Genomic DNA, 72089 nt, shown 5'->3' with positions numbered 1-72089 from the left:
GAGTGAGGGCAAGCAATTTTGATTTTAAGAGCATGACGTCAATCAGGGTTCAACATCAGTTTGGTCTTACAGGTGGTTTCACACAGGTTTGAGCCTACATGGTTCATGCAGTGTCAGAATGTAAATTCCCTGACATCAGCCCTATAGATGCACAAGGAGAGTCTGTCAGACTAGGAAGGATGCATATATTAAAAGTAATCTGATCTTGAATATGTGATTGTGGCAAATGTTGCTTTGTGACATCAGTCTTTTTGCAGGCAGCAACATTCACCACCACCACCACCACCACCACCCCTTAACAAAACCATACGGACTATAAGGTGCAATTTTTTTTCATTTTACTGCTGCACCTGTGGCATATGGAAGGTCCTGGGCCAGGGGCTGAGTCAGAGCCATAGTTGTAGCCTACGTCACAACCATGGCAACACAGGACCCAAGCTGCATTTGCAACCTACGCCACAGCTTGTGGCAATGCTGGATCCTTAACCCACTCAGTGAGACCAAGGACTGAACATGCATCCTCACAGAGAATACATCAGGTTCTTTACCCACTGAGCCACAAGGGGAACTCCTAAGGTGCAGTTTTTAACCAAGTAAATTCAAGTCCATAAATATTTTATTGCCTAAAAAAAATGCAACTTCTGGCTTTCCAGTAATGATTACTAACATTTTCCAGAATCTTTTGGTTAGGAGGTTACTTTTTTCTGGAAGACCCAGGTCAGTCTTCCTGATTCCCACACCCCTGGGTATGGGGACCACTTTGTTCCCCACAGTGCCCTGTCCATGCCTTTCCTAGAGTGCACACTGTTGATGCCTTCAGTTTTGTCCATCTCTCTCTCTGCCATGATACAGAGAAATCTCTTTCTCTCTTTCTTCATGGAATCTCATTTCTATCAAATATGTCTGTTGAGTTAGTAAACAAAGTTTCTTGGAATGATACAGAATATATAGTTTATGCATTCAGCTTCATTTTCTTCCATTATCCAAACCATGACCAATAGTGAAGATTGGGAAGGGCTAAAGGATAGACAGCAATAACTGCCCCTTTCCCATTTTCTCCAGCTTCCAAATTTTCCTCCTTTTCCTTCAAAGAGCATTTTTTTTTAGATCCTTAAAATTTTTTTTATTATATAAGGCTGTAAATTATGCAGTAATGGGTATAGTCAACGATCCAGCAGGGACTCTGTTTTTGTCCAGACTCTGACACTAATCCACTGGGTCACACTAGGAAAGTCAATTCCTCATCCGTTGAGTACAACTAGAGGCGGCAAATGGGTTTCATTTCAAGGATCCACACCAAAAAACTGGTAGTGATCTCATAACATACCATACTGGAGGATTCTGAACTCCTAATTGAGTTCTGTGGGAAAGAATGCCATGGCTGATTAATCTGCCATGTGTTGCTGGTGGAAAATAGACTTGATATTTACTATTCTTGTATAAATTATCTCAAGCACCTATTTCAAGTTCTAAACTTCTGATTTATTTTTTTTTAGAGTTTATAGACTACCCAGCATCTTTTAAAAATATTTGACAGCTCAGCAGAAACAAATCTGACTAGTATCCATGAGGATGCAGGTTCCATCCCTGGCCTCAGTCAGTGGGCTAAGGATCTGGCGTTGCCATGAGCTGTAGTGTAGGTCACAGACATGTCTGGGATTCTGCATTGCTGTGACTGTGGTATAGGCCGACGGCTACAGCTCTGTTTCTACCCCTAGCCTGGGAACCTCCATATGCCATGGGTGTGGCCCTAAAAAGACAAAAAAACAAAAACACAAACAAAAAAACCCCAATACTGCACATGCTATATACAGCCAGGATAGAGTGTTTAGTAGATCCTGGTACTGGGCAAGGTAGTTTCTCTAGATTCTGTCAACCTTATTATGACAAGGTTAGAGGCCCCACTCGATTATTATTCACATTATGCAGGATGAGGAAAAGGAGATCCAAAGAAGTAGAGTGGTTTGCAAGATCACAGGGCTGTAAAAGTGAAACCAGGATTCACATTTGGAGAGTCTCTCTCCAGAAACTCTTCTCAATCACTATGTCAAGGTGGCCATTCCACTTTAGCTTCTTTCTCAACACAAGACTAAGACAAGAGTTCCCGTTGTGGTTCAGTGGGTTGAGAACCCCATTAGAATCCATGAAGATGGGTATTTTCTCAGTGGGTTAAAGGGTCCGGTGTTGCCATGAGCTCCAGTGTAGGCCACAGAAGTGGCTCGGATATTGAGCTATATCTCTGATTTGACCCCTAGCCTGGGAACTTCCATATGCCTCAGGTGTATCCCTAAAAAAAGAAAAAAAAAAAAAGAATAAATCTGCAATAGGAAAAAAAAAAAAGCGTGTTCAGAGATTTGGACACGGCTTATATTCTACTGACAAGCAATGATTTGGAACCTTAAGTAACACAAGGCTCTGCAAATATTGACTGTTCCTGAATCACTGATATTATAGTCAAGCTGTTTGAAACGCATGAGTACTTGTGAAAATTCAGACACACGATCATTTTGCAGACGTACTTGTGTGTTCAAGAAGTTGTGGTATTATAGGTAAAATGAAACAGGAAATCATTCCTTATCTCCCTTTTATATATGGAGAGAAGGGTTAAGAATATCATTTGGGGCCTTGATGTTAATAGGCAGGTATTTCCCAACTTCTTCGACACACCATCCTCAGCCCCATCTGTTTCACACTCCCTGATGCTCAGCAGATGACTCCTCTAACTGGTTCACTTTGTCCCTACTCCTTTAGGCCAAGTAAACTCACCCATGTACTATGGCCTTCCTAGTCGGTCCTTCAAGGCAAGCCTCACCTGCTAGCAGCTTCCTTGGCCAGAAGAGGCTTCACAAAGTTTAGCATGATGAGTTATCAGAGAGTCCATGGCTATTATGGACCAGTTCTCCAGATGTGACTGACCAATAGGTGAGACATGTGGCCTGATCACGTTTCCTTTCACTGAAATCTGAGAAGCACACCCCCAATGTGAAGGTTAGAAAAAGGAATTCCCACTGGAGCCCAGCCAGTGAAAGGATGTACGTATTACTTCCCAGAGAAAAAGGCTACCTTTTGTGGTATTTTATACATCAATTTTGTCTCTACTCATCCTTACCCCATTCATTCCTCTCTAGGCAAGGCTAAACCTTACGTCATTTGTGCTCCAGACCTTATCCTTTAAAAGAATTTTCTTCCCTCCTGTACTGGGTTTTAAATTAATTTCCAGTTATGCATTAACTGAACTAGTGGATTCTCCACTTAAGAAGTTAAGATATTACAGGAGTTCCCTGGTGGCACAGCAAGTTAAGGATCTGGTGTTGTCACTGCAGCACCTTGGGCTGCTGCTTTGGTGCAGGTTCAATCCCTGGCCCAAGAACTTCCACATGTCACAGGCATGGCAAAAAAAAAAAAAAAAAAAAGAAGAAGAAGAAGAAGTTAAGATATTACAGATAAGGCTAAAGTCAGGGAGGTCGTTGAAAACATGGTTCTTGAAGGAGGGACTGGATGTAACAACTTACATGGTCATTGAAGTTGTGGCCATTGATGAGACTCCAGAGAGAATTTTCTCTTCTATCTCAAACAATTTTATTTTTTTAATGTGTTTATTTATTTATTTTTCAGGGCTGCACCCACGGCATATGGAAGTTCCACAGCTCACGGCAACGCCAGATCCTCCACCCGCTGAGCAGGCAGGGCTAGGGATCCAATCTGAATCCTCATGGGTGAGAGTTGGGTTCGTTACCACTGAGCCACAATGGGAACTTCTATTTTTTTTTTTAATGTATTAGAGTGTAGTCGATTTATAATGTGCCAATTTCTGCTGTACAGCAAAGTGACCCAGGCATACACATATATACATTGCTTTTCTCCTATTATCTTCCATCATTTTCTATGCCAAGAGACTGGATATAATTCCCTGTGCTATGTAGTAGGACCACATTTCTTATCCATTCCAAATGTAATAGTTTGCATCTACTAACTCCAAACTCCCAGTCCATCTCTCCCCAACCCCCAACACCTGCTCTTGGCAAAGGTGAGACAGTTCTCTATGTCTGTGAGTCTGCCAAACACTTTTGAAAACAATGTCACCCCACCAGCATATATAAACTCTAATCACTCTCAGCTTCAGAAACAAAGCCAACAAACCAAACCAAAAAAAGCTCCCCTTTTCCTAAATCTTCCTCCAGTTATCACCTGCCTCTTACCTTCCTCTCCTCTCATCTACTCCCTTTAAGGTTTTTTTTCTGTATCCTCTAACTTCCATAGTTCAACTACAATGTATCTTGCTTTTGTTTATGTTGGGTTGGACCTAATACAGATAGTATACATTTACACCAATAGGGTTTTTGTTGTTGTTGTTGTTGTTGTTTTGTCTTTTTAGGGCTGCACCCATGGCATATGGAAGTTCCTAGGCTAGGGGTTGAATCACAGCTACAGCTGCCAGCCTACGCCACAGCCACAGCAACACCAGATCCGAGCTGCATCTGCAACCTACACCACAGCTCACGGCAATGCCGGATCCTTAACCCACTGAGTGAGACCAGGGGTTGAACCTGCGTCCTCATGGATGTTAGACTTATTTCTCCTGAGCCACGATGGGAACTTCTATACAACAGCTTTAATAAAAACCCAAGCATATTTTATCACTGCCTTCCACTCCCCTTGACCCAGAGACCTGGGAGTAGGAGTAGGGAAGCCAGAAGGTACCTGCACAGTTACATCCATCCATCCAGCTGTGGGACAGCAGCGGGACCCCTAAAGGTAAAGAGAAGCTCCTTCCTGCCAGACAACACGGAGCATTTGTGTCTGGAGTTCCTGGCACTGGAGATCCTGGCACTGGCTGTGCTCCACTGAACACTTAGCACAGCTAGAGAGCTGGTCATTGCTAAGGTAAGCACATTCATTGTCAAGAGCTTATCAGGTTGTAACTGTGATTACAACCCGAAGTGCCCAGCAAGCTCACTTCTCTACTCTACCCAATCAATCACTCTTACATCATCATATATCATCATATATACTGTTTATATTTTTAAGCCTAAGATCCGCCTAATTTAATCTAATGACCCTCTAAAATGAGTCTCAGTATATGTATAATGTATTAAGTCAGTGAGCCCCTGGACAAATAGGGAAGACCACAAATTTCCTCTGACTGCATCATTATATATGTACATACACCAAAAAAAAAAAAATCAGGAAAAAGTTCTCTTTATAAAAGGGATAGCAAGTTATCTTGACGAAATTTAATAAATATTACCCATCCTTCTCCCAGAGATTCAAAATACTACTTTCAATTAAAAACCTCATTTTTGGAGTTCCCGTCATGGCTCAGTGGTTAACAAATCCGACTAGGAACCATGAGGTTGCAGGTTCAATCCCTGGTCTTGCTCAGTGGGTTAAGGATCTGGCGTTGCCATGAGCTCTGGTGTAGGTTGCAGACACGGCTCGGATCCCGAGTTGCTGTGGTTCTGGCATAGGCTGGCAGCTACAGCTCTGATTCGATCCCTAGCCTGGGAACCTCCATATGCTGTGGGAGCGTCCCAATAAATGGCAAAAAGACCAAAAAAAAAAAAAAAAAAAAACCAAAAACCAAAAAACGAAAAACCTCACATTCTGCTAGTCAGAACTACAATAAGGTACCATCTCACACCAGTCGGAATGGCCACTGATAATAATTCTACAAATAACAAATGGGCTAGCAAGGGTGTGGAGAAAAGGGAACCCTCCTACACTGTTGGTGGGAATGTAAATTGATACAACCACAGTGGAGAACACATTGGTTCCTTAAAAAACTAAATGTAGAACTAACATATGACCCAGTAATTCCCCTCCTAGGCATGTATCTGGACAACACTACAATTTAAAAAGATGCATATGCCCTTATGTTCATAGCAGCACTATTTCCAACAGTTCCAAGACATGGAAGTAACCTACATGTCCATCAACAGACGAGTGGATAAAGATGTGGTACATATACAATGAAATATTACTCAGCTATAAAAAGAGTGAAATAATGCCATTTGTAGCAACATGAAAACAATTAGAGATTCTTCACTAAGCGAAGTCAGAAAGAGAAAGACAAATACCATATGATATCACTTATACGTGGAATCTAAAATATGGTGCAGGGGAGTTCCTGTCATGGCTCAGCGGAAAAGAATCTGGCTAGTACCCATGAGGATGCAGGTTGGATTCCAGGCCTCACTCAGTGGGTTAAGGATCTGGCATTGCCATGAGTCGTGGTATAGGTTGCAGACATGGCTTGCATGCCACGTTGCTATGGCTGTAGTGTAGGCCAGAGGCTATAGCTCTGATTTGACCCCTAGCCTGGGAACCTCCATGTGCCACGGGTGAGGCCCTCAAAATAAAAAAAGACAAATAAATACATAAATAAATAAGGCACAAATGATCCTGTCTACAAAACAAAAACAGACTCACAGACAGAGAACAGACCTGTGGTTGCCAAGGGGGAAAGGGGAGGGAGTGGGATGGACAAGGAGTTTGGAGTTAGTAGATGCAAACTATTACTTTTAGAATGAATAAGCAATAAAGTTCAACTATACAGCACAGAGAACTATATCCAGTCTCTTGGGATAGCATATGATGGAAAATAATATGAGAAAAAGAATGTAACACATGTACAAATGGGTTACATTACTGTACAGTAGAAATTGGCACGATACTGTAAATCATTGTAAATCAACTATACTTTAATTAAAAATGTGCAAAGAAAAAAAACAACTATGCAGGAGTCTGTTTTTTTTATTGAAGTATGATTGATTTATATTAACTTCTACTACATAGCAAAGTGATTCAGTTATATGTACTACACATTTGTGGGTTTTTTTGTCTTTTTAAGGCCACACCCACAGCATATGGAGGTTCCCAGGCTAGGGGTCTAATCCAAGCTGTAGCTGCCAGCCTACGCCACAGCCACAGCAACACGGGATCAGAGCCATGTCTCCAACCTACACCACAGCTCACGGCAACGCCAGATCCTTAACCCATTGAGCAAGGACAGGGATCGAACCTGCAACCTCATGGTTCCTAGTCAGATTTGTTTCCACTGCGCCAAGACGGGAGCCCCTACATTCTTTTCTTAAAATGACTTTTATTTTTTCCATTATAGTTGGTTTACAGTGTTGTGTCAATTTTTTACCATACAGCAAAAGGACTCAGTCATACAAACATGTACATTCTTTTTCTCACATTATCCTCCATCATAAGTGACTAGATAGAGTTCCTGGTGCTATACAGCAGTTTCTCATTACTTATCCATTCCAAAGGCAATAGTCTGCATCTTTTAACTCCAAGCTCCCAGTCCATCCCATTCCCTCCCCCTCCCCACTTGGCAACCTGAAGTCTGTTCTCCAAGTCCATGAGTTTCTTTTCTGTGAAAAGGTTTATTTGTGCCGTATATTAGATTCCAAATATAAGTGATATCATATGGTATTTGTCTTTCTCTTTCTGACTTACTTCACTTAGTATGAGAGTCTCTAGTTCCATCCCTGTTGCTGCAAATGGCATTATTTTGTTCTTTTTTATGGCTGAGTAGTATTCCATTGTGTATATGTACCACATCTTTTTTTGTTTTTGTTTTTCTTAGGGCCACACCTGTGGTATATGGAGGTTCCCAGGCTAGGGGTCTGATCCGAGCTACAGCAGCTGGTCTACACCACAGCCAAAGCAATGCCAGATCTGAGCTGTGTCTGCAACCTACACCACAGCTCACAGCAATGCTGGGTCCTTAACCCTCTGAGCAAGGCCAGGGATCAAACCATCAACCTCATAGTTCCTAGTCAGATTTGTTTCCATTGGGCCATGACAGGAAATCCTATGCCACATCTTATTAATCCATTCATCTGTCAATGGACATTTAGGTTGTTTCCATGTCTTGGCTATTGTGAACAGTGCTGCAATGAACATATGGATGCCTATGTCTTTTTCAAGGAAAGTTTTGTCCGGATGTATGCCCAAGAGTGGGATCGCGGGGTCATATGGTAGTTCTATATTTAGTTTTCTGAGGTACCTCCATACTGCCTTCCATAATGAATGAACCCATTTACATTCCCACCAACAGTGTAGGAGGGTTCCCTTTTCTCCACTCCCTCTCCAGCATTTGTTATTTGTGGACTTACTAATGAGGGCCATTCTGAAGGGTATGAGGTGGTACCTCATAGTAGTTTTGATTTGCATTTCTCTAAAGATCAGTGATGTTGAGCATTTTTCCATGTGCTTCTTGGCCATCTGTATATCTTCTTTGGAGAAATGTCTATTCAGGTCTTTTGCCCATTTTTCAGGTGGGTTGTTGGCTTTTTTGCTGTTGAGTTGGTATAAGTTGTTTGTATATTTTAGAGATTAAGCCCTTGGCTGTTGCATCATTTGAAACTATTTTCTCCCATTCCAGAGGTTGCCTTTTTGTTTTCCTTTTGGTTTCCTTGGCTGTGCAAAACTTGTCAGTTTGATTAGGTGCCATTGGTTTATTTTTGCTTTTATTTCTGTTGTCTTGGGAGACTGACCTAAGAAAACATTTGTAAGGTTGATGTCAGAGAATGTTTTGCCTATGTTCTCTTCTAGGAGTTTGATGGTGTCTTGTCTTACGTTTAAGTCTTTAAGCCATTTTGAGTTTCTTTTTGTACATTCTTTTTCATATTCTTTTCCACTAGTTAATCACAGGACATTGAATATAGTTCCCTGTGCTATATAGTAGGTCCTTGTTGGTTATCCATCCTACATATAATAGTTTGCATCTGCTAATCCCAAACTCCCAATCCTTCCTCTTCCTTGCCTCCCTGCCCTAGCAACCACAAGTCTATTTGCCACATCTGTGAGTTGCAGGGATCCGTTTTGTTTTATTTTTAAGTTCTTTAATCTCTCGTTCTAGTCTAATGTCAATATCATACTATTTTATTTGCTATAATTTTTCATTTAATTTTGATATTTAATAAGTCCCCTTTGTTATTCTTTTTTGGCAAAAATGTTTTGGAGGGGTAAGCTAGCCTACACACCTTTTCTTCCATGTCAGAGTTAGAATTGGCTTGTTACCTAAATATCTTTTTGTAATTAGCATAGGGCATACCAAATCAGTGAGGGTGAGCTGGACTTAATATTCCAGAATTGGGGATAACTAGATAGCCACACAGAAAAATGATAAAATTATATCCATGACTTCATTCACCAGGATACTTCAGAGATTTCATGTATCACAGATTTAATTTATTGTTGATACAATGAAAAGATAAGGGGATATAGGCTGTGCCTTCAACCTCAGGTGGGGAGACAGATGCCTGTGTGGGCTGCAGCAAAGACCCATACAGCAGGTTTGCTCAAAGGCCCATAGGGACCCAGGAGGGAGTATCAGCACTGACTGAGGGCATGGAGAAGGCCTCATAGCACTTCTGGATCACAAATGAGAAAGTCAACATGCTCAAGAGAGGAGTAGGTTGGAGTTCCTATCATGGCTCAGCAGTTAACGAAACCGACTAGCATCCACGAGGATGTGAGTTCAATCCCTGGCCTCACTCGGTGGGTTAAGGATTCAGCATTGCCATGAGCTGTGGTGTAGGTCACAGATGTGGCTTGGATCCCGCATTGCTGTGGCTGTGGCATAGGCCAGTGGCTACAGGTCCAATTTGACCCCTAGCCTGGGAACTTCTATACGCTATGGGTGCAGCCCTAAAAAGACAAAAAAGCAAAAAAAAAAAAAGGAGAAGAAGAAGTGTAGGTCAATCAGGGGCAAACTTATAAGGATACAGAAGGGCACCTGCAAGATCAGGGAATTTCAAAGAGTGAGGGATATGTGGCTGGGAGGGCTAGCCTGCACCAGCTCATGAAGGGCTTTGACCCTGGTGAGCTCATCAGCAAAAGAGGTCCAGGCCCATGTCTAGGACTCACCCTTGAGAGTTTGGGGCCACAGGAAACCCTGACCTGATCCCCTGATTGGCTACTGCAGGTATTCACTGCCAATCAGAGAGAAGAAAGGCCTCTACCCTGACACTCCCAACTGTCCCCAACTCCCGGTTTTAATTGTAGCAAAAACCCAACATGTCTAACAGGGCCTCTTGCTGCACCTCCGCAGCCTCCGCAGTGGGAATAACCTGGCTCGAGGATTTGTTCCCCTCTGCAGACTTCAGCACTATAGCAATAATCAGGAGACTTTGGGGATTTTCCTCTGGGTTCAAAACACTTCAGTTTCGCTTAGTGCCAGCACTGGCCAGGTCTCAAAGTCTGGAGCCTGGAGCCGTCACTAACAAATTCCATTCAGATAACTGCCATGAGCCTCCTGTTCCCCTTAAACTAACAAAAATACCCTTATCTCCCAGCCAAAAAAGAAAAATAAATCCCCATCATTGTCCAAATGTGCCAACTTCCTATTTCCCTGACCAGCCAATCCTTCTTCTTCATCTCGGTTTCCCAGCAGCACCCAATATCCCCTGCAACCTGAGCAACCAAGCAGACAGGTTCCCCCAGGTGTGTGCAGGACACGGCGTGTGGGAGGAGACACTGTGGCTGGCATAGCACGGCTCTTCCTAGTTCTCTGAGAACCCGAGGCATTTATAAGCCTGGCCTGGGGAGCCAGCCCACGGCCTGGTCTGAATAAACATTTCCAACCTCGGCTGGAGGTCATCACAAGTCGCATATATTCAACACTTTGGAGTTTACAAAGCTATTGTCACGTTACCTCTATTCATCCTCACAACCACCTCGAGAGGAAAGATCTGATTTTTGTTTCAAAGATGAGGAAACCGAAACTCAGTGTATTTAAGTGGCTTTTCCCAGGTCACCTGGCAGAGACTGGACCTGAATTTATGAATTCGAACTAAATCCTGTGAGTGTGGCCCTACTCTAGGCAACACAGAAAGGATGGAGGGCTTTGAGAAGCCCTAGAAGACATGTGTGAGTGCATACACACACAGACACTATCATAGTAGCTGTTTCACTTTAAGAAGTTCATATTGAAAGAGCCAAAGAACTTAGCACAGTGCTTTCATCTGGGAAGGAGATGGCCTTAACGTCACCATCAATTTTTACAAAGGAACTTAACAGCATTGTAACACGCTGAATAGCAATTATCTATTTACAAGTCTGTTCCCTTCACCAGGCTATGAGTCACTCGGGTCCACCTGGTGCCCAGCACCACACTGATACTTCAAACACAATTTTTTTCTAAAGAAAAAAAAAAAAGGTAATGAGAATGAGTGGCATGAGGACAGGCAAACTGCCCATTCAGTTACCTTGCTTAGGCTATTATGCTAACATAATCCTGCTGGGTTAACTACAGTTGTGGCTCCTGGGGTCAGGCCCAGTGGGATGGAGGGGCAAGGAGCAGGTGGGCAAAGGCATTGAGGTGCACCAGGGGCATTGATGGACTGGGTGCCAAGCAGGGGAGCAAAGCTAGCACTGAGACAGGAAGTTCAACAGGAGCTGTCTTGGAGTGAGCAGGGGAGAGGCTCAAACTGAAAAATGGCAGTGCTGATGGGCAATGCCTAGAGGGCAGTGGTGTGACAGCCTCTGGCCTGGAGGAGCACAGGCTAGGCAGTCTGCCCAGATTCACTATGGTCCAAGGGGTGACCCTCCATCAGGGGAGGGTTCTCTCTGGTCCCCAGTGACTGCACTTCACCCAAAGGTGCCCTGCTCTCTGCTACCCAGAGCTCTAAAAGTAAATGTGTGTATGCCATGCAGCAGTGAGGTCACCTAAGGGAAATGGAGACATTGGTGACAACACCTTCCACTGTCCAGCACCAGGGGAGATGGCAGTCTGAAAGCAGTCAGGCTGAGGAGAGACTCTCAGGCACTTTCACTCCAGGATGGCCAGGAGACCAAAATATGTGAGAAAATGGACTGGCTTTAGGTTACCCAGCTTTGAATCCCAGTCTTGCATCAGACTCACAGGCCAAGATGTGACAATGGAATGATGTCATTCTCAGATCTGGCAAAGATAAAACAATTTGTCTAAGACAATAGGTGCCCACCACTCCCACACAGGCTTCCAAGAATTGGAAAAAAGAAGATTCAGAGACAAAAGCATCTAGGAGAGAAAGCAAGTTTACTCTAAAGAGACTTTAAGGGAGTCAGGTTGCAGAGGATAGGTTGGCAAAGATAAAAATAAAATAAAATCCATATAGGTATTTAAAAAGAAAAAACCCCTCAGTATTAGCAAAATTACCTAGTTTACATTAGCTATCAAGGTAGGAAAGCATGACTTTATCACATGATTGTAATATCCTCAAAAATTATAGCTTATGGTCAGATGTCAGCTTTGCAAAAGTCAGGGTAAATTTTTGTTAGTGTCAAATAAGAAATGAATGATAGCTCTACCCCTGTTGGGAGAGGGAAGGATTAGAGAGCCTGGAAACCTATCTTTACTGGAGGTAAAGGCTTTACTTAAGAGAGGAGAACGAGTGATAGTGATCTATTTATTTTTGTTTTAGCTCCCTGATTCGTTTTTTTGTTTTGCCTGCCTCAGTGTGGGGAAAAAAAAAAAAAAAGATGTACACATTACTTAAAATGGCAGTAGCACAAAGTGTCAATTTTGCTTTCAAAATAGGTAGCTGAAACTGTTACCACTTGCAAACTCAAAAAGTTAACAGTGGAGGAGGTCCCTGCTGGTCCAGGAGTTTAAAGATCCAGTGATGTTCAATGCTGTGGCTCTGATCACTGCTATGGTGCGGGTTTGATCTCTGGCTTAGGGGAATTCCACATGCCCCAGTGAGGACAAAAAACAAACAGAACAAAACAAAATGAACAAACAACAAAATGAAAACAGAAAAAGTTAAGTTGGAGAGCTGAAGAGAACTTGGAGATTGGTGCATCTCTTTGGAGAACTTCCAGCATGCTGTAAGTCCCAGCCCTCATGCCAAAGAGGAAGGGGTGTGTGTGTGTGTGTGTGTGTGTGTGTGTGTGTGCACGCGTGTGTGCATGTGTATGTGATGGAGGGAGCAGGGAATGGTGGCTATGTTTGTCAGAGAGACAGGCAGCTAAAGAGGAGAGGTGGCAGAAGCAGCCTGGGGCAGCAGAAGGGTTGGCTCTTAGGGTGCCAGTGAATGCCTGGATATCCAGTGGGGTGTTGGTGTTTGCCCAGGACCAGAGGGGGGCCCTGGCAGAAAGACATTGTCTGGAGACCTTGGGGTTCCACCTCAGGGGTTTGCCCTGCAAGAACGAGGGCTGAAGTTGCACTAAGGTGCATTAAGGCTAAGTTTTACTAAGAGACCAGCCAAGAGAGACATATCCATGGCCAACAAGGGAATGTCAGGGAAAAGACTTTCAGCCTCCAAGCGCATCTCCAAGAGATCCACCAAACAGAAAACATCCTTAAACACTTGCCAGGTTGGAGAAAATTAAGGTCTGACACATGCTGTCCAAACAAGACCCTTCTTGTCCTTTGCCTTTCCTTCCTTTCATCACTGCAACACTGCAATCATCTGAATTTAGAGCAAGTCTGATACATGAAGAAGCGGTGATGTCAGGAGAGCCAGTGTCCACAGTAGGCTTTGCTCCCCAGGTCCAGGCTGGGGAGAGGGAGAAGATTTAGGCTCAAAATTTAGGGTTTGTGTTTTTTAAATTAATTACATACATACTGGACCTTTTAATTATTATCTGAGACCATTGAAAATGTTAAGGTGACCAGGGGCTTTCATTACCTTCTAGATAATGAAAGTTATGGCACCGGCATCAGATTTGATCTCAGGCCAGGGAATGCGGTAGGAAAGGATTAAGTCACTGTAAGATAGTTCTTATGGGTCCTACTCTTTCAATGACCAGTATAGCAGTGTACTAGTCTCCTACAACAGCTCTAAAAAATGACTGTAAACCTACTGGATTAAAACAACACAAGTATATTATCTAATCATTCTGAACATCGGAAATCCAAAATGGGTTGTACAGGCCAAAATCAAGGCCATGTTCCTTCTTGGAGGTTCTACTTGCTTATTCTTTCCAGCTTCTAGAGGCTGTCCACATTCCTTAGCTTGTGGTTTCAATTCACACCACTGGTTCTGGTTCTCTCTCTGTTTCCATCATTACATTGCCTTCTGTCTAGCTGACCCTCCTGCTTCCCACCTTTTTTTTTTTTTTTCTTTTTAGGGCCACACCTGTGGCACATGAAAGATCCCAGGCTCCCAGGCTAGGGGTCAAATTGGAGCTACAGCTGCTGGCCTATGCCTCAGCCACAGCCACACAAGATCCAAGCCATGTCTGTGACCTACACCATAGCTCCTGCCAATGCCGGATCCCGACTCACTGAGTAATACCAGGGATCGAACCCATATCCTCATGGATACTGGTCAGATTCATTTCCGCTGTGCCACGAAGGGAACTCCCCTGCCTCTCTCTTAAAAGGACCCTTGTGATTACATTGATGCCCTCCCCCCAAATAATCCAGGATGAGCTTCCCATTTCAACACCCTTAATGTAACACATCTGCAAAATCCCTTTTACTACATGACTTAACACACTCACAGGTCCTGGGAATTAAAATGTGGGCATCTCTGGGGGGGCCATTCTCCAGTCTACCACAAGCGCATGAGTGAACTTGAAAAAAGTCACTTTATTCTCTGCATCTTTCTTCATTCCTCCGTGAAATAGGAATAATAATACCTATCTTGCAAGATTGCAGAACATAAAAGAGGCCTGATGTGAAACATGCATAGCATCTCAGGAAGTGTTTTGTAAGAATTCATACTTTTCATTCATTCGCTTGATACATTTGTTGATTATCTACTATGTGCCAGGCAGTTATCAGAGTGCTGGAATACGCCTTGCTCAAGAGGGGAAGGAAGGAGAAAGCAGGGGCTTGGGCTGCTCTAAGAGGTGAGAGCAGAAGGAGTGGTTGCTGGAGTTGGGAAAATGATTCAGAAAAGTGAAGCAATCACCGAGTTAATTCTATCAAGTACTGATGATGATTTATCTAAATGGTGGGGCAGTTCTCATTAAAATACTTGGCTCATATCTGCTTTTTAAGCAATACCGGTGCAAGAATATGTACTAATAGGGTACAGAAATTAAAATGTGCAATATTATTATGTCCTAGGCATTTGTGGAGATTAATTCTGAGGCTTAAAGAGACTCAGGCAGAGCAAAGACTACAACCTGGAAGCAATTTAGTACACAGAAGTACAGTACGAGGTTAAGCTCTGGGCTCAGGTCTAAAGGGTTTATATCAAACCTTCCTTGGGTCAACTAAGTGGTGTTAAACTAATTAAACAAGGAGGCAATCAAGCTGAGGTGGCTCTAATGCTGTGGAAACCCATGTAAGCAAACCAAACTCTACGCCTGTGAACGTCTCGAGGTTACAAAATCAAAACCTAAGGACAACCAATCACAAACAGCCACCAAGGTTTTCAGTGATAACCAATCAATAATCTCCTTATTTAGCTTCCACTCTTCCTCTATAAAATCCTTTCCCTGAGCTTCTATCAGTGGACAGCCCCTAACCACTTCCGGTCTGGCATTGACGTTTGTTCAAATAAACTATTAACAAATTTAACATGCCTTGGCTTTTTTAAAATTATAGCTGGTTTCCAATGTTGTGCCAATTTCTGCTGTACAGCAACTTGACTCAGTCATACATATATATAGTTTATTTTTTTAACAATGGGTACCTACTTGAAGCTGAATCAGAAAGTTGAGGCTGTGACTGTATAGATCTGGTTCCCGAGGTAGAAGATGGAAACCTTTCATTAAATTAAACAAGGAGGCAATCAAAAAGAAAAGAAAGACAAGTTTTCCTAGGGGAAAGAGAAAGATGTCAAAGAATTCCCAAAAAGAGCACAAAAGCTTTGCTACTGGTAGAATTATAACACTCCCTACCTAGAGGAGTCTCAAAAATCACTACTTGCAAAGAGGATGTCTTCTAAAGGGCAAGCAGCATTCCAGACACATTTTCCTCCTGGGCTTTGATTTTCTTGCACTTAGTAATATATGCTGAATCTTTCTACTTAAGAAGCGAAGAAATACTTTTTTTCCACAGTGAATAAATCTGGATATTTGTGGGAGTTCCCGTCATGGCGCAGTGGTTAACGAATCCGACTAGGAACCATGAGGTTGTGGGTTCGGTCCCTGCCCTTGCTCGGTGGGTTAATGATCCGGCGTTGCCATGAGCTGTGGTGTAGGTTGCAGACGCGGCTCGGATCCCGAGTTGCTCTGGCTCTGGCATAGGCCGACGGCTACAGCTCCGATTCAACCCCTAGCCTGGGAACCTCCATATGCCGCGGGAGCGGCCCAAGAAATAGCAACAACAACAACAACAACAACAACAACAACAACAAAATCTGGATGTTTGTGGCACAAGCGAAAGAAGCCAGTGAAGAAAACAAAAAAACACAAACTATGAAAACTGTAATTATGAAGACCAGAATAATGTGGAAATGTACCACATTGTAGGAAGGGAACAAGTGTAATTTTGAAAAGTAAGCAAGCAGAGGGGGAAGGAAATGTGAAAAGATTCTAACTGTTGTGATAAGACGATTGAATTGTGACTGATATTGCCTCTTGGTTTTCTAACTTTCTGAAATGTTAGCATAATCTTCAAATCAAAACAATTTCGGAGTTCCTGCTGTGGCTCAATGGGTTAAGAACCCGACTAGTATCTATGAGGGTGCAGGTTTGATCCCTGGTCTCACTCAGTGGGTTAAGTATCTGGCATTGCTATGAGCTGTAGTGTCAGTCACAGACAAGGCTTGGATCCTGCGTTGCTGCGGCTGTGGTGTAGGCTGGCAGCTGTAGCTCTGATTTGACCCCTAGCCTGGGAACCTCCATATGCCGCAGGTGTGGCCCTAAAAAGAAAAAGAAAAATCAAAATAATTTCACTGTTACTTTTGATAAAACAGTACAGACAAAGGCATATTATTTACCAACTGGGGAACTTGAAACTTCTGACCCCATTTTGTAAGCTTTCCACTGGGCATCATTCCCACTCTTGCTCTCTTAATTCTTCATGTTTTTACTAGGATTCTTCTTCTTCTTCTTCTTCTTCTTCTTTTTTTAATCAGATGTGTCACATTTTTATCCTGGTATCACATTAGAAATTTTTCTCATTCAAGTTAACCCAGCTCTTTGAATACTATTTTTATTTAATTTTTAAAATTCTATGGTCGCAGCCTTGGCATATGGAAGTTCTCAGGCCCGGGACTGAATCTGAGCACAGCTATGGCAACACCAGATCTTTTTACCCACTGTGCGGCGGGGGCGGGGAACAATGGAATCTGCACCTCCTCAGCAAACTCAGCCACTGAAGTCATATTTCTTTCCCTTTTCTTGGGGGGGGGGTAATTTTGTCTTTTGAGGGCCGCACCCATGGCATATGGATGTTCCCAGGCTAGGGGATGAATCAGAGCTATAGCTGCCAGCCTACACCACAGCCACAGCAACGCAGGATCAGAGCTGTGTCTGTGACCTACACTGCAGCTCACGGCAATGCGAGATCCTTAACCCAGTGAGCAAGGCCAGGGATTGAACCTGCTTCTTCATAGATACTAGTTGGGTTCATTAACTACTGAGCCACGACAGCAACTCCTGAAGTCAGATTCTTAACCCACTGTGCCACGGCGGAAATGCCCAAGAATATTTTTATTTGAATTAGTAGACAACCCGTTCTCTCTCTTTGGCATTTTGACAATTTATGGTTAAGCCCCTGAACTCCCTCTTCTGTCACAAATCCCCACTTTAATACAAGTCCATGCTGTTAAACACTGGCTCACAACAATGTCATTAGAACTTTCTGAAAACTGTATCATCTAAAATATGCCACAGAGATAGTATTTACAAAATACTAAAGAGAAGTGGAACTGTAAGAGGATTGTCCATATAGTTAGAAGAAAATCAATAGTAACCAATAGAAACAGGGACCTTGCTCCTCTGGGCAAGCAGAAATAGAGCTGGCTAAGAAATATGGTTCAGGTAGCCTGTTATCAAGACCTGGAAAAATATTTTTTTTTCCTTTTCTGTTAAAACACATGTCCATTGATATCCAGTGGAAATGTAAATATCTTATCAGAAGTTAGGGTTAGGCTGTGGGTTCTGCTCACAGCCTATCAGATATTTCATTGATGTCTTTCTTTACCTTTTAAAATTTGGCTTCGGAGGCCCCTACTCTTAATCTGACACAAAAGAGAAAAACCCAACAACATATGGAATACATTTAAAATGTTAGTATTTTTTACATGGCCTCCATTCATAACAGCCTCTCCAAATACACATCTTTCCATAGCTGGGGTAATAAGTAATTAAAACTCTTTCTCTTACAAGGGTATTGGCTTTGGGCTTCTTAAGAAATAACTTTAGAAACCTCCAATTCTGACAGCCCATTGAAAGCATGATTGTTGTTCTATTTATGGGCAAATAGACTGAGGCCCAGACAGATAAGTGGCTTTCTAGAGAAGAGGCCAGGACTCTTTCTACATGGCCACACTGGGCATAGGTAGGTATTATCATGGCAATAATATGGAGACTACAAACAGTAAATGAACTGATGCAGGTGTAAATCTAAACTATTGCTTCATATTCTCCAGTGGGACTCTCATAGAGTTTGTTTTTTTGTCCACCTCCATGGTATGCAAAAATTCCTGGGCCAGGGATCGAACTTGTACCACAGCAGTGCCAACGCTGGATCCTTAGCCACTAGTACACCAGGGAACCCCTCATATAGTTTCTTTCCACCTTCTGAGTACAGAATTATTTCAAGAGTCAACCACTATCTTGTCAGAGCTTTGGGGTCTATTTGGAACTTTCTCCCCTGAATGGAGCCCACCCACCTGCCAATTCCACCCTCTTTTCCAATCCTGGTCCTGATGTTGGTCTGACCTCAGCCTCTCCTTGAGACCCACACCCACCCCCTGTTTCCTTCTGCCACCAGCACTTCAGTGCTCATCTGTTCCTCTTGACCTTTGCACCCCTACTCTGGAGTTTCTGGTTATAGCACCTCAGGGGGCTTCAGAGGAGAAAACAGCACCCAATTCTTTGGCCTTCCTGGGCCTGAATGGAGAATTTTTACTTCTCTTTCATTGTCTCTGAATCACACCAAGCCAAAGTCTCAACCTCCCTTGCAATGACAACCATGGGGAATGAAGGACTCCTGGGCCTTGTCCTAAGCACTCAAACTGATGGGATTCAGAAGTTGCAGGGAAAGGGGGGGGGAGCTGTCCTTGAGTATGAAATTTCTGGGGGACAGAGGACACGTAGTATTCAGTGAGCAAAACCTATAATAAAAGGTACATATTCTAAGACTATGAATGTTGGAGGCCTGAGAAGTAGGGCAGAGCCTGGAGTTTAATGCTGCCTTTAGATCTATCTTCCAGAGGAACACAGCCCACGTGGGTCTGTGGGAGAGAGTAAAGGCCTATCCAAAATGTGCATCGTGCTCCTTGACTTGACCTTGAGCCACCCCACCTCATATACTTCCCCTCGGAAGATCTCATACACACTGCTTCAAGTTCCATGATTATTCTCTTGTCATTTTCCACCAGGAAACCAGGAAAACACCTTTTTTGAAAATAGCCAAACTACCTAGAATTTTTTTCAATCTTTTTTTGGAGGAGCCACGCCTACAGCATGTGGAAGTTCCTGGGCCAGGGATTGAACCCTTGCCACAGCAGCAACCAGAGCTATAGAAGTGACAACACTGGATCCCTAACCCACTGTGTGCCATGAGGTAACTCCTCAATCTTTTTGTAACTTGAAGGAATCAAGATTCATCAATCCATAGCATACATTCACTGAGTATCAACAAGAAGGTGGGTGGGTGGAGACAGATTTGGTGGGGGGAGGGAATGGACTGGGAGTGTGGATTGGCATAGGAACACTGGTATAAGGAAAGACTAGTCAATAGGGACCTGCTGCATAGTACAGGGAACTCTATCCAATATTCTATAATTATCTATATGAGAAAAGAATCTGAAAAAGAATGGATATAAGTATACATATAACTGAAACACTTTGTTGTACAGTCGATATTATCACATCAATGTAAATCAACTATGCTTCAATAAAACTTTAAAATATGAAAAAAAAATCCATGGCACATATTCACTGAGCATCAACAAAAATGTGGGTGGGGGACTTGATAGAAAGAAGTATGCGTCATGGTCCCTGCCTTCCAGTCTAGCTGGGGCAATAAGGACAAGGCATGGGGACTCCTAGCACATTGTTACACTGCAATAAGGCAGAAGATGCTGGTACAGACGTTTGGACCCAACCTGTTCCCTGGCCAAAGCTGCAGGATCTGTACCAGCAGGGTCACCCTTGTTCCCAGCTCACAAGCCCTATTTCCATCCAATGCAAAAAGATTTATTAATCAGACTAGTCACACATTGTAGAGTTTAGCACCAAGTTTTTTAGGAAATAGTTTAGCTCCAGTGTTGATAACTGGGTTACTGTTAATATCAATCAGTCCCCTTTGGGAACACCTCGAGCCTTACTCAGCTCTCTTTTCTTCTATATTTCTTACTCCACTCCAAGGCCTGGAAGTTTCCTCCATTCCCAGCCTGCTATTCATGCTATCCACTTGTCCTTGTGACCTCCTGAGTGTCTCCTAACTCAGATTCCCAGCTGATATGTTCTCAAAAACAAATCTTGTGGGGGCCCTTGTGGAAAAGCAAGAGCAACAAAAAGATAAAGATACAGCAGCCATGGAGACCCAAGGGTCTCATGTCACCCATGTGAGCATCATAACACCTGCAGCATCTGCAGGGCATTGCCCTCAAAGCCGTAATATCCCATGACTGATATTCATCAAAAATATGCAAATAATAAATGCCGGAGAGGATGTGGAGAAAAGGGAACGCTCCTACACTATCGGTGGGGATATAAATTGGTATAAGAACTGTGGAGAACCCTATGGAAGTTCCTTAAAAAACTGAAAAAAGAACTACCATATGACTCAACAATTTATATCACACACACACAATGGAGCACTACTCAGCCATAAAAAGGAATGAAATATTGCCATCTGCAGCAACATGGATGGACCTAGAGAATAACATACTAAGTGAAATAAATCAAAGACAAATAGTATATGATATAATTTATATGTGGAATCTAAAAAGTAATACAAATGAATCTATATAAAAGTAGACATAGAAAACAAACTTATGGTTACCAAAGGGAAAAGGGAGGAAGGAGGATAAATTAAGGTACAGAATTAAAGGATGCAAACTACTATACATAAAATTGCTAAGCAATAGGATTTATGGTATGGCACAGAGAACTATATTCAATATTTTATAATAACCTATAATGAAAAATAATCTGAAAAATAGAATCACTTTGCCGTACACCTGAAACTAACACAATATTGTAAATCAACTATACTTCAACTTAAGAAAGAAAGAAAGAAAGAGAATAAAGCCAGACACTGGCTTGTGTAACCCAACCCTAGGTTTTCACCTCAGCCACCTGTTTCTCTGGAAATTGCCAACTCAGACCAAAGTTCAAACAGGTTATAATTCCCACAAGCAGCAGCATTTCTGATAAATAATTAGTTTTCAAGGTAGCTGTGACCCTGACACCTGCCAGGCCAAACCAACTCAAGGTTTTTAGAGAGCACACATTTTAATATTTTGTTTGGTTACCCATGTTATTTTAGAAATCACATGATTTTAAACACTTGAATTGAAGTATCATAAAAGCTGTTTGTCTGGTGGGACTTGTGAACAGTGTGTGTCTAGGTGTTTGGGGTTTAAAGTAACTCAGTAATTTCTTTTTTTTTTTTTTTTTTGGTCTTTTTGTCTTTTTCTAGGGCCACACCCTCAACATCTGGAGGTTCCCAGGCTAGGGGCTGAATTGGAGCTGTAGCTGCCAGCCTACACCAGAGCCACAGTAACGCGGGATCCAAGCCACATCTGCAAACTACACCACAGCTCAGGGCAACACCTGATCCTAAACCACTGAGTGAGGCCAGGGATCAAACCAGCAACCTCATGGTTCCTAGTCAGATTCATTAACCACTGAGCCACGACGGGAACTCCGTAACTCAGTAATTTCATATTTAAACACGGTGAATTCAGGGTTAAAATCAGTCTGTTGAGGATTTTCCACCTTTCTCTACCTTTCATCCTTCTTTCCAGTAGGGAGGTAACTGCCCTGGACTGTTGTCAGGGGTAGCTGACTCTGCGGAGTGGCTGCTTAGTGGTCCTTGGGGGGTTCTCATTTTTAGGGACTGGCCCCTCTACAGATGGCCATGCCCCAACATGGCCTCTGGTCACTGAACCCACTCACTCTGCTTCTTCCTGGTTCTGATACCAGGCCTTATTGGGTGGACCAGCCATCTCTGCCCTTCTGAGTACCTCTTTGGTTGCCTTGGGGCCTCCCTATGTGCTTTCAGGGGACTTATTACACAGAGATCTTTTTCCAAGTCCACAGGCTGGCCCTCCCCCCTCAGCCTCTGCTGTCCCCCATGCATGCCCCAAGATGAGCCATTCGTCTATTCACATTTAAAGTGATCACCATTTCTGTCAGAAATCAAAAAAGAAAGGATATATGGATGAAAAGATATAGACATGTCCCCTTGTTTCCCTAAACAGTTTACTTAAAATAAGCTGACATGTATTTATCAGGTAACAGTGATTGAGTTCCTACTCTGTGCCGAGAACCGGTCCTAGTGATAGGGTAATAATCAAGACGAGTCAGAAATCCTGATCTCACAGAGATTAGATTCTAATGTGTAAAGAGAGACGATGAACAGGATCTCATTTCACAGTAAAGACAGAGCTTATTTTGATTCTTACATCCAAACAACCCATGAAATATTCAACTTCCCCTAAATAGGACATGCCTAAAAGCTCTGTAAGTTCTAGGCAATTCTCATGATGTGAGAGTTACACACCCCCAGGACTTTGTGGTGGATCATTTACCAAGGCATTGAAAGCACAGAAATGGCTTCTTTTAAGACAATGTAAGTAGTTACCCATTACTGAGGGCCTGCTAAGTGCCGGGCACCACTCCATGGTCTTTGCATGTGTTATCTCTAATTCTTAGTTGCAATCCTAAATGAGGCAGATGTTATTATTAGTAGCCCCACTTTAAAAATGAGAACACTGAGGCTGATGTAAGTGAGATAAATTACCTGAGGTCATCCAGGTATTAAGTGGATGAGCTGTAATGGGACTCAGATGGTCAGGCATCTTTCAGCCTCCATACAAATAGCAGGGAAATGCATAAAGAGAAAAGCAAAAGTCTAAGTAGGAATTCTTGGAGTGTTCCTTTAAACAAAACCAGGCTATTACATTTAAGAGTGTATACATATGTGCTGAAAGAATTAGGGAGACAGGTAAACAGGCTTGGAGAGGAGAGAATGAAACAGGGAAGTATGTTAAAGCTGAAGTTTCTGGAAACACTGACAATTGAGGCCCAAACAGAAAAGGTCAAACCCCTTAGGAAGCCTAAGATAGGAAGGTGTAAAAATAGAATCCGTTTTACAAATATTTTGTTGCCACAGAAGCTTCTAGGAACAGATCTTGAGGAGGTGGGGGAGAAGACGGGGACACCGACTCAGGGCGACTGCTGTGTGGGCACAGACCCTGCACTAGGCCTTACCCCCAATGCTCATCCTCACCACACTCTCTTCCCTTGTTCCTCACACCCCAAAACTGGGTGTGCCCTCTCCAGGCCCCCTGGAAGCCAGCCCTCCAACAAGATAACAACCCCTTTGCAGGCATCCTCGGTCTTGGCCCTGGACCCAGACTCTCAGGCACATACAGGTTGTGCCAGGCCATTGCCTTTGCCCAGGCCTCCCCATGCCCTGGGTTAACCTCTGGGAAAATCAAATTCTCCACCTGCTTCCCCTTCCCTCATGGTATCCTCAAGCGTGTTCGGGTCAAGTACCCTGGGGACCGTTTAAGCTCCATCAGGACCTGTCCTGGTGCAGTGTTCCCACTTGGGAAGGCCCGAGAGAGGGAGCAGAAGGTAAGAGCACAGATCAGCCCCATCCTTGAGGGGGTCCTGGAGCTAATCAGCCCTTAGGCATCTTCCCTCACCCCCTTCCACATCATCTTGGCTTGTAGAAATGACTTCTCTTCCATAAGATTGGAAGCTCCTTGAAGACTCCATAAACTTCCCAGAAGAAGAGCTCCATAAACCTTCTCTAAGGGCCCATAAACATTCCCTCCTCTATAGAAGAGCCGGAACCCAGTGGTGGCCTGTCCTCAAAGGAAAACCCAGTCCAGACCAATGCACTTTGGGGTATGCTTGGGGCTTCAGGAAACCTCCCTCCTCTCTGCCCTCAGCCTCTCCTCTTTTTCTCACCTGATCCTTTCTTTTCCTTTCTACAATGACATTTGACTATGACCACATTACAGTGAATGGAAACACAAAGAACAGAACTGATTAAACTGTTTGGAGTTTCCTGTCACGTGATATACATGAAAACAAATCCACATCAGATGTTCCACTCACGGCTCTTTAAGCATGACTAACTCTTATCTGCCCCCTTTCAAAGAAAGTACCTCCTTCTTATTTTAAAAATTTTGTTTTTATTTTATTTTTATTTTTTCCACTATATTTGATTTATATAGTGTTTTGTCAATTTCTACTGTACAGCAAATTGACCCAGTTATACATATATATACATTCTTTTTCTCACATTATCCCCCATCATGGTCCATCACAAGTGGCTGGATATAGTTCCCTGTGTTATACAACAGGATCTCATTGCCTGTCCACTCCACATGCAACAGTTTGCAACCATTAACTCCAGACTCCCTGTCCATCCCACTCCCTCCCTTCTTATTTTTTTAAGTGTCCTTAAGATATCTGTCTTCAGAAAAAATTTCAGGTAGGTGGATGTATATGTGACTCCTGGTGGAGTTCTAGCACTAATATATCAGGTAAACTGCATCAGGCTATTCTAAGCTTTGATTTCTGTGGGATTTACTTTTTCAGGCCAGTGCCTGGAATAAAGTTGGGAGGAGGGTGAAGTTTGTTTTCAAATTCTCTCTCTTTTCCCAACCTACTGTCTGGCAACTCCTCACCTTACCTGTCCCTGCCTGCAGCAGGCACACACATCTGGAGTCTTCCATAGAGAAGAACTAGGGTTATGCCCGCCTGCCTGGGTTCAAATGTAAGCTCTAGCCCTTCCTAGTCATGTGACCTTGAGTAAGTTACTAGATTCCACTCTCAGCCTGCTCACCTGCAAAGTAGGAGTAATATGTTGCCATAAGGATGAAATAAATGAATATTTTTTCTTTTCTTTTTTAGGGCCACACCTAAAGTTCCCAGGCTAGGGGTTGAATCTGGGATGTAGCTGCTGACCTACATCACAGCCACAGCAGTGCAGGATCCCTGAGCCAAGTCTTCGACACACACCACAGCTCACAGCAAAGCCAGATCTTTAACCCAATGAGCGAGGCCAGGGATCAAACCTGCATCCTCCTGGACACTAGTTGGGTTCTTAACCTGCTGTGCCACGAGGAAAACTCTGAAATGAATAAATTTAAAGCACTTAGAACAATGCCTTATACGCATAATGAGTTGATAGATAATAATACTTTCAAAAGTTGCAGGCCTCTACCCAAATTAAACCTCCAAAAGCAGTACATTATCCATCTCAACAGAGTCCTCATCTCCCCACCCTAGATCACAATTTCCTTTCCTTCTTATTCTCAACTTTCTTCCAATCACACTTTTGGCAGTTGCACAAAGACAGTGGCTCCAGGGCTCCTGTATTCCACCCTCCCCTTTTCACTGGCACCACCCGCTCCTTTGCTAATGCCCTAGCTCCCTCACACCCTTGTCTTTGTTCCCAGGCAGCTCTGGGCATGGGCTACACATACCAGCCACAGCTTGGCACCCCCTGCCAGGCTCACCAGGAAGTTTGCAGCCCTCCTGAAAGGTACCTGCCACGGAAGGCCTTCACACCGATGGGGTTTGCTAAGACCTCTGGACAGGCTTCCTACTTAGCAGTGGGGAGTGAAATAAGCTGGAAGCCTGATCCTCAGAAGCCAAGTTTGGCTCTGCTTTGGGAGTCTGAGACATCCCCCAGCACTGCCCTTGTTCTCCTACTCAGAGAACCTCACCTCCAGAGGCAAAAGCTTTGGCCTTTGCCACGTCGGACAGAGTCCGAGCCTTCCTTGCTCAGATGCCGAGGAGAAACGAGATCATTCCGGGGCATAATCATCACTAATTTTTTTTCTCCTTGCTTTGAGGAGAGGCACAGCCCTAGATGCCCAAAAGGGGTAAATGTTCTCTCTTCTGTCATCACACCCTCCGTAGATGAAAATCTGTCCTGCACCGGGCTCAGGGTCTTTCTCCAGCAGCCACCTCTCTTCTCCCATCATCACTCCTCATCCCCTCCCAGTGCCTGAGCTCCTGATGCAGATGGCGTGAGGTGCACGCAGCAGTACTCTCCTCACGCTCTCTTCTCCCACGGGCAGGCACACACCCACATGACTGAGACTTGCTTTCCCCGGTGATCGCTAGAGCCAGGGATATGCAGTCAGCCTCAGCATCTCCATGACAGGCTGGTATCAGGCAGAGCAGGCCCAGAGGTACCTGAGTCAGAGGATGGGGTGGGGGTGGGGGAATATCAGAACAGAGCTGGGGGCCAAAATACAAGTCCACTTTGGCCTAAGTCAACCAGAAGAACTGAGCTTCCAGACTTTCAGCTCAGAAGGAGGTCCCACTGTGATTCTGTCTGCAGATGACCTTTTATTTCAGCCCTGGTGTAACAGCAGCAGCCTGACAGGTGCCCAGTATGATGGTAAAGGCTTGGAATGGGCTAGCATTTTACCTGTTAATGATTTAATTCTCATAAGAATTCTCCAGAGTAGATGATGTTACATCCCTATTTCAAAATGAGGAAATCAAGGCACAGAGGGAAAAAGTCAGTCTCTTAAGATCAAGTGGAAGAGATAGTTGAATTCCAAAATCTATGCTCTTAAACACTGCCTTGTACAAACTGGCTTAGACGCCCAGCTCTGCAGCTGCCTCACTTGAAAATCTAGGCTTTTATTTCTGAGCCTTAGTTTTCACTTCGTACCCATACTGCAGAGAGTGTTGTGAGAATTTTAAAAAAATCTATGCATGCAGGGTTCTCAGCATGATCCCTTAACAGCAAACACAGTCAATGTGAGTTATCAACAACATCGTCATCATTACTATTACTAAGTACCTAATGCTCATGGATCCATGCTGCCAGGTTCACAGCCTCTCATGCTCTCACTTGCCTGTCCTCTGCACTAAGATAGGCCTCTGACAGCTCACGGCTGCTCCCAGGCTGCCTCTACCTTAGTTTTCAGGCTGTTATGCAGAGATCTTCATTTCCTTTGATCTTTAAAGTAACACTCGAATGTAAGTAGAGCTGGGGCTTAGCAAGATTAAATACTTTGCTCAAGGATCATTCTTTCAGATTCTAAGATCTTGGCAAAACCAAGTGTTTGATTTTTTTTAATTATCAACTCAGATTTGAAAAAAATATTGTGACTAAAGCACAACCACAATCCCACTATCCTAACAGCAGCGATATTTCTGTTATGTGTTACTCATCAAGTTTTGCCCATTCCTGCAAAGACTGACTTTTTCCTTGATTCACTGCCTCTGTGGAGTAGCTGATAGTACTGTTTATCACCAGTGTTGGGATGGCCCAGAAATGGTCACTGAGGGATTCTGGAGTAACCATGGAATAAATTCCAGAATGACTCCAATTTGACCCCAGGAGAATAAAAATATAGTCAAGCATGGATAGGCAGTTAACTTAAGCAAGTGACCCCTTAGGGACAAATCAGAGTGTCTTTAAGCTATTCATTTAAAATTTTATTTTAACTGATTTTTTATGGCCACACCCATGGCATATGGAATTTCAGGGATTGAATCTGAGTTGCAGCTGCAGTAACACCAGATCCCAGACACTGTAGTCAGATTCTTAACTCACTGTACCATGGCAGGAACCCCCTTGATTTATTTTTATCTTTTAGCAAATAAAGATTGTATCTACCTAAGTTATATAAAGTGATCTTTTGATGATTATGCATTGTGCAATGATTACTACAAACTAATAAATATATCCATCAACTCCTATAGCATTGTGAGTGTGTGTGTGTGTGTGTGTGTGTGTTTAGGGCCACACTCGAGCCATATGAAGGTTCCCAGGCTAGGGGTAGAATGAGAGCTATAGCTGCCGGCCTACCCAACAGCCACAGGAATTCAGGATCCCTGAGCCGAGTCTGTGACCTCCATCACAGGTCACAGCAATGCCATATATCTTTAACCCACTGAGTGAGGTCAGGGATTGAACCCTCATCATCATGGTTACTAGTCAGATTGTTACTGCTGAAGCACAATGGAACTCCAAAAATACTTGAAATCTACTTTTTTGGCAAATTTCTAGTGTGTAATATATTACTAATTATAATCAACATGCTGTACATTAGGATTCCAGAATTTATTCATCTTATAACTGCAAGTTTGTAGTCTATGATCAATACCTCTGAGCCATTAGTTTTTCATCTAAACTACACTGCAGCCAAACTCTCTATATGAACTGTTAACATTATGTAGGCATATAACCCAGTGATACATCTATTAATGTGTTCCATAAACCAAAAGTTAAACTATGAAATTTATGGTCCTTTCTTTTTTCTTCTATATAATTATCCAACCATACCAAGTCTGGGGGCTGTTTGGTTTTTTTTTTTTTTTTGGTTTGTTTGTTTGTTTGTTTGTTTTAGTGGATGCTTTGTTTTTGCTTTAACCCATTTTTTTCTAAGTTGAGATTTTCAGAAATAAAAACCTCCTATAATCAATTTTAAACAGAGTGGTAGAAGTTTTGTGACTGATACCCAGAACCTCCTAGAATATGGGTCATGGAAAGTGGGAGAAAAAATGGGGAAGGAAGATTGGCGGTGATAAACTCTAGTCTGGTTTGAGTGGCCTCCCACACCTCCCAGCTACCGGAAGCTCCATGTGACCTTCCTCCATTCTGTCCTTCTTTGATTTGATTACCAAATGCCCAGCACTGAAATATTTCATCTGCACTCACTGCAGACTTGCCTCCTGCACATACAGCTGGGTTGGGGGTAGTGGTAGGAACATACAAAGAGTTTGAGAAATTCACCCTGATTCAAGGAGATTACAATTACCCCAGGACTCGGTGATAACACTCAGAAAACCTGATTCCTGGCTCCCTCACTTATTCACTGGGTTTGCAGGAGTAATTTGTTACAGTTTTTTTTTTAATCTGTGAAATAGGGCAAATGGCAAGAATGATAATGGTACCTACACCTGATTTAAAGGGTTAATGTTTGGATCAAAAGGAATAAATTCTGTGAAAACTCTTTACAGACTAGGCAGTGATATTCAGGAACTTACTATTCATATAAAATGCTTTCACAACTTATAACAGCATTTCTCAGGTTTCTGTCACTTTGCAAGTTCATGCTTTCCACGGTTACCCTTTCAGAGACCTGTTTCCTACAAGCTTTGTTTCCTGTAATTCAAGTAAGCTGCTGCCAGGGGCAGTCTTACTTCAAAAAGATTTGTCATTTTGACACAGCCATCTTGGTATGGGCATGTTTTTGTTTTGTTTTTTTGTTTGTCTTTTTGCCTTTTCTAGTGCCACTCCTGTAGCATATGGAGGTTCCCAGGCTAGGGGCCTAATGGGAGCTGTAGCTGCCAGCCTATGCCAGAGCCACAGCAACGCCAGATCCGAGCTACGTCTGTGACGTACACCACAGCTCATGGCAACACCAGATCCTTAACCCACTGAGCAAGGCCAGGGATAGAACCCACAACCTCATGGTTCCTAGTCGGATTCGTTAACCACTGAGCCACGACGGGAACTCCGGTGTCAGCATGTTTTAACTTGGCCCACAAACAAAAATATTTTAAACATCTAGATTTATGCTTCTAGATTTTTTTTAAAATAAGCAATCAATGCATGAAATATACTTACTTACCCTATCCTTGAGTCTTGATCTGTCCCTCACTTCACTCCATTGCTGACTTCCTGGTTTAGAAATCAAGGAAATGAGTGAAGTCCACAAGGGGTAGGAGATAGAAAATAAGGTGAACTCAAGTTCTGGCTTATCCAGTCAAGGGTCCTTTTTGATGCAGTGTCAGAAAGTCCAATTTAAATCCAGATTAATGTAAAAGAGATGAGGGTTAACCCAGCAACAGTCACAGCTAGCTTCACTATGCAAATGACGGCACCGGGACACTGACAGTCTCTATTCATCAGGCCACTCTTCCCCACGTTGGCTTTACCCTTGGATTCCACATATTGGGAAGAGGGCAAACTAGAGTCCTGTCAGCTTCAAATTCAGCAGAAAAAGGTGTGGCTCTTGCTCAATGCAAGCCCTGTGTCTGGATCTCACTGGACCAAACGTGAATCACACTGGATCACAATTACATCCTTGAACCAATCACTGGGGCACTGGGGGCAAGAGCATAAAGCACTCTCATTGGCCGGACCCAGCCCTGAAAAGATAAGGAATCACAATCATCTGAAACATAGCGACTGAGAGAATTGGTGGGGTGATTCCACCCACTTAAGAAAATAATTACTTACCAGATGATCAAACCCAGTAACTATCCATTACTGATTCAAATAAGGGACAGAGCGCTCATTGGAAGAGAATGGTCAGGGACCACGTGTCAGACAAGTCACAAGTGCAAGGACTCATAAACTTACCATGTTTACTAACCTCAGAAAGGACCAATATGTACACTAAATATTTGCTCATTCTCTATGAGTTCATCTGCCTCATTCTCTATGAATTCATCTGCTCGTAGTCAAATCTTTCAATTTTCATCAGACTAAAAAATAGACTCAGGTGTTTTTTGTTTTTTTGGTTTTTTAGGGCTGTGCCTGCAGCATATGGAGGTTCCCAGGCTGGGGCTGAATCGGAGCTGCAACTGCTGGCCTCACCACAGCCACAGCAACTTGGGATCCAAGCCACATCTGCGACCTACACCGCAGCTCATGGCAACACCTGATCCTCAACCCACTGAGTGAGGCCAGAAATTGAACCTCATGGTTCCTAGTTGGATTGTTTCCGATGCGCCACGATGGGAACTCCAGACTCAGGTGTTTTTAATTGTTGTGTTAACAAAAGGTCAAATCAGATTTTTCAAAACTGAAAAAAAAAAAACAGTAATATATCTTTCCCTCTCACTTCTTCCTCCCTCCTTCCCTCTCGTTTCCTTCCTTCCTTCTATTAAATCAATTAAATCCATTAGACTGTGATGATTCTAATGCTTTGGGGCCTATAAAAGCAAACCAAAATCTGAGACTGTAAGTGCCTGAAAGTTACACAACTGAAACCTAAGGATACCAAATCATAAACAGCCAACTAGGCTTTAAGCTATAGCCAATCAAATAATTTTCTTTTTGTTTCCACACACTCTCTATGTAAATTCTTCCTTTAGCTCCTAATCACTTCTGATTTGGCACTGCTCAATGTGAATTGATTTTTGCCCAGATAAACCCCTAAAATTTTCAATGTGCCTCAATTTATCTTTTAACACTTTTTTTCTTTTTTATCCTTTCCTGACCTTTCTCTAGATCCATTCAGGGGGAGGCAGGAAATATGAAACCTAAGGGGCTGTGAGGGAAGGGGAAGGTGGGGGAAGGAGCACTCCCCATGCCACCTGAGGAGACCTGATGTAGATACATGGGTGACTGGAGGCTAAAAGCAGGGTACTGTGGACCATTGCCACACTTTTCCAGGAACCAACTGTGCCTTGAAGCCCTTCCAAATGCTTAAGGGCTTACAGCAAAGGGATTACAGCTTTAGCAAAGGCACCATATCTTCACAAACACAATTTTTCTAGCGTGTTTTCTGTAATGACTCTAGTATGAAACAAAATGATATTGTGGGCCTCTGATATCGTACATTGAGAGGACACATCCCTTCCACCATATATATTCCTGCCAGAAACACATACCCTAAATCTAATCACAAGGGAGTATCAGTAATCTGTAAGACATACCATTAAAAAAAAAAAAAAAGACCTGAACTTACAAAAAAAAAAAAAAGTCAAGATCATAAAAGTCTGAAATTAAAGAAGATTTAGAGTTTACCCTGTGGTGCAGCAGGTTAAGGATCCGGAATTGTCTCTGTGGGAGCATGGGTTTGGACTGGGGCCTGTCTCAGTGGGTTAAGAAGCCTGTGTTGCCACTGTGGCTTAGGTCACAGCTGCGGCTCCGATCTGATCCCTGGTCTGGGAACTCCATGTGCTGAGGGGTGGCCAAAAAAGAAAAAAAAAAAAAAAGGGTTGTTGCCAACCTCCAAAATAAATTCTGCTCTTTTGCCAAATGAAATAAAATATGGATTTTCCATGTCAGGATAAACACGGATGTGTCTGATCACAGGGGGAAGTTTATCAAGGCTTTGATGTTCACGAATGGTGAAAACCTCATGGTAATGGTGGGGTTTTAGAAGTACACATCAGCTGAGCTGTTGTTCCTCTCTCGGGAACATGGCAGATGGAGTCTGAAGGGCACAACCAGTGGAATGGAAAGATGCAATTCTTTGTGTTTGTGTCATTTAGGGCAGCCACCCAGAAGCTTCCCAGTAGCCTGCCCTTTGTACAGACTTAAGACGAGAACCACAGATGAGCATAAAACCATTCAGCAAAATGATTTTCATCAGCATGAACTAAAAAAGGATGTTCACATTTTATTTGAAAACAGAAGGGCACCTCCGTCTGTTAATGTGAAGCATATGCTGGGACTAAATGCAATTCTCTCATTTAATCCTGTCTATCTTCACACCCCATATTTTAGGAGTGACAAAACTGAGGTTCAAAGAAGTTAAACATTTACCCCAAGATCTTACAATTAGTTGGCCGCAGAGCCAAGATTTGAAGCTAGGCTTTTCTGGCCTCAGACTTTCTGCTCTTTCTAATACTCCACCTCACTTCCCCTGTCTCACTTCCTAACAGGAAGAAGCTGACCTCACACTTGGCTATGGACCCAATTTACGCCAATAAAATATATGGAGAATTTTGCTGGGATTTTCCCTGGAAGTTCTTTCTCAGTCTTATGGGAATGTTTGCAAAAGCAAGCCCTTCTTTCCAGCCTGGACTCTGTCGAGAAATCCTGGTGTAGTCTCAGCCGTTGTGGACCGACATCCTAGGACTACAAATGGGATCAGGTTGGAATGACGCTTGGATGGCACAATGGAGATATGAAATATGGATTCTTTTTTGTCTTTTTAGGGCTGCACCAGTGGCGTATGGATGTTCCCAGGCTAGGGGAATCAAATCAGAGCTACTGCTGCCGGCCTATACCATACACAGGCTCTGAGCCATGTCTGTGACCTACACCACAGCTCATGGCAACACCAAATCTTTAACCCACTGAGCGAGCACAGAGATTGAACCTGCATCCTCATGGATACTAGCTGGGTTCATTACTGCTGAGCCACAACAGGAACTCCAGCATTTGGGTTCTTCATCCTGCTTCTAGCTACTTGTGTTCTGGACCCTCTCTTGCTTTTCCAAAGACTGTACTCCCATAGTTATACTGACTTTCTTTCTCCTCACTATTAATATCTCCCTCTCTTCTGGATATTCTAAACATGCATCAGATTCTTTCATATTCAAACAACATAATCATCCTTTGACACTATATTCTCTTCCAGCTACAGCCCTTGTTCTCTCTTTCTGTCTTCCAAAACCTTGTCTGTCCTCTTACCCACTCATGCTCTAACCCATTCTAGTCTGGTTCCTGACCTCACTATTCTCCTAGATCTGCTCCTGTCAGATTCACCACTGACCTTCATCTTCCCAATGCCAGTGGGCATTTCTCTGTTCTCATTTTTCTGGAGTTCCCTGTAGGATGTAAATGGGTTGAGTATCACTCTCTTCTTGGAACATGTTCCTATCTTGGCTTCCATGACTCCACTATCCTGGCCTCTCCCCTCACTGGCTGCAGCCTTTCTGTCCTCTATGCTGACTTTTCCTCTTCTATAAAATGTTCAAATGTTAGACTGTATCAAGTCTTGGTCCTAGATCCTCTGCTCTCCTCTAGTTACTCCATCTCTTCCTATATACATTCACTGAATACTTATTTATTATCTACTCTGGAAATAGAGTGATGAAGAAACAAATCGCTGCCTTTATAAAGCACACATTCTAGTGGAAGAGAATATAAACAAAAACAACCATAAAGTAAGTGTATAATATAGTGTCAGGCAGTGATAAGTGCTATGGAGAAGAATAAAGCAGTGCCAGGGACAATGATGCTTTTAAAATACAGGATGGCCAGGGGAGGATGCTCCAAGAAGGTAACATTTACACCTGAGGAAAGTGGAGTGTGAGAGAGAGAAGTGAGGGATGACTCCAGGTTTGGGGTGTGAGGGAGAGAAGGGAAGACTGGAGGAACTGGGAGTTTGGGGTTAGTAGATGCAAACTATTAAATTTAGAATGGATAAGCAATAAGGTCCTGTTACATAGAACAGGGAACTATATCCAGTCTCCTAAGATAGATCATGATGGAAAATGACATCTTAAAAGAACGTATAATGTGTACACATATGTGTGTATACATAGATATACATATATATTTATATATGAATGACTGGGTCACTGCTGTACAGCAAAAATTGGCACAACATTGTAAATCAACTATATTTTAATTTTAAAAAAGATTAGAGGAGGAAGAGATTTGGGAGGGAAAATCAAGAATTCTGGTTTGGATGTATTGATGGGTCATAAGGACACATTAAGTGGTTATTTGGATAGATTAAATTCCTCTTGTGAATGATTCCTTCCTCAGGTTTTAGGGAGACCTTTTCTGATCACCCTGTCTCTGAGAGCATCCTACCTGCCACTTCTCTAGCCCAGAGAAATCTCTGTCACCCTCCCTGGGCTATTGTCTTCATTTTAAATATTTTTTATTTTTTATTTTTATTTTTGGTCACTTCTGTGGCATGTGGAAGTTCCCAGGTCAGAGATCAAACCCACGCCATAGCAGTAACCACAGTCACAGCAGTGATAACACTGAGTCCTTAAACCATTGAGCCACCAGGGAATTCCCCCTGTTGTCTTCATGATAGTCACCACAATCTGTAGTAACAAAACTTGGCTATAGTTGCTGAATAAAAGAACAAACGGTAGTTCAGTCTTCTGGAGAAGTCAGCAACTTGGTTCTTGGCTAAGCCCAGCTAGTCACTGGCTGTACAGCCTCAGACAAGTCACTTCTGTGGTATTTTCTATTTCAGAAGTTGTTTGATAAGATGATTTCTAAGGGCTAACTTTGTCCACTTTGGGAAATTATGTTTAAAATCCAGCATTCTTATTTCTTTACTCTAACCAAATTTGTACCCAGAACTTCATTCTGGTAATGACATGAAATTATTCTAATTTTATTCTGGTAATTACAGGAAAGCTGAAGGGCTTTTTGATGTAGCCTGAGTGCAAACGACTGCTTCTGGGGAAATTCACCACGGGGATCCTGTGAAGGCTTCTATAATCCCACTCCAGGCCTCCCTAAACCCTTAGTCTCAGGTGGCCATCCATCCTGCCAGCCTTCACTCCAGGATCACGGAGAAATGATTGGAAAGAAAGGAGGATTAAAAAAAGAAAGAAAAAAGGAGTTCCCATCGTGGCTCAGTGGTTAATGAAACCTGCCCAGTATCCATGAGGACGCCCGTTTCATCCCTGGCCTCACTCAGTGGGTCATGGATCTGGTGTTGCTACAAGCTATGGTGTAGGTCACAGACACAGCTCAGATCCCGTGTTGCTGCGGCTGTGGCATAAACTGGCAGCTACAGCTCCAATTGGACCCCTAGCCTGGGAAACTCCATAAGCCACAATTGTGGCCCTAAAAAAAAAAAGAAAAAAAAAGAAAAGAAAAGAAAGAAAGAAAGAAAGGAGGATAATGAAGGAGTTCACTTTCTGGAACTCACCAGCAGAGTTTAACCCTTTTTAGGCATGCTAAGTATACTTCACAAGTACTTAAGGATTATTTGGATATTAAGGCATATCTTCACCAAATCACAATGAGGTAGGTATTAATACCCTCCCCCCCTTTTCACTGATGAAGGAGATAACAGTTCAGGGAGATGATCTAATCTGACATAGTTCAAATGACAAACAGCAGATAAAAGATTGGAGCAGGAGTTCCCTAGTGGCCTAGCAGTTAAGGACTCCTTGTGGTCACTGCTGTGGCTATTGTTATAGCTGTGTTGGGGGTTCATCCCTGGCATGGGGAACTTCCACATGCTATGCACAGAGCCAAAAAAAAAAAAAAATGGAATCTATACTATTTTTAGGGATAGATTGTGCTCATTGTGCTCTCCACACCCCATAGATGCCCATAATGAAGGGCATACCCTCTTGGATATAATCAGTTTTCAGTGGACTCAGATCTGTTTGTTGAATCAACAAATGAAAATAACTTAGATTAAAATCACTCTCTTAGAACTCTGTTTAAAAAGTTGACATTTTGTTTCAACTCATTTGGGAAATCATATTGTAAAAGCCGTTAAATTACGATGTGCATATACACAGCTGGGTAGAAACAAAGCCACAAAACTATCACCTTGCTTAGAGAGATAAGAATGATTTGCCTTCTGAAATAGCAAGATTTCTCTGGGCTCCTTCTGGAGCAGGTAGAGGAGGATGCCAGGAGTATCTATTCTCTACATACCATCCATTGGAAGGTCCTTTACTTTGTTTTCTTTTTCCTCAGCAATTTTTGAAGACCTCGCTTTCAAAAGAACTCTATTCTTAATGGAAACGGAATTATTTTCCCAGCAAGGTATCCGTGTTATAGAAGGTCTCCCACCCTGATGTGTGTGTGTACGCAAATGAGGATAAGAACCGACACCACATCAAATATGGAAAGCTGTCTACATGCATCTTAAACGTTGGGCATGATTTCAAAGGAATAGTATTTTTTAAAACCCATAACCGTTTGGCGTTGAAATATATCAGGAATGGAAAAACAACGGAATGGGGTGTAGGTCCTTTCTCTCCTAGCCACAAACCAACCTTTTTACATAAAAAGTGGTTTGTGAAAAAAGACTGGGTTTGATGAGAGGGGAGTGTCATTATTTTATCCTTCTCTACCAATAAACGAAAACAAAAGTAGACATCTTAGGTTAAAATGGAAATAAAGCAAGAACATGTGTAGAAAAATAAATAAATACATATTTATTTCGTACACAGAGGCCGTCAGTGTCCAAAAGGCGCCAGGGCCTGGGCGCGCGCTCAGAGGAGCAGGAGGGGGCCCAGCAGCAGCTCGCCCTGGCCCAGCAGGCGGCCCCGCTCCAGGCCGCGGCCCGGGTTTTCGGCCTTGATGCGCACCGCCAGGCGGCGAACCTCGTCCTCCGAGAGCCCGTCCAAACACAAGTCCTGCTCCAACACGGCCCGGCGGCTCCGCCGAATCACGTTGCCACGAGGCCCACGCGTCTGGCCCGGCGACTGCAGGAGGACGAAGCTGACGCGGCAGCCGACGGGCGTGCGGGGCTCGGCGACCCCTCCGGCCGGGCCGTCGGCGCGGAGCAGACGGACGCGGAGGCGCCCGCTGACCCTACTGTACTCGGCGGCCAAGCGCAGGGTGCCGCCAGCGTGGTCCAGAGCCACAGTGCCCTCGGCCTCCAGGCGTTCTGGCTGCAGGCCGGCGGGTCGCGGCGGAGGGCCCGCGGCGGGGGGCTGAGCCTGGGACCGGGAGCTGACACGGCGCTCGTCGTCTTCATCTTCGTCCGCGTCCTCGCTGGAGACGGAGCGGGCGCGGGCCAGGCCACGGCTCCTCCGGACACGCAACGCGCGGCGCAGCAGCCCCTCCGGAGCGCGCAAGAGGCGGCGGCCGTGGGGCCGCGGGGCGGGCACAGCGGGAGGCGCGCAGAGACCGCCAGGGGCCGCTGGAAGCGCGGCAGGGGCTTCTTCCGGGGGCGCGAGGGGGTCGCCTCCGCCGCCGCCGCAGAAGGTGCGCGCCCGGCGGCGGGGCGCGGGCAGGAGCGCAGCGGTGCCAGAGCCCCCTAGAAAGAGCGACTCCTTGCGGCGGGTGTGCGGGCTCTCGAGGAGAGCGCAGAAGCCGTAAGCGGTGCGCGCTCGGGGCAGGTGAGGCAGCGAGAGCGCGGCCTGCGAGCGCGGGTCCCAGTCCGTGCGCCCCGCGCAGTCGTCTGCTTCCCGGGGCCACAGGTCCGGCTCGGCGGCGCACCGTCGGGGCAAAGCGGCAGTCGGGGGCGAAGACTCGAGCGCGCACGGCGCAGGCAGTCGCGGCGGGATGCAGAACTCAGGGATGCGATCAGGAGTAAGCACATTGGTGAAGGTAGGCTCCTGAACCGCAGTGCCCGCGGCCGAGGCGCGGAGTTTCTCAAGGAGCCTCATCCTCCGAGGCTGGGACTGGGAGAAGTGGGGAAAGGCGCTCCTGTGGGGGTAGAAAAGATGCTGAGTTTGGGCGCCTGGGGTCTCTCGAAAGTGGCCAGACCCCTCCCTGGTGCCCTATTGGGGTAACCAACAAGCCTTCGACCCCCTGGCTGTCCGGGCCGAGCTCTCGAGCACTCACACACCTGCACATCTTCCATTCATTAGCACCAAATAAACGGAGAAGTACAAATCAGACCTTTACCTCTTTTTCAGTTCCTCTGGTTCTTGAGTTGCAAGTTCTATGCCCGAAGCCTCCCGGTCTCCGCTGGCACGCCAGCTTCAGCACTGTGGCCGGGACAGAGGTGCTCCTGTCTTATAAGCAGACCCTGAGTCCCGCCCAGCGGGTCGAAGCCCAACCGCTGGCGGCGCTGGATGGCCCGCCCTCCGGACCACCCCTTCTCGCCCGCGCTGGGCTCTGCCGCGGAGGCTCGCGTGGGAGTGAAGCTGTGGTGTGAGCCGGAATTCTCTGCTCATCCCTGTGACCGCATCCGCTCTGCGTGCGGAGGAACTGCTTCCACGGGCCAGTGAAAGGTTGCAGATGGAGGGAGGACGCTCTACCGCCCTCCCAGAAGTGGCGGCTGAAAATGTTTGTGGCTTTTTGGAAAAGGTGAAGCAGGGTGAGGAAACAGGAAGTTCCTTTTTGCTGAGCTCTAAATCCTGCTCCCCTGCATGTTACCTATACGCATTAGGAGCTTCTATTTTACTGCTCCCATGAACCTGCACTATGTAGTCCAGTGTATTTCCCATGGTACTCCTGTATTTATTTACACCCCAGTCTCCCTCTGCTGGACCGTGGCCTTCCTAATAGAATGGGGCCTGGCTCAGTCAATGCCATGTATATTGGTGAATTGAGTGAATTAATGTTTGCAAAAATGTCTGAGTGATTGCAGGCTCTGCCTATCATGTTGATTGTCACGAAAGGTGGGGTTTCTAGCTCATGTTATAAAAATGATATTTCCAAAGCTATCCCTGTCTCTGCTCTACTATCCAGGTATCCAGTTAGAAAGCACCTTAGAGAAAATTCAGATTGTCCCTTTCCACCATCCCCCAACCTTCATTTTCGAAGATGAGAAAACTGGAATTCCAGTGGGATTTGAGGATATTCTATTAACCTTCAATAGAGCTAGTTAATGGCAGAACCCAGAACTAGCAATTTTCTATTTATTAGGCTTCACATGTGGTGCTTCCTGTTATCTGAAATACCCTTCTCCACTTTTTATATATATAGTAACTCCTTTTTATTGTTCAGCAGACATCATCCCCTTTAGGACCCTTTACCCAACTCCCCTACTACAGTTGTCAGCCTCTCCACATTTCCTTCATACACAAATGTGCCACCATTGCTGCATATACCAGGCTGCTTTGGAATTTTTGGTGTAGACTAATAGACTGAGTTTGTTTCTTTCTTTTTGTCCTTTTAGGGCTGTATCCATGGTATATGGGGCTAGGGGTCGAATTGGAGCCACAGCTGCTGGCCTGCACTACAGCCACAGCAATACCAGATCCCAGCCGCATCTGCAACCTACACCATAGCTCACGGCAACGCCGGATCCTTAACCCACTGAGCAAGGCCAGGGATCGAACCTGCATCCTCATAGATACTAGTCAGATTCATTTCTACTGAGCCACAACTGGAATTCCTGGACTATGAGTTTCTTATGGGCAAGGATTGGGGCAACTCAACTAGGACTGGGGGACTTACTATGAATAGATATAAAATAAAAACAAGTGTTATGACCCAGAACCTGGGTCGGCCTCTGTCCCAAAGCAGACCTCTCCAAGAGACAAATCTGGCTGTCTTATTCCTCTCATCCAGTTTCAGCACCTGGAGATACAATACCAAGCAAATAATAAGTGCTCAGTAAATATTTGATGAATTATATTGTGTTGAATTTAGCCTGATCTGCAATCCAGGTCTTATGACTGTCATGTGCTTTTAACCACATATCTATCTGCTGTATTCAATTTCTTTCTCATAACAAACCAGTGTAGTGGACATTGCTTCTGTTTACAAGAAAAGAAACTGATGCTCAGATTAAGAGACTCGTCTAAGGTGGTTCAAATTATGAGTCACAGACCATATAGTGTAAGTCCTAATTTTCTGCTAATTTCTTCCTTCCTTCTCTCTTTTGTTCATTCGTTCCTTCCTCCTGCCATCCATCCACTCAGTTCAATATCATTCACTGAGTCTATGTCAGGCGCTGTATGCATGGTTTATATTGCACTTTATGTCTAGAGTATTAATTCTCAGAGCAACTCAGTCTGCTAAGTATTTTCCATTTTTTTTGCTCTGGATGAGTACTTTTATTTCCAAATCTTTTAAGGACAGTGAATGTTTTGTATGAATTAAGAATTAATGCTTTCTTTTGGAATCAATCACTGTTGACTTTTTCTTTGTCTTTTTTTGTGGTCTTCAAAAGCATTTATTGGATGATTCTTTCCAGAGAGGGAGACATGTGGACAGGGCTGTGGGCAGGCAGGCCTCCAGCTCCCCACCTGGGGAAGGTCTCTGGGCAAAACACTGTGCGTCAGCTGCATGGTCACTTCTCTAGGGGTACGTAGTTGAGCAGCTTCTCGATCAGGTCCAAGTTGGTCAGCAGCCTGCGGTGGCAGCAGTAGCGCTTCAGGCCCAACACATCCAGGGCATTCTCCCTTGGTGTACTAGGCCTGCAGCAGCCCCAGGTAGGCCTCCCACTTGTTATTGACGATCTTGCCACACGTGAAAAAGTAAACAGGAATGATCATGATGGCAGCACTATTGACTTCTAATATGCTTCTTTGATAGGTCAAATATGAATCAATATGCAGCCAATAACCGCTCCTGTTGTAGCCAAACTTGCAAGCATAGAGGAGTCCCCAGGGGTCTCTGATTGAATCATGTTCTGTTGATTCTTCACGCCAATCTGCAAATTCGTGGGTGAATGGTCTTCTCTAAAGCAGGGCACGCCTGCATTATATCCAGCCCATGTGCCAGCTCATTTCCAGTGAGGCCTCAGTGAAAATGGCTTTCACTCTCCTGAGGGCGTTTGTGACATGCACACACAAACACTTCATCAGTAAGTCCACTGAAAGCAGGACATGGGATTTAAGAAGCTGTACTAGCAACATATCCATGTTCATAGAAGAACATAATCATGGCTGCAAACACACTCTCTTTAAAGAGGGATTTCCAAAACCATCAGTTTTCCATGAATCAATATTCTACAGAAGATAAAATAAGATACAAAGAAATTAAATGACTTACGCAGGGATACACTCCCATCATTCATTTATCTAAACACATAGCCGCAGGCTGTATCCACATTAGAGGCCTGGTTTCCTTCCTGATTCTTAAATCACAGCAATGGGAGAAAGTAAAAAACAACCCCTCCAGTGGGAACTCTGATCATGTCAGTTGTTTCATTGTTTTGTGCTTTATAACCACGTAAGACTCGCCATTATCTAGTATTCAAGCTCTGAAATTATTTCAAAGAAACTATCCCTTTAATAATATTAATGTTTACAGAACATTCACTAAGTACTGGGTCTTAATTTCTAAGCAACCCCCTAAAGAAGGTAGGGATATAGAAACTCATAGAGAATAAAAAACTTGTCTAAAGTCTCACATCCAGTAAGAGCAGAGCTGGGATGCAAACCCAGATCCATTGGGCTCATTATCCTGAGTGCTTATAACCACCTCCCTATATGCTTCCCTCAAAACTATTTCTCCTGAACCCATCTCCTCTCTAGGTGGTTAGGTACAAGAAGAAGAGACCCTTGGCCCAAGGCCTTGAATTGAAATGATACACCTTATTGATTTAATAGAGTAAAGCAGGCAGTTTTCATAATCAGGAAATCACTATGCAGAGTACTGCTATACCATTTATAGACAGAATACTTGTCCTCCCAGGAAGTGTACAGATTCTCTTTATTTATGCCATACCTTGTTCTAAAACAGGATTTGAGGTGATTTACATAGTAAAGACCCAGGGAATTTATCATCAGCTAAAGCCTAGCATGGTGAAATTGGAAAAGACATGCATTCAGCTACGTAAAGAACACTGAATGAGGTCATAAATTGACACCTTTGACCGATGTGAAGGCAGTTAAAGCTCCAGTGGGAAGGCTGAGGATAGTGAGTATTCAGAAAAAAACAGGCATGGAAAGCATCATCAAGAAAATATAGCAATGCAGAGAAGTTTCTGATGGAGTATTCAATGAAATGAGCAATATACAAAATTATATATCCTTTTTCATCACAATGGGATAAAGACATGGTTTCCTAAGGCCCAGAACTGGAATGGAATATAACATCAAAAAAATTTGTTTTTTGTGGGTAATGAAGTTTTTATCAATTTACGCCCTGGTTCATTGAAAGTTAGTGTGAGTGAGGTTACAAAAATAGGTGCAACATGATCAGATAAAATAAAAAGAGGTAGGTGAAGTAATTGGAACAGAAGGAAAATAAGGATAGGGAAGATACGATAAAACTAGAAATGAGGTTAGAATTGAAAATATGCAGTGAAGTTTTGTAACTGCTGTAACATGACAGAAGGAGCCCAGGATCTGGCACCAGGAAAGCTGGCTTAGAGCTCTAGTCAGCAATTTATTTTCTTTATTGTCCTTCAGCAAGTCACTGAACTTCCAATATGCCTTGCTTTCATCTTTAAGATGGGAAAGATGAGGATTCCTTCCTGAAGATAGAATGAAAATTTTGTGTCAAAGTTCATGACTTAGTAAATCATAAAGAGCATAGATCTTTCCACTGCGCTTCCTCACTTCTGTGCCCTTCACATCCATGCTCACTGCCAATCAGCCAGCTCTCCTGACTCCTCCATGAGCTATAAAGCAAACCTGATCATGTCTTTCCCTGACATCAAGCCTTCTGTGGTGCTCCACTGCCTTCAGGATGAAGCCCAAACTCCTTTGCCTTGTTTATCAGAATCTTCATGATATTTCCCCAGAACCCCCCCACTCTCCCCCCCTCACTGTCTCCAGCCTCATCCCCTACTATACCCACCAGGCCTGTGACTTCTGTCACTGTGCTTTGCAGGTCCCTGAAAGCCTATATTCTCTCATCTCTTGTCTTTGCTTATGTTGTTCTCTCTGCCTGGGGAACCCACCTCTCATCTGTTCTATTCAATTCAAGCATCACCTCTGGCTGAAAGCCTTCCCTGATCCCCCACCCCCAGGCTGGTACAGGCCCTCCGCTATGATGGCACTTGTCACATGGTATTCAAATTGTTTATTTGCCTCTTTCTCTCCCACAGAGCTCTTTAAAGGAGACTTCAGTTTACCTCCAGCCCTCAGATCCTACACGGCACTGGCACATAATAGGTAGTAAAATATTGTTTGCTGAAATTAGACACACACTTGCACTGCTATTTAACTGGATTGAGGGGGTGTGGATGGTTATGTGCTCAGGTATTTTGTCTTTTCAAATAGACTCATTTAAAGTTAAGAATTGTTTCTGGAGTTCCCGTCGTGGCGCAGTGGTTAACGAATCCGACTAGGTTGCGGGTTCGGTCCCTGCCCTTGCTCAGTGGGTTAACGATCCGGCATTGCCGTGAGCTGTGGTGTAGGTTGCAGACGCGGCTGGGATCCCGCGTTGCTGTGGCTCTGGCGTAGGCCGGTGGCTACAGCTCCGATTCGATCCCTAACCTGGGAATCTCCATATGCCGCGGGAGCGGCCCAAGAAATAGCAAAAAGACAAAAAAAAAGAATTGTTTCTTATATTTGACCTCTTCCACCTTTTAAGAAATGTGTTTTGTGACCTATATAGGAACCAGGTGAGAAACTAGTATTAACTTTTTAAAAAATTGAAGTTCAGTTGATTTATAATGCTGTGTTGGTTTCAGGTATACAGCCCTCTCTCTCTCTATAATTTTTGAGATTCTTTTCCAGTGTAGGTTATCACAAGGTATTTCATATAGTTCCCTGTGCTATACAGGGGTCCTTGTTAAATATTAACTTTTAGTTTCCACTCTAAGGAATTTAGTATATTCTTTCTTGTGGTGCTTGTCATAATTATTGCTTAATCCAAGTTATATACAGTGTCATTGATGTTATTTGAATCTCCATAAGGCAAATAGTCTTTTAAAATTTCAACCATTTAGGGAGCTCCCGTCATGGCTCAGTGGTTAACGAATCCAACTAGGAACGATGAGGTTGTGGATTCGATCCCTGGCCTCTGGCCTCGCTCAGTGGGTTAAGGATCCAGCGTTGCCGTGAGCTCTCGTGTAGGTCGCAGATGTGGCTCGAATCTGGCGTTGCTGTGGCTCTGGTGTAGGCCAGCGGCTACAGCTCCGATTCGACCCCTAGCCTGGGAACCTCCATGTGCCATGGGAGCAGCCCTAGAAAAGGCAAAAAGACAAAAAAAAAAAAAATTCAACCATTTAGGTACATTTATGTTATGACAGTGATTAATTATACCTTTATCATTAGATCAAGTACTTAATATGACTTATTAAATTGATGAGCACAGTAATTAATGTGTAGCAGCTTATACTTCCTTACAGAATGTCTACAAAATAATGCTCTAATCTTGATCCCTAGCAAAATGTTTGATCCTAGTTGGTCACTGATTTGTCTTTTCTCCTTCCTATCACCAACTACTTTAATATTGATCAAAAGCAACATTCCTGTGGAAGATTTATTTTTGTTCATAGTATCTAGACTCTATTCACATTTTATCTTTTATTAATTTTTTTAAAAAATATTTTATATATGCAAAAAACCCAAAGCATAATATAATGAACAATTGTTTACCCACCAATCAGATTAATAAATAAACTATTTTCAAAACAGTTGAAGATCCCTCAGTAAGCCTTATCAACCACATTCTGTCTCTTTCTTTCCCAGAGTTAAATACTACCTTGAATTTTGGACTTATTGTTCTTTCATTCTTTCTCTCTCCTCTCTCTTTAAATATATATATATATCCCCAAAGTTTTGGGTTTTCTTTTTTATAAAAATGGTAATACTGTAAATATTCCTCTGCAATTTGTTTTTCTTCACTCTATATTCTGCTTGTAAGTTTCATTTATGTGTACATGTATAGCTCTAGTTCATTTTCACTGATGTATAGCATTTCACTGTATAATTATACTTCATTCTCTTGCTGATGGATGCTTGGATTGTTTCCTATTTTTCCACTGCTGGTATGATCACCAGTATCATCAATTACCTGTGCAGATGTTTTCTAGAGTATATCTCTAGGAATAGAATAGCTAGTAATAGAGTATTTGCATCTTCAGTTTTAATGCAAAATTACTTCCCTCATAGCTGTGAGATTTCCTATTGCTTTGATCCTCAACTACATGTAGTAGTATGATCAGATTTTAAAATATTGATAATATGGTGAGTGTTGTGGAAGAATTGTGTTCTCCCAAAATTTATATGTGAAGTCACAAGCCATAGTAGCTCCAAATATTTAGAGATAGGATCTTTTAAAGAATTAAGGTTAAATGAGGTCATTAGGGTGAGCCTTAATCTGATGAGACTGGCATCCTTATACAGAGAGAATAGATTAGAACTGACATGCACAGGGGACAGACAATATGAAGAAGATGGCCACCTACAAGCCAAGGAGAGGGTCCCTTAGAAGTCAACCCTGCCAACACCTGGATTTTGACCCCTAGTTCCAGTACTGTGGAGAAATAAATTATTTAAGCCCCCTGGTCTGTAGTTCCTTGTTATGGCGGCCTTAACAAAACTGATACAATGAGTTAAAAATGGTAAATTATTTTAGTTTTTACATTTCTATTGTTGATAACTGAGTTTAAAAGAAACTGCACGTGTTTGCCTTTCAGCTTTCTTCTATAACATTCTTTTAAATTGTTTTAAAAAGTATTTTTATTTTGTTGTTTCCTCCTCTTATACATATATACACATATTGAACACTACTTCTTGGTCATTTTTAAGTACTGTAAATGTCTCCCTGTGACTTGCTTTTCATATTTTTATAATGTCTCTTGAGAAAAAGAAAACAGAAATTTATTGTCTCATAACTCTAGAGCTAGAAATCTAGAAATCCAAAATGAAGGCGTCAGTGGGTCACGCTCCCTCTGAAACCTATAAGGACACTCCTTCCTTGTATCCTCCTGGCTTCTGGTTGCTTGCCAGAAATCCCTGGAGCTCCTTGGCTTGCAGCTTCAACACTTGAGCTTCTGCCTGCCTCATCGCATGGCATTCTCCCCTCCAGGTTCTGTGCCTCTGTTTCTCTTCTCTTCTTATAAAGGGGACAAGTCTTATTGGATGAAGGGCCTATCCTATTCCAGTATGACCTCATCTTAACTAATTATATCTGTAAAGATATCCTATTCCAGTAAGACCTCATCTTAACTAATTATATCTGTAAAGATGCTATTATTTTGTGGGACTGGGGGTTGGCTCTTCAACAAATCTTTCTGGGGACACAGTTCAACCCATTATAATGACTCGATCATACCTTGCCTGATCCATCTGACAGCAATGGCTTGCCAGCCCAACTTAATATATGAGAAGAATAGGGAATAATTTCAGGAACTAAAGAGGAAAGAGTTAGGAATCCTCATAAAAATGGAACTACCCATTATTCCCAGCACAGGAACCAGAGGTCATTTGTACACCTCTGCTTCTGGGTAGAGAAATTTATAAACTGTTGCCTCTCCAGGGGAAATATGAAAGTTAGCCAGCTCACTTAGGCCTGTGCCACTTTCCTGAGTCTGCTTCAGACTGGCTGACAGCCAAGAGTTGCTGTTTACAGAATAAAATTCCCTCATGATGAATAAGGAAATGGCTGAATAAAGCCTGGAATTTCAAGGAAGGAAATAGGTTGTAGAAGTATTTTTTCCTCCACTTGGGGGGGTGTGGACCCACATTAGTCCAGAGTGGAGCATGGTGGTGGTGGGAGGGGCGGTCCTAGGCCAACACAGAGTAAGGGGTGCCACAAGGGGAATAGCCTGACTGGGAGAAGACTGCTAAGACATGAGCAGGGCCTCCCCACCTCCCCGCCAACTTTTTCTCAGACCTGTGTCCTGGGATCTTGGCAGAGCCCAAATGGTAAGAAAAGAGCCATAGAGAAGGGAAAATCCTAAGTGAAAAGTGAAAAATGGCAAATACAGAATACTTCCAGTTGACTTCTCAAGCACCAGGTCCAAGCCAGATCTAATTTAACTTTGAAGGAAAATATTACATTTCTAGTAACACCAGTATTGTGGAGAAATCTGTAACTATTACAATTAGAACTAAATATTAACTTGCCTCTGTAAGGCATATCATACGCATAAACTCTTTGTCAGATCAGTAAAGTAAACTTCAGTGTCTATTATAGATTGGGTTCCCTGGGAAGCAGAGTAAACTAGAGATGTGCATGTAAGGAGGTTATTGGAAGATGCTCTTGAGAGATACACCTGGGAGAAAGTTGAAGGGGTGGGTAGGGATGAAGAAATGAAAGCAGGATCAGGCAGAGAGAAGAAGAGCTGTGATGCAATCCCAACCCAGGCCTCTGCAGATTCTACAAGGAGCTGAGAGAGCCCTAAAAGGTATTCTCTGGATGAGTAAGGGGGCAGGCAATTATAGCCCCCCATCGGTCAATCACTGGCTGAGAGCTCTCCCAGGGAAGGGGAGAAGAATTTATCTGCGACTTGTCAGCAGCTAGGAGATCAACTGCCTAGGAACTGAAGGGGAATGGGGTGGACTGGGCAGCACACCACAGCCTCCACCATGACAATGCTCTCACTCTGGAGTGACATGGGATGGTACTACCAGAGGAGCTGATGCATTCAGTACATACCATGGCCACTCAGCACATCCTCTACTCCACCCTTCTTTCATTTATCACAAATGCATTGTGCTCTTAGGATATATCCAGGTGATAGTCATTCCTTTTCAAGGGCAAGTTCTCAGGTCTAGTAACCTTTGGGCAACAGCAGATGGTTAAGTAAACTGAGGCACATCCATGTTTTAGATCATTACAATTCAAGTTGTAGAAGGTAATAATCATAAGAAAACAACATGTAGCATGTGATCCCATTTCTGGAAAAAAATATGTCTATGAAAAAAAATCTATCAAAATGGCCACTTAGAGTATGTAGTTATCTCTGGACAGTGGGATCATAGATTATTCTCTTTCTCCTTTTGCTTAAGTGTATTTTCTGGATCAACCCAATAAACATGTTATTTTTGTAACAGGGAAAGATATTATCTACTCCTCTAAAGAAGAATAGGCCTTCATAAGGAATAGGCCTTGTGATTATATTTATCAAGTAGTGAAATCAGGGAGGAGACTTTAAATGGAATTTGTACATTAATAGTGGCCACTTCAGAGACCAAGAGATTAAGGACAAGTCTGCATAAAAGAAAGTTTAGACCTCTGCTGTTCAAAACAGTGGCCATTAGCCACAGGTGACTATTGAGCACTTGAATGTGGCTGGTTTGAACTGAGATGTGCTTTAAGTATAAAATATAAGATTTAGTATTAAAAATGTAAAATATCTCATAATTTTTTTGTCTTTTTAGGGCCTCCCCGTAGCATATGGAGGTTCCCAAGCTAGGGGTCTAATCTGAGCTGTAGCTGATGGCCTATACCACAGCCTTAGCAAGGCCAGATCCAAGCCGCACCTGCTCACAGCTCACAGCAATGCTGGATCCTTAACCCACTGAGCGAGGCCAGGGATCAAACCCGAGTCTTCAGGGATTCTAGTTGGGTTCGTTAACCACTGAGCCATGACGGGAACTCCTCATTCGTAATTTTTAATATTACATCTTTAGATCACATTTTGGATATATAGGGCAAAAAAAAATATTGAAAATAATTTCTGTTTCTTTTGTATAGTGCTGGTCTGGATATCTGGCAGGAAGCATAAGTTCTCTGAAATACTTCCCCAAAGTACAAGCAATTTGAAAAATTGTCTCAAAGGATATCAACTAACCTTACAGCTTTACTTGGTGCTTTCAGAGGACCACTACTGAAAAGGGCAGTTGATGTACCAATGAGGACATCAAATGAGCTCTGGCTGCTACAAGGTCATTCAGTGCACTCTATTATGTGTATATCAGTCTATGTAATTGAAGTTCATCAACTCAGGGAAACTTAAGGAAACATCATGTTGTTTAAACAGCTGTTAACATCTTCCCTGGGAAGAGCCCTCATGCCTGTCCTAGGGTGCTGCATGGGAATGGCCTATTACACCTACACCCCAGATGTTGATTTCTTGAGCTGAACTGAGCATTTGATGGAAGGATTCTGACTTATTCCCAAGGAAGATGATCAATGAATTGGCAAAGTTCCTTTAAGAAAGAATGGTTTACTTTTTTTTTTTTTTTTTTTTGCCACACCCGTGGCACATGGACGTTTTCAGGCCAGAGATCAAATCCAAGCCGCACCTGTACAACATCAGATCCTTAAACCACTGTTCTGGGCCAGGGATCGAACCCATACCACCACAGAGACAATGCTGGATCTGCTGCACCACAGCAGGAACTCCCCGAAATGGTTTATATATGGAAAAACACAAACTAGTTTACAGTTCATACAAATCAATGTAAACCTGGGTAAACTCTTTTATAATATCAAGTAATGTTTATAGAAATTTCAGAGAATACTAAATACGTCTCAATTATCAATTCATATTCTCAGCTATCTGTGAGGTATTTTTTCTATCAGCATTAACAAAAGAGTGAAACTTGGGTTCCAAACTCATTCCAAAGTCCCTATCTGTAACAACTTTTTATTAGAATAAGATGCAAGTAAAAAGGTGATTACCACCTGGGTACATCTCCCCAAATCACCCACACACACACATCCAAGTCCAGGTTTCAGAAATTCCTCCTTGCAGAGTGCCATCTGATGCCTTTCCGGGAACTGTAGTGAACATTAGTAATCAATGACTATTTAGCACTGTGGTTCTCAGACTACCCTCTGTGGAACTAAGGAATTATGTACGTTTTCTGTAAGTTTTATGAGAAAACTTTTCACATGTGGTAGAACACACAAAACAAAATGTACATGGATTTTTCAGGGGAAATACGAAACTCCAAGAAGTTGCAGCTAGCACCAGATCTCCAGATCTTGAAAGGTACAAGCTAGCAAGTGTTTTCTATTTCTGATGTCTCCATAGGAAGTCTGAGAAAGCCTTGCCTGAGAGTAATGATCTAGGAGTAGATGGCCACAGGCATTTGAGGGAGAAAGCATGAGGCAAAGGGTAGTCCTCGAGGAACCTGGGTGAAAACCCCCCAAAAACAGATGTCACTTATAAACAATTTAGTTCACAACCTGCCACCAGGTACTGCAAAACCAGAGATGAGTCTTAGATTCTGCTCTCAAACAGACCTATTATGTCAAGGCATGGAGGTAGAGGACAAGTGTTTTGGAAAATTCAGAGGGTCAATTTTGTCTAGGGAAGACAGAAGACATTACAGGAAATAGTGGTATTTGACCTGATGCCTTATTTTTTAAATTTTTATTTATTTTTTGTCTTTTTAGGGCCATACCCATGGCATATGGAGGTTCCCAGGCTAGGTGTCAAATTGGAGCTGTAGCTGCTGGCCTACACCACAGCCACAGCAAAGCCAGATCCAAGCCACGTCTGCGACCTACATACACCACAGCTCACGGCAATGCCGGATCCGTAACCCACTGAGTGAGACCAGGGATTGAACCTGTGTCCCCATAGATACTAGTCAGATTCATTTCCGCTGAGCCATGGCAGGAACTCCTTTGACTTGAGTCTTTAGAGATAAATGACAGTAGTTAGTTCCAGCCACTTGGAAAATAAAAGTGGGACATTACTCCTATTGCTGTTACTACTGGCAGAAACATCCATTCAAGTCACTTTGAGAAGATGGGACAACTTCAGTGCTAGAACACAGACAGGAGTCATCATAGGCACCAAATCAACTCTTAATAGCATAGCAACCAGAGATGGCCTTTATACCTCTGCTTCTGGACAAGGCTATTCCTCAAATCTACCTCTTAGGGAAATATGAAAGCCCACAAATTAGGCCAAAGCCCCACCTTATTAGGAGTTCCCTGGTGGCTCAGTCAGTTAAAAATCCAGCATTGTCACTTCCATGGCACAAATTCAATTTCTGGTCCAGGAATATCTGCATGCTGTGGGTGTGGCAAAATAAATTAACTCTCTGTTCCCCAATTTTTCTAGACAACAGAGCTAGTTTGTTTTTTCAAAACAACAGCAATAATACATAATCATCTCAGAGGATGCAGAAAAGCCATTTGACATTTGACAAAAATCCAACATCCCTTCCAGATTAAAAATTCTTGGCAAACTAATAACAGAAGACAACTTCCTTAATCTGATAGAGGACATTGAAGAAAATCTACAGCTAACATCATATTTAATTAACACTATTCTGGAGTTTCTAACCAGTACCATAAGGCAAGAAAAAGAAGTCATCTACAATATAAAGGAAATAAAATGTCCTTATTCACAGATAATGAGATTTTCTATATAGAAAATCTGATGGAGTCTTCCAAAAAAACAAACAAACAAACAAAAAAAAACTAGAACTAATAAGAACTTAGCAAAATTTGTGAGACACAAGATCAATATGCAAAACTCAATTACAATTGTCAAACCAGCAACAAGCAACTGAAAGCTGAAATTTTAAAAACAATGCCATTTACAAAAGCATTAAAATATTAACTACTTAGGATAAATCTGACAAAAGATGTACAAGACCTATAACAAAAGACGTACAAGACCAAAACATTGCTGAAAGAAATTAAACATGATCTAACTAACATGGAAAGTTATTTCATGGTTTGCAGTTCAGAAGACTCATTTTTTTTTTTTTTATGGCCACATCTGCAACATATGGAAATTCACAGGCCAGGAGTCAAATCAGAGCTGCAGCTGCTGCTCAGTACCATAGTCACAGCAACACTGGATCTGAGCTACATCTGCAATCTACACCACAGCTTGTGGCAACACTGGATCCTCAATCCACTGAGCAAGGCCAGTGGGTTCTTAACCCACTGAGCCACATTGGGAACTCCAGAAGACTCAGTTTTAATATGGTAATTCTCCTAAAATTGAGCTACAGATTTCTTGTAATCCTAATAAAAATCCCAGCAAGCATTTTGAGAGAAATTGACAAGCTTATTCTAAAATTCATATGAAAATTGCAAAGGACCTATGATAGTCAAAACAACTCTAAAAAGAATTCAGAAGAATAATAAAGGCTATTTTATTTCAAGGCTTACTATAAAAGTACTGTAATCAAAACTGCATGGTATTGGCATAAACATCAGCAAATTAATCAATGGAACACAATAGAAAATCCAGAAATAGAAGCACTCAAATATGAGCAAATGATATTTGACAAAGTTGCAAAGCAGGAGTTCCTGTCATGGCACAGTGGAAACAAATCCAACTAGGAACCATGAGGTTGCAGGTTCCATCCCTGGCCTTGCTCAGTGGGTTAAGGATCTGGTTAAGCTGTGGTGTAGATTGCAGATGCAGCTCAGATCCCATGTTGCTGTGGCTGTGGTGTAGACCAGCAGCTACAGCTCCAATTAGACTCCTAGCCTAGGAACCTCCATATGTTACAGGTACAGCCCTTAAAAAAAAAAAAAAAAAAGTTGCAAAGCAGTGGAGAAACAATAGTCTTCTCAATAAATGGTGTTGGAACAGGTGGATCTCCTTATGCCAAAAAAGTTAACTTTGAGCCATATTTTTGAAGAATCATATATAACTTTTTAAACATACACAAAAATTAACTCAGAATGAAACATAAGCCTAAATGTAAAATCTAAAACTATAAATCTTATAGATGAAAACAAAATAAAACCCTTGTAACCTTAAGTTAGGCAACAATTTTTTTAGATACTACTACAAAAATACAATGCATAAAAAAAATCTAACTGAAAAGCTAGACTTTATCGAAATTATAACTTTCTGCTCTAAAAGACACTGTTAGGAGTTCCTGTTGTGGCTCGTGGTTAATAAATCTGATTAGTATCCATGAGGATGAAGGTAATCAGTGGGTTGAGGATCCGGCATTGCCATGAGCTGTGGTGTAGGTTGCAGACAGGGCTTGGATCCCATGTTGCTGTGGCTGTGACATAGGACAGTGGCTACTGCTCCAATTCAACCCCTAGCCTGGGAACCTCCATATGCTGCACCCCTAAAGAGACAGAAAAAAAATGACACTGTTAAAAAACAAGTCACATACTGGGAGAAAATATCAAACACAACATAGCTGATAAAGTGTTCATATCTAAAATATTTTTTAAACATGAATCAAAAGCAAGCTGGAATAGCAATACACATATCAGACAAAATAGAGCTTAAAATGAAGACTATTTTAAGAGACAAGGAAGGACACTACATAATGATCAAAGGATCAATCCAAGAAGAAGATATAACAATTTTAAATATCTACGCACCCAACACAGGTTCACCACAATATATAAGGCAACTGCTAACAACCTTAAAAGGACAAATCGACAATAACACAATAATAGTGGGGGTCTTTAACACCCCATTTACAGCAATGGACAGAACATCCAGACAGAAAATCAATAAGGAAACACAGGCCCTGAATGAAGCCTTAGACCAGAAGGACTTAATAGATATTTACAGGACATTCTATCCAAAAGCAACAGAAATGAAAAAGGAGAAGTAACAACAGACATCACAGAAATACAAAGGATCATAAGAGACTACTATCTGCAACTATATGCCAATAAAATGGAAAACCCAGAAGAAATGGACAAATTCTTAGAAAAGTACAATCTTCCAAGACTAAACCAAGGTGAAATAGAAAGGGTGAATGGACCAATCACAAAAATTGAAGTTGAAACTGTGATTAAAAAACTTCCAACAAATAAAAGTCCAGGACCAGATGGCTTCACAGGCGAATTCTATCAAACATTTAGAGAAGAGCTACCACCTCTCCTTCTGAAACTATTCCAAAAAGTTGCAGAGGAAGGAACACTCCCAAACTCATTCTATGAGGCCACCATCACCCTGATACCAAAACCAGACAAAGATACAGCAAAAAAATAAAATTTCAGGCCAATTTCACTGATGAACATAGATGCAAAAATCCTCAACAAAATACTAGCAAACCACATCCAACAATACATTAAAAGGATTGTACATCATGATTAAGTGGGATTTATCACAGGGATCCAAGTGTTCTTCAATATCTGCAAATCAGTCAGTGTGATACACCACATTAACAAACTGAAGAATAAAAACCATATGATCCTCTCAAAAGCCACGGAAAAAGCCTTTGACAAAATCTAACACCCATTTCTGATAAAAACCCTTCAGAAAGTGGGCATAGAAGGAAACTACCTCGACAGAATAAAGGCCATATATGACAAATCCAGAGCTAACATCATTCTCAATGGTGAAAAGCTACAAGAATTCCTGCTGAGATCAGGAACAAAACAAGGATGTCCACTCTCACGACTACTCTTCAACATAGTTTTGGAAGTCCTAGCCACAGCAATCAGAGAAGTAAAAGAAATAAAAGGAATCCAAATTGGAAAGGAAGAAGTATAACTATTGCTATTTGCAGATGACATGATACTATACCTAGAGAATCCTAAAGACTCTACCAGAAAACTGTTAGAGCTCATCCATGAATTTGGCAAAGTTGCAGGACACAAAATTAATATAGAAATTGACTGCATTTCTATATACTAACAACAAAAGTTCAGAAAGAGGAATTAGAAAAACAATCCCATTTACCATTGCATCAAATAAAACAGAACACTTAGGAATAAACCTACTTAAAGAGACAAAAGACCATCTGAAAACCATAAGATGCTGATAAAAGAACTCAAAGATGACACAAATAGATGGAAATCAATATTATCGAAATGACTATAGTACTCAAGGCAATATACAGGTTCCATGCAATCCCTATCAAATTACCAAGGACATTTTTCACAGAACTCGAACAAAATATTTTAAAGTTTGTTTGGAAGCACAAAAGACCCAGAATAGCCAAAGACATCCTGAAAAAGAAAAATGAAGCTGGAGGAATCAGGCTTCCTTACCTCAGACTATACTACAAATCTACAGTCATCAGGAGTTCCCGTCATGGCTCAGTGGTTAACGAATCCGACTAGGAACCGTGAGGTTGCAGGTTTGATCCCTGGCCTTGCTCAGTGGGTTAAGGATCTGGCATTGCTATGAGCTGTGGTGTAGGTTGCAGATGTGGCTCAGATCCCGTGTTGCTCTGGCTCTGGCATAGGCCGACGGCTACAGCTCCAATTAGACCCCTAGCCTGGGAACCTCCATACGCCATGGGAGCGGCCCTAGAAATGGCAAAAAGACACACACACACACACAAAAAAAACTTATGGTTTCCAAATGAGACAGGTTGTGGGGTGGGAGATGCACTGAGGGTTTGGGATGGTAATGCTATAAAATTTGATGTGATGATTTTTGTACAACTATAAGTGTAATAAAATTTTAAAAATAAAATATTTTTTAAAAACCTCTTAAAACTCAGTAAAAAAAAAAAAGAAGAAGGGGACAACGGATTTGAACAGACACTTCGCCAAAGAAAATATGTGAATGGCAAATAAACACAAGAAAAGATGCTCAACATCACTAGTCATTAGAGAACTACAAATTTAAACCACAATGAGGTATCTCTAAATCTGTCAGAATGCTAAAATTAAAAAGATCTATCAAGTGTTGGTGAGGATATGATGCTCACTATTATAGGGAGAACGTAGAATAGTACCATCAATTCAAAGGATGGTTTGATAGTTTCTTTGGCTGTTAAATATACACCTACCATATGATGAGCCAGTCATCCTACATGTACATACAGCCTCAATCCAATTAAAAAAAATAAAATAGTGAACCCTAATGTCAACTTTAGTTAATAATAATATATTTAAAGACTTTTAAAAATATAAAGATCTTATGCTTAAAATACCTTATGTGGGGGTGGGGTTTGTGTTCTGGCAAGTCAATCCCATGGTGAAAGGTGGAGGTGGAGCCTCTAGTCCATCAGTCTTGGATCATAGGAAGTAGCCCAGCAGCTCTCTTCCTGCCCCAACTACCCTGCCTCTTCACCTCAGCAGGCCTTTCTCTCCTTAATCAAGGACAGGCTCCTTGGATGCTCTGCCCCTCCTCCTCACTCTGACACTCCTGCTTTTTCCCTCTTCCCCAAAGCCTGGTTCACTTCTGTCACAGTAGGGTTCCATCCAAATCTAGCTTGGGTCTCACTTTCCTAGAGAATTCAACCTAAGAACTTTAGAAATCTTCAATGTCAAATCCCTTACTTTGCAAATAAGGTAACAGATTCCCTGAAGTAAGGGACTTTCGTAGAGCCATATAGTTAATAATTTTACACCCACCCTCACACTGTAGGCAATTGGATAATCTAATGGCTACCACGACTGATATTTTCAGTCCCAGTTTTAAATATTCTGTAACAGTCATCAGGCCTCATTAAGAATTTCACTATTGGGAGTGTCCATTGTGGCTCAGCGGAAACAAATCTGACTAGTATTCACGAGGGTGCAGATTCAATCCCTGGCCTCACTGAGTGGGTGGGTGATTCAGCTTTGTCCTAGGCTGTGGTGTAGGTCACAGACGCAGCTTGGATCTCCTGTTGCTGTGACTGTGGCATAGGCCAAGGGTTCTGATTCAACCCCTAGCCTGGGAACTGGGAACTTCCATATTGCATGAGTGTGGCCCTAAAAAGCAAAAAAAAAAAAAAAATTTCACTATCTAAAAACATTGCAACTAATTCTGCAGATGTGTTAAGAGAGGGCTTCTGAAAGGCAATAATAAACTTATTTCTGTTACTGAATCCAAGTTTCCAATTCTGAAGCACTGTTTTTTTAACTTTTTAGGGCAATGAACCCCCTTTAGGAAACTGATGAAAGCTATGGATCCTCTCCATCTAAAAATATTTACATAGAAACATGAAATTTTGCTCCAGTGTCTTAACGATGCAATATATGACAGGGAAAACCCTTAATCTGATAGCAGAAATGTCATTATATCTGTTATGCGGCCAGGGAATATTTCAAAACAGCTCTTAAATCCTAATAAAAATGTGCAAAGATGTATATAGTCTGACAGATTACTGAGCACATTTAATGTGCACAATAACCCTGTGAGGTAGGTATTGATATCCTAACTTTACCCACGAGGAAACCACAACCCAAAGAAATCTGGAGATGTGCCAAAGGTAATATGGCTAAAAATGACAGTGCTAGGATCAAAACACTTTTTGTTCCTTGTTCAAAACATCTTCACATCTAACATTTTCCATTTTGGAAACAAGGTTCTACCAGAGAAAACTCACTGAAGCCCTTTCAACAAGTAGCACTTTTTGAAACTGAACAAGTATGAGGGGAGTATAGGAGCCTGCAGATTGGAGCCCATCATGCTATTTTTGGCTACACTCTCCGAGCCTTATTCCCAGGCAGGAAGTATGTTATTGGATCTGCAGGCTTTGGGATCCAGACACTAAACACCATTTAAAAGGAAACAAAACAAAACCAGATGCCAGAAATGGTAAGACACACAGGTTTGTTTTTGCTTTTGTTTTCACCATAGTTAGGAATTATCTGGCCTTTTCCCAAAGGACAGCTGAAAGTTGCAAGAACAGCCGAAAACATCTTAGCAGAGGCAGAACATACACCATAAGTCAAATGTGAGAACTAGAAAACAAACATGAAAATGTCGTAAAAAGACCAACGTCATGGGAATTTACTAAATGGCCATAGAGAAATACCTCCAGGAGGGGAAAGCAGGGTGAGAACAATTAATCAATAAGCCAGAGATTTTAGAATCTCCACAAAGTCTCTGGTCATACTCCTGATGACCCAGAGCTCCTCCTCTGACCATCTGCTCAAAGAAATGAAATTGGGGAAATTCTGTGACTTGCCATTGTTGCTGGGCTGAATCAGTGGAAATTACATGCTGTCCAAGGACTGTGGCAATTTTTTGAGAGTTTTCAGTGGCTCATGGCAAATGAGAAAAATATGGTGCTGCTGCTATTACTTTAGTAAAGGTATCTGTCCAAGGTAATCCACTGTCTATCACTATAGGACTTTGGTACACAAAACACTCTTCCAAATGTGTGATAAAATGACAGTAGTGGATCCAATGTACTTCCCCCAACTTTGTGTCCACAGGTTTGAGTGTCCATCTGGCCAGAGTCTTAGTTCCAGGGTCTTGTGGACTCTAGCCAGGCAACTTTAAGACCCTCTCCCAACTAGTTTCAATGGAAGTGAATACCTTCAAAATAGACCACGTAGGAAAGAGTTCCCAGATCCAATCTTAACCTTCCAACGTTGTCTGCCTCAAACTCTGGAAACTCACAGCTACTTTTCAGTGTCTGCCTTATAAAACCAAAACTAGATATAGAGCAAACCTTACTCCATCTCTGAGGAAATGGAAGTTCTTAAATACCCTTACAAAAGTACAGACCCCAAAAGGCTCTCCCATCAAGGGGTGAAAATCTAGGCTCTTTATGTTCTGTCTATATCTCCAGCCTCAGAAAGACCCTTAACCCACTCTCAAATACTGGTAGTCTCTTCTATAAGAGGGATATTTACCCTCTGGCCCTTGGGCTTCTTGGACTTCATGAACACAGAAGTCGAACACCAAAACATTTTTCTTCAGCTTCTTTTTTGTTATTTTAGGATAAAGATGCTTCTTATTCTTCTCCGTATTTTCCAAATTTCTCACAACTCCCTTTTGCTGTCTTTTGCACATAGCATGAAAGCCAAGCAGGAGCCCAAGGTGAGTCACAGCTGAACCCTCTGCAAACAGCACAGAGGTACTTCTCGGAAAGGAGAGGTGCTAACACAACTCCCACCCCCACCCCATGCCTGTGGGGTGTGGCACTAGGACACAGGAAGCATCCTATCCCTGCCTCACTAAAGACTCCTGCCAGTACCTATAACACAACCCCACTTACCACCCAAAGCAGCAGCCATGAGGAGGGTCTGAACCCTTGGACCATACATGTCAGCTGGTCTTCCACCCTCAGCCCAATACCAATTACAAAGATAACTTCAGAACCCATTCTGGGGGGAGTCCTCCATTTTTCTTAGTCCCCTCCTTACCTACACATAGAAAAAGGAGTTCTAAGAAACACACTTCTCACCCCACACCCTACATTATCTCCCCACTACATATGAACTCTTCTAAAGCAGGAAAGGAGTCTTGTTCATCTTTTATCCCCAGTACCTAGATAGTGCTTGGCATGGAGTCAGCACTCAGTGTTTGTAGGAAGGAAAGAAGGGAAGAAAGAAGGAAAGAGGCAAAGGGAAGGAGGTTTAGTTTTTCCTGTTTTGTCTACGGGTTTCTTACATGTTTCTGCCATCACCACCCCCCTCTTAGCCTTTGCCCTCTCGATACTCACTTACCTTTCCTTTTGTATAACCTCTACCTAAATCCATTTTTTTCTCCCTAATGTTTCTCCTCTCTCTTTTGCTGTAGCCTAACTTCCCTAATATTTTTATTTCCTATAACTTCTTTGGTTCTCCTTTTGCTTACTCTAGTTTTGTCATCCTTCTTGGCCTCATTTATTTTTCCTTCTGGGTAAAGATCAAGAGATCTAAGGCCAGTGAAAAGGGAAGAAATGCTAAAAAGAGGAACACCACAAAACGACGAAAAGGAGAGGCCCACAAAAGCAAGGCCCATGGGTCCAGTAAATAGAAGTACTTAATTCCTTTCCCCCCCTTGCCTTATTGCAAAGGACAAGAAATTTCCACTCATGTGTTTTCTAACCTATTCTCTGGCTTCTTCAAAGTTACCCCGAAAGCTCTACTAGTTACCATCAACCTGGGAACTGATGTTTTCAAGGGTACCCCTTGCTCAACATGGGGACACCTGATGCTTTGTCTTTTAGCACAGTGCTCCAAAGAGGTAGCTCCAGGCCTTGTACTGAGTGACAGCAAAGGCTCCAACTAGCACCCTAAGGCCGGAGAAGAGTCAGCACCACTGCCACGTGCCTCATGTCCTTACACCATTTTCTGATCATAGTCCAGAATCTCCCAAAGCTGATACCTCTGTGAACTCCCTCTTCCCAGCTCTAATCTGGGTTCCAAAGATTTGGGACCTCCTTAGATGATCTCACATTTGGAGACAGAGACAAAACTTAGGATACTTAGAAATTCCATGCCAGGTTTCCACCAGAATCCTGCACTCTTTCCCACCTAGTCTAGTCTAGCGGCACAGAGGGCGGGTTTTCAGTGGGGAATCTGAAAGCAGAGGCTAACTTTAGGCACTTTGGTGATACTAACATGAAGGGGGCAAGATACAAGATCAAAGAAGCCAATCGCCAAAAAAGACTTTTCCAGTTTAGAACATGAATGTATAGCTGACATTATACACCCAGGAGCCTTCCTGTTAGAAAGAGGATATAAACAGACCATGGAGTTGCCATTTATAGTGACTACCTGCCCAACAATGCCATGTCTCCTTCTCAACCAAAGACCCTGCCACTCTGACACCACTTGCTAGACCTTGAATACTAAAGGGTATGCAATCTCAACATTGGATCCCAAATTCTAAACAACCCTGACAATTGGCTGTGGTCTGCTGTTTAGTTATCTCTGCAATATTGCATCTGTCTTAGGGGCCACTTACAGAGACTAATTCAGAAGAAAGGAGGAAGTAATCTTCCTCTAATTTCACATTTCCCTTAGGCCAGGAATGGCTGTCCAGTGATGTCCCACCCTCTCTTCCTTTAGGTCCCTGAGGACTGTGATCAGTCTTTTCTAATGACTATTACCATGAATGTGAACATTCCTCTATAGGTTTAACCAATTTTAAAATAAATCTTAAGACTGCCCCCACCACAGGACCTTAAAGCCAGCCTTTCTTATTACTCTAGTTGGTATCTACTTTATTCCCCAGTTCTGGTCTCAGGAAAAACACCCCCCTAATACCTCAATGCTCAGCAACTCTAGTAAGCCCACACCCAGATCCAGTGTTTCAGGGTTCCAACTTAGGACCACCACAGATGTTTCCTTCATTAACAAACTTTAGAGCCTTAATGCAGCTCACACTCTCTCTTACCGTACAAGTCAGGATGCCTGCACTAATTAGAGAGCAAAGCCAACAGTCCCACTGGGGAGGTTACTCACCTAGGGCAATATTGTTTTGTTTAATCCTTTGAACCTAACACCACACTTAACTGTTAAGTGACTTCTCCAATGACATCAAAGTGACTTAAAACTCATTTGGGGAATTAGTTTTCCTTCTATCTAGTAAAAGGGGGGAAATGGTATACACTGCCATATTCTAAGAGATGAGAGGACAAGAGGACTTTGATAAGAAAGGAAGGAAAGGAAAATAGGGATGGCCTGGATGGCAGGAACTCCTAGGCTTGTCTTATGGGGATGGGACTCTGGGGGTAGAGGCTGAGTCCGTGCAACCATAACTGGTTGTAAGCTTTACTAAATTGATGACTATGATCCCAAGGTGCTCATTCATAGCAGGAAGCACGACTCCTCCCCTCTTGTGTCAGAAAAGTTAGCTTAAAATCCTCAACCTTGAGCTAAAGTCATCTGCCTAGTTATCAGCTCAAACTCAGCATTTATAACTACAAATTTCATCCAATTTAACCTCCTCTGTATAATCCCTGCCCAGAACAAGGTTTGAAATGTTCCAGTGGTGACCCCAAGGCCACCCGATAGGCCAGTTGCATTATTTAAGAAGGCTGGCGCAGCTCCGACCTAAATATCCTAGAGACAGAATTTTTTTCCTAAGGCCACTGTCACCACAAGAATATACGGCTCTGCCACAGTTCAAGGCCTGGGCAACAGTCGAGTCTCCACCCGGACAGAGCTTCCTAGTGGGCCAACAGGTGCTAACTTGCCCCCTGCAGGGAGCTTAACAGACGGAAAGCTGGGGGGGGGGGAGGGGAGGGGCAACGACTTGCAACGGCAGCCAGTGGGGGCTGGCACCGGGCTCTCCCAGCTGATTGGGCAGGGTGCTGCTGGTGTATAGGGTTCCCGGAGCCTCCCTGCAGGGGCTGGGCCAATAGCTGAGCCCATATCTCGCTGCCCACTGGCCCCTCTCCTGGGCAGCCCTGCTTCCTTCCGCTCATGTGACCTTGGAGTTCGGTACACCGAGCCTTTTTGTGCTCCTTGCGCTGGGCTGCACCCTGAAAACGTTGAGGGTGGCACGCAGAAGCTCGCTGGGAGCAGCCCCTTGGCTCTTTTCTGCCTGTGGTGGTTTCCAGCCCCAGCTTCCTCCCCATCTCCCTGTGTGGGGCCCCTGGGTGCCAGATTAGCAGCTCCCAACTGGACCCATACAGCCTTCTGCCCTTACCAGCCCTTCTGGCCTCATTTTCTTCATCTGAATATACTGGACAGTCTCAGATTTTTCTGGATCATGGGAGCCAGGCAGGTGTCATTTCACATCTCTCAGGCCTCCGCAGAAATGAGGCCATTTCTCTCCCTTTCCCTCCTCTATGCCATTCTGAGTCCTCTTATGAACTTCTTCCTGCCCCTGTGCCCAGCCGTCCCTCCCACCCTCATCTGGGGATAAGGAGGCTCTGGCTGAACAAAAGCGGCCATCCTGTCACCTCCCAGATTGCAGTCCCTTGTTCTGAAGCATCTGAGGCATCTGTGATCCTGTCACCTCCCATGTTTTTGGCCCCTCCTGGGTCTTTCTGGCATTTTCTGTGCTGTCCTTTCATCACCTGCCCCCAGGTCTTAATCACTCACCACACTCACCTTGCTACTCTTTCAAATGCAGAGGCTTTCCGCTTGTGGATAGCGTACTCACCACTATCTGTATGTCTTTTGTGCTTGGCTTATTAAACTCAGGCATTTAATGATTACCATTTTGAAAAACATTTCTACTTGAGCATGTACTCACTGATAGGTTTAATAAACATCTTCTATATACTTAAATGACAATTACAAAGTTCAGATGGTTGTCTTTCAAATGCTTCAATGGCTTAAACAGCAGACACAACTTAAAAGTCTTAGAAAAACCATAATGGCTTTAAAACCCCTCACCTCCCCAAAGGCAACAATTAAGATTTGTTTCTTAAACCCACTCTTTCCCAGGACAGAAGGAGAGAGAGATGCCAACATGGGGACAGTGGTTGTTGGTGAGATGAATGCTTTCCATTTTCCTTTTTGTTAATCTGTGTTTTCTACAAAGCAATTATATTTTAAAAGTTTTTTTTTTAAAGAGACATTAAGAGACTGTAGGAACAGGGAAAAAAGCCCTCTGACAATCTGATCAAGGGACTTTCCAGGAACTTCCCCTAATACTTGTTTCCCATACATTGTGATTATAACAGAAAGGAGAAGCAAGGGCAGCTTAGGGCTGGAGGAGGGGAACCTTTGTGGAAAAGGTTAATTGGGATTCTGATCCAGGTTTGGAGCAGAGGATCCTGAATGATTCATTAACCTTCCCCCTAAGAGAGGGGCCAGCTGGCCCACACTACAGATGTATGAACTGGGAGCAGACTGCCCTGTCACCAAGAGATTGCCTATATTTTATCTGTTCAATCCTTGGGCTGCTTCCCCACTCACAGTAAGTGTAAGGCCAGATCCCCAGTTATGGCTACCGAAGTATTCGAAATAATTTGGGAAACTCTAGAGGTTAGGACGTGGGCTTTGAAATCACACTGGACTAGCTTTTATCTAAGCTCTTCACACTGGTGAGGTGTGTGACCTTGGGCAAGGCATCCAAACACAAAGCCTCTGATTTTTCATCTCTAAGGGAGTGCTAACAATACTTGTAGTAAGGATTCTCATATATCACAGAGCCTATCTTGGGTCAATGCTTAGACGGTGAGCATTAGTAGCCCTTTTCCTGCTTCCCCACCGTTGTCTGACCCAGGAGCCTGTGGCCTCCTTTAGCACGTGCCCATTCTTGTCTGTATGCCCAGCATGCTGTGTGGACCCAGTATGAGATCATGGAGCTAAGATGTATCCCTTGCCACAGAACCCTTTGCTGACCCTGAGGAAGGGTGGCCCTGACACAGTCCCTTAGGGTGTGCCTGGGTCTAGGATCCTGGGTCTTGGAGACTCCATCTTCCCCAGGGGGCATGAGACTCTGAACTAGTCTTCTAAATGTCCAGTGCCCAGCTGAGGGCCTGCCCGCTCCCTATCTGAGGCTGACTTACTGCCCCAGACACTGTATGCTCCCGGAGAGGAAAGATTTCAGTTGTAAGACCCAGGATACTATCCCCTCATCCCCAGTCAAAATCCTACATCCTTCGTAGCAGGAAGGACCCTATTGTGGAGCTCAGTCTGCTGTGCTGCCTCCCCAGGGTCTACCCTCCATTCTCACTGCATCCCCCACCATCGCCCCTTCCCCAGCCAAGATCCTCAGGGCTGTTCTTTCCCCTCGTGCTTTCCCCTTGTCCCTGTGAGGCGAGGCCCCCAGCACTCATCTTGCCCCGTGTCCCATCAGGCTTTGGTGTGGGAGGGTAAGAGCAATACCCTCACCAGACAGAGGGCCCTGCGGCCACAGGTCATCCTCTCAGCTTCCCCCTCAGTACCTTCTCCAATTTCTCCCCTTCCCAGTGCCCTGGAGCAGCCCTTTTCCTCCTCCCCAGTCAGTCCCCATCTGGCCTCTTCTAAGGGGTCTGATGACAGGTACATCCAGGCTTGAAAGAGGCACCTCTAGCTCTAAAAGTAGGGTTTGGGGTATCGGTAACTGGGAACTGTCAGCTCTGGTCTGTCTGTGGAGATGGAGCTGGATGGGGTCCTAAAGTCCCACTCTCAGCTCCAAGCCCACTTTGCTTGCCTGCCCCTCTCCCCCACCCAGCCAAGTGGAGCTGGGCTAGGTCATCTCTCTGTGACAACATGTGCAGAATTTGTGGAGGGAATGGAAGAATATTTAGATCTTTCTATTTACTAGAAAAGAAATATGCATTTGATCACAAGTGTCAGGAACTGGGAGATAATGATAAACAAAATGGAAAAATACAGTAGAATTTCTAAATTAGCCAGGGGAAAAGAGGGAATAAATGGAAAATAAGGGAAGCAAAAAGTGGGGAGGGGGGGGCTACAATTAAGTAAATGGTAAACATAAAGTAGGATGAAGGGAACCAAAAGCAGTATAGAAATATAATAATTATTGTGAAATGTGAGTAGGCTGAATTTCCTTATTAAAAGACACTATGCAATTGGGTTAAAAAAAAAAAAAGACCTGTTATGTGCTGTTGAACAAGAAATACACTTCAAACAAAACGCTTCCAAAAGGCTTGAAAATTACAAAATAGTCAAATGCAAATATATAAACAAGAAAGCAGAAATAGTAGTATTATGAGGCTAGGTTGAATAAATTATGTCATAAACTTCTATATACCTAGGGATACAGCAGCTAAGTATATCAGGCAAAAACTATTAGCCATGCAGAGAACTGGATTTTTAAATATAGTTATTATATTGGGAGGCTTAAAAATATCTTAAGAAGCCTTTTATTATTCAAAAATTAGATAAGATGATCTTAAATTTGAGTGGGAGGATAAATGTCTAAAATCACTTAGAAAATCATGTACAGGAAGACTACGGAAGAATCTTACCTCCTGAGACATGGCATACGTTCCTCAAAAAAGCACCTGAATGCAAAGGCTTGGGGCACAGGGAGACCGGTGGGATGACTCAGCCAGGGCACCAGTGTGGAGAGGGTGGCTCTGAGCTCCCAAGCTGCTGGACAGTCAGGTTAGGAAGCTGCCTCCACCAGGCAGGGGATCTGAGCAGAGCGTACCCTGCTGGACGGTCTGGTCAGCAACAGAAAATTTAGAATTCACCAAGGTACGGTAAATTTCCCTCTCTGGAGTTGGGGAACATGCAAAGAAATAAATATGAATTGCCTGGACAATGTTAAAATATTCATTCAATAAACAGATACTACAGGCTGGATCCTGGGGTATCACTTCTGCCAGGCAGTGACGTAGTTTTTCTTTGGCTACAGCTGCTGGAGAAGACCTTTTCCTTTAAGAGAGGATGGTGTTTAGAACTGATTGTAGCTTTTCAGAACCCAGCTCATGACCCAAATTCACAATTTCTCATATGCAATCAGAAAAACCAGAGTACTCTTGCATAGGACTCATAGCCCCATACTTTCCTATGCTTCTACATATATTTTATATATAAAATGTGAAAAAAATCTGTCTATGTAGAATATCTATCTAATCCAGATAATCAGCATATATGAATATACACACATAGGTATACACATGCACATACACATGTATATACATATATGTCAATAAAACATGAAATTTTTTTTCAGGGCATTGGGAGAGGGAGGAAAAGCCTGAGGAAACACTGTTGTTACAGAACAGTGAGTAAGGCTTACTGATAGGTGAATGGTCGCATCTAAGTTTCCTACCTACAAGTGGAGCCACCAAGGTGGTTGTTGGAAGGTTTCCACAAAACTTCTACCTAACCTGACTTTCTTTCATGATTTATTTAAACAAATAGAGGCTAACAAGAGAAGGCCCAGAAGAAATACCCCTAAGAGATCAAATGCTCTTGAGATTTGGAGGACGATGCAGAGATTATTTGGGCTTGTAAAATCCCCAAATCAGCAGAAATGTACCAACATTTCAGAGAATGATGTGGGGAAAGAATAGCTGGTAGGAAAGAATACCAGAAGGAGGTTTTTTTCTATATTCTTCTAAAAGTAAGTCTGGAGTAAATCTTTGCCTTCAAAGAGCTAAGTCTAATGGGGAGACATAGAAGAAAAAAGGCAAATGCAATACATATACCTGTTACTTTATCAGTTGAACAACAGACTGGAAGGCCATATAAAGCATGGAGTCAGTGCAATGGCTCTTGGAGGAAGCAATATCTGAGGCTTGAAGAATGAAAGGTATTTAGCTGAATAGTGGTTTCAGGGTAGTAAAATCTTTCCAGCAGAAGGGATGGTACCTGCAAAGGGCAGAGCATATTTAGGGAAAAAAATTAGGTTCCTTACAGCTGAAGCACCATGTTGGAGGCAGTAGTGGCAGAGAACTTTAAACCATGTTAAAAGAGAATAGGAGTATCTTTTTTTTTTTTTTAACCTTAGTGAATTCCTGCTCCCCTCTTGGCTCTCCCAAAAGAAAAAATCAGCAATAAAAAGACATAGACGTACCTTCAGCAAAGTACATATATAAAAAGTAAGTTGAGGAAAAATATCCCAGGAATAAACATGTATCAGAAGAAAGAAAACATGGCAGAGAAAATATAAAACAACAAAAAGCTGGAAATGGACAATGAATGGGGGTGGGAGGAGCCACAAGCCAGGAGCATGATAGCAGAGGAGAGGAATGCAAGACAGTATGATGGATTGGAGAGGGGGAGCTCCCCCCAAGAACATGGAGCAGGTTCAGACATAAGAGCTCAGGCCCTGCTGACCACACAGTGGATCTCTGGCCTTCTGGGGAGGTTTTCTTGCCAAACCAGAGCTTTCCCTCAGTTCTCAGCTCCAAGGGAAGAGAAGAAAGATGTTTGCAAGTCTTCAAGTTTGGAGAGGGGGAAACAGAGTAAGACCAAGTTAGAAGGGGCTAACTGAATGGACCATGGATAGAAGAGTGGGAGAAAATTTTGTCCCTGTAGGACTGAGGGGACAAGAGTAGTCTTCAGCAGCTAAACAAATACAATTGAAGGAAAATGGAAAGGATGAAAAAACCAAAGTGAAGTAAATCTTATCAGAGACATTTCCAGTCACCATGGAAAGATGCCAGCATTAGAGCTCAGCGTCTATAGATAGACTGCCAGAGTTCAAGCCTTGCTATTATATCAACCGTGAGATGTTGGACAAGGTACTTACCATCTCTTCTGTCTCAGTTTCCTCAACCGTAAAGCGAGAACAAAATAATCAATAGTACCGACCTCACTGTGATGCTGGGCAGGTAAAATGAGTTCAATATATGTGGAATGCTTTATATAGTTAGATGTTATACATCTATTGATGTTGGCTGTTACTGTTCCTCTAGCCAGCAATAGTGCTGGTACCCTTTGTGATGTCATATACTTTCAAAGACCCCCAGCAAGGCCTTTCTTGTCTATCGGAGGGAAGAGGTATGGAGATAAATAAGGAGCAAAAGGGGATCTCGTGGGATTATGGAGTACCTGTACTTGATATTTAGAAGGGAGAGAGGACCCATCATGCCTTCAGAAATGTGCCATGCCAGGCAGGCTCTGGTCTCACCTCTGAGAGTGTGTGCCCTGGTGATATGCACCTCTAGTACTTGCTTGGATCTTATTTTCAGAGTTGGCCCAAGGGTCAGCTATACAACAGAGAGGTCTATTTGCAGTCTTTTCACACCCCTTCGAGCTCCCTCTTTCCTCCCGGGTGCCCAGTACCACCTTGTGCTTTCTCTACTCTCCACATGTCCAAACCTGCCCTCACTTATCTTTTCTGAGGGGATATGATCACTCAAGGTAGAAGTGTAAAAAAAGTCTGATGGAAACTGGGAGTCTTCTGGGGATTTGAAAGGGGTCGATCCCTTGAACAGAGCCATGAAGCTGGCTAGAATCTCACCTGTTTGGAAGAAGGTTCTGGCTGAGGAAGACTCTTGAAGATGGGAGGGGTGTAATCCCATTCCCGGTATGCTTCTTTAAAGAATACATTCCTCTTTGGTTGTGGCTTGCAGAATCTATTCCCAGGAGCAAATTTGAAGATGTGGTGGAGGAGTTTTCTTGTAGCACAGTGGGTTAAAGATCTGTGTTGTCACTGCAGCAGCCCAAGTCAATGTTATGACACGGGTTTGATCCCTGGCCTGGGAACCTCTGCATACCACAGCTGAAGCCAAAGAAAAATAAAAATGAAAAAAAAATGTAATGGAAAATGTGACTGCTATGGCAACAAAGAGTGGGGTAGGGCAGGGGGTTGAGCTAACTGGCCTTTTCAGATTTTCACTCTTAGAAAAGTCTGACCATTGCCTCAGTGCACAGCCGAAGAAGTACCAGAGACAGCCTGAGGATTGTAGTTGGTAGAATGATAACAGATTTATTCACTCTCCTAGTGCCCGCCCTACACAGCATGTCAACTTTCTGAAAGTGTTTGGAACAAAACTGCTACCACAGACTCCATGAGCAGCTACGCCCTATCCAAGGAGCTAAAAGATTAAACATGAGATGTTGCGCTTGGAATAAAACCAAGGCTATACAGACTAAGGACCCTGTGGAGGCTGAAGGCAGTCCCCTCCAGCAGGAGAGGTTCAGGAGCAACCTAGGAGCTCTAGGTGGCTGATGCTACGTGTCATAAGTTTGACCCAGCTCAGTGCCTTGGATGTGGTCAATATGATCTAAATGCTTGCTGAATGGATGACAGGAGGTGGCCGAGAAAAGCACATGCTAATGGAACTCTGTAGAATCCTACCTAACAATAACCAGCTATTCTCTGAGTCCTTGAAGACACTGCTATGAGATGCTGCCTGCAACTTCTAAACAGCCCACACAGTAAATGCATGGTCTCTGCCAAGGAGTGCTGGAATCCTGAAGTCAGAAGCTTTGGAAATTTTGACAAGTCTTAGAGGTCTTCCAAGGAATTGCTCGACATCCTAACATAAACCCCTAAAACCTCTAAGAGGAGTCTGGAAATCCCTGTCTGAAATCCTTGGAAACCCTATTAGGAAACCTTGCAGCCCTATTGGGAAGCCCTGGAAATACCGCCAAGAGTGACAGAGACTGCGTGATTGTATTGTCTCTGCCTTTGTAGCAAGAATTTCTGTTGGAGTAGAGTATGAAAGGAAGGTTGTTATTATATTGTTTTAATACCGATGGCTGGGTCTCAATCATTTGGACGCAGAGGGCCCATTCAAAAAGATAGAGCATGGAGTTTCAGGTCTTCAGAAAGATGGTGGGACTTTGGGAAGCCTGATCCTCATAAGCGGTCAGGTGCAGGGTTTGCTTGAATCCATTTCTTAATGTTTTTGATTGAGGGATAGAGACCTTGGCCTTGTGTGTATTAGTGTGTTGGGTCAAGATGTAGATTCTCTATAGATAGTCACTTCTTTGTTGAAAATGGGAGTGCTTGCAAGCAGCCAGTCTGGAGCACGGATTTTGACAGGAGTGAGTACAATCTAGATAATGATTTCTGACACAATGGAGTCCAGCAGAGAAAAATAAGTTACTCCCTTGTTCGCAAAGAGATGATTCAAGTCGTTCCACTCCTGTACTCTGATAGTTTCTTTCTCTAGGCTTCCCCGGAAAAATAATTTGAAATGTATTTAGCTATTAGAGAAAGACACACCAAACATTCAAGTATTGAGATTGTGTCAGAGATGAGAGATTTGTGGACAGTTCTGGGACAAACAAAAAATGAAGATGGAGATGGTAGCTGGGGGAAAGGGAAAAAAATAATTTAAAAGATTAGAAGATTAAAGTAAAAGGCACTGATTATTGAGAAATCAAGGCTTACAGTATCAGAAACCAAGACACAAGAAGGGCACACCTGTCAGCTGGATGGTAGTCTCTAGAACAAACAAGATACCCAGGCCTCGCTGTCCCAGTTGGTGAACTTCTTTAGAAACGATTTCTTTCTGTAATTCTGAGAGAAGGACATATGAGAAAAGATCAGTGGTTTAAGGGGTTTATCTGAATGAGGCAGAAATGAAAAGAGACAAGGGGATATATTGGGATTGAAGCATAGGAAATTTTCTCCCCACCCCCAACAGAATGAAGGAAAAGAAGAAATGGGTGGCATATTAGGGACCAAGACCAATCCCAGGTTTGGTGAGTTGCTAGGAGAACTCCAGGCACACAATATATAGTTGTACTCAGAGCTGGGATTTATTACAGTGAAATACAAAGCAAAATCAGCAGGAGAAAGTGCATAGAGCACAGATTCTGGAATCTCTTCCCAGTGGAGTCACAGGATGTGCTTGATTTCTCTAGCAATGAGTAATGACAACACATTTTAAATACTGCCTACCAGAGAAGCTTGTCAGAGACTCAATGCCCAGGTTTTTCACTGGGAACTAGCCATATAGATGTCCTCCACCTGCCATGTCCCAAAATCTCAGACTCACAGACGAAACACAGGAGCTCAGCACAAACCAGATTGTGTCACTTCTGAAACCTGATATCTCTCCTGCCCTCCATGACCTGATTAACATAGACTTCAACTTGGAGTGCCTCAGGGAGGACTTCCTCTGGTTGTGAGCACCTGCCCTGTAGCCTGGGGGCCTCCTCTTGGTGTCAACAGTGGATGGGTTGGAGAAACGAAGGACTTTCTTTCAGTACCCTCTTCCCACTTGAGTATCCATGTCCATCCCTTTCCTCTGCATCTCCACTCTCAACCATATAAAGGGATATAAACTCACACTGAGATAGACAAGCTTGAAGGCTGTGTGAAATCATTTTTTAAAAACTAAATTAAATCTACACTTTAATTTAGGGAGATTCCCAAGTAATAAGCGCTGGAAGTGGCTGGCCTCCTAAACGTAGGGATTTAGCCACTCCAGTTTTCTCGCATGGCAGTGGGGTCACTTTTGGTTTCCTTATCTCTCCTTGCAGGGATAAGTGTTCATTGCCTTGGTTGTCAGGGGTTGGGCAAAGTTGGGTCCATCACAGAACTTGTTATTAAAGACCCTTGGGATTAGATCTAATTGTCAGGAGAAAAAAATGGCTCCATCACCTAAAAGGAGAAAAGAAATGGCTGCAAATCAGGAGGTAAAGGCAATTTCAAGTAGGACAACTTGATTTGAAATATGATCTTTCTCATAGTTTTAACAGTTCATATATTTGGCTTAAGGCTATTTCCCCAGATGTGACAATTGTATGAGAATGTATTTTTTAGAAAACATAAGGGACAAGGATTCGTCACAGTAGTCAAAACTATGGGGGTGTAAAATAAAATGTGGAATTGGAATCAGATTGACTCTTTGGTAGGTTTATG

The 72089-nt window shown here is 43.0% G+C and overlaps 2 protein-coding genes across 2 annotated transcripts; both read right to left on the bottom strand.

Annotated features, from left to right (window-relative positions):
• Positions 1-37052: 37052 nt before the first annotated feature.
• On the bottom strand, positions 37053-38797 carry LOC125121154 (C2 calcium-dependent domain-containing protein 4A-like). The gene is made up of 2 exons (XM_047769437.1): positions 38498-38797; positions 37053-38296 (listed from the first exon to the last, which is right to left on the bottom strand). Exon 2 carries the CDS (start codon positions 38254-38256, stop codon positions 37135-37137), a length of 1122 nt encoding a protein of 373 aa, XP_047625393.1. The 5' UTR covers positions 38257-38296; positions 38498-38797; the 3' UTR covers positions 37053-37134.
• A 1915-nt stretch (positions 38798-40712) lies between these two features.
• On the bottom strand, positions 40713-41045 carry LOC125121153 (DNA-directed RNA polymerases I, II, and III subunit RPABC5-like). The gene is given in 2 exon segments (XM_047769436.1): positions 40713-40940; positions 40942-41045. Coding segments are annotated over 2 exon segments (204 nt in total). The 5' UTR covers positions 41041-41045; the 3' UTR covers positions 40713-40835.
• Positions 41046-72089: the final 31044 nt, after the last annotated feature.

This window comes from Phacochoerus africanus, chromosome 2 (assembly GCF_016906955.1).
Source record: "Phacochoerus africanus isolate WHEZ1 chromosome 2, ROS_Pafr_v1, whole genome shotgun sequence".
Lineage (NCBI taxonomy): Eukaryota > Metazoa > Chordata > Mammalia > Artiodactyla > Suidae > Phacochoerus > Phacochoerus africanus.
This window is presented reverse-complemented; position numbering and strand designations above follow the sequence as displayed.

Bases quoted from the DNA above. Each gene is read 5' to 3' on its own strand.
- LOC125121154 (XM_047769437.1), bottom strand. From the start codon at position 38,256: ATGAGGCTCCTTGAGAAACTCCGCGCCTCGGCCGCGGGCACTGCGGTT.